We start from the raw sequence: 72,089 nt of genomic DNA, 5'->3' as shown, positions 1-72,089 counted from the left end.
GATGCTTATGCAGAGCTCTTCTATGCAAGTTTCCACGAGGCATACTTGTTGTCAGGCTATGGATGACAGGATATGGTAGACAGGTCTCTGTGTACCATTGCAACAAGAAGTCCAAGCTCTTGGTTAAATGGTTTTATTCAGAAATCCAATCATTTCCATATATATGTCCATAGAATTACTCAGAGGCAAGAAAGCATCTAAGCAGTACATGCTTCCTTGATAGGAATAGAGACTTGAAGAAAGTACAGCTCTAAATACCCACTCATTTCCCCCTCCCACCTAGACCACAGGTTTGCACGGGGAAAGGGTCTGGGAATGCATGAGAGTAAACTGTAACATTTCAGACAGTCCAAGGTTACTTCTGTGAGCTTCAAAGAAAAGAGATAAGACAGCTGGGTTCTCAGGCTGCGAGAAAAATGAAAGTGATGGTTAGAGCGTTTGCAAAATGAAATCAAAGTACAGCCTTAGCAATGGTTCAACACCTAGAACAATGGCATGGGATGTAGGGGTGCAGAGATGACACTCATACACATGCTCAAACTCACATGCAGCCCGATTAGCGGGTAACTTGCAATAGCGAAGAGCGTTATTTATATTAGGTTTCTATTTTTCTTCTGCTGCTACAAAAGTGCAAGCGAATGTGAATAAACTTCAATAAAAGTGAGTTTTATCCGTTGCAACATACTAGGTTGAAGAGTGGCTGCTTCCACACACATTGCATAATGCACTTTCCATGCTCTTTAGTGATCATTTGGAACTGGGTTTTTGTGTGTGGAACACAAAATCCACTTCTAAAGGATAACTAAAGTGCATTGAAGTGCATTATTCAACGTGTGTGGAAACGGCCAGTGTTTCACCGCGTGTGATTCCATGCTTTCCCAGCTAAGCAGCTCTGCATTAACTCTCACCCCCAATTTTTTTCAAACGGAGATACTGGGGACTGAACATGGGACCACCTGCATGCAAAGCAGATGCGCTGCCACTGAGCCACAGCCCCCCCCCCGCAAATGGAGGAGCAGATGCTTTGCGTGCAGAAGGCCCCCAGATCAATCTTCAGTCTCTCCAGTTGGACGGACTAGGAAAGACTTTTGGTTTGAGTTTCTGGACCCCGCCCCCTACTGCTCAGACTCAAAAGTACTGTATTAGTTTTTTTAAAAATTATTTATTTATTTATTTATTTAATAAAATACTTTATTGTTTTATTCCGAATATAACAACCCGTCACCGACATCACCTGTGTAGGGACCTCCAGGCGGCAGATACATAAATATTATTCCATACAATATTATTTCATGTATTGTTGAAGGCTTTCACGGCCGGAGAATGATGGTTGTTGTGGGTTTTCCGGGCTGTATTGCCGTGGTCTTGGCATTGTAGTTCCTGACGTTTCGCCAGCAGCTGTGGCTGGCATCTTCAGAGGTGTAGCACCAAAAGACAGAGATCTCTCAGTGTCACAGATACAAATGACCTACATCTTTTCCACACTGTGACACTGAGAGATCTCTGTCTTTTGGTGCTACACCTCTGAAGATGCCAGCCACAGCTGCTAGCGAAACGTCAGGAACTACAATGCCAAGACCACGGCAATACAGCCCGGAAAACCCACAACAACCATCAATATTATTTCATGTTCACAATTACTCCCTGTACAACTCATTCCACTTAGCCTTATAATTAAATTAACCTCTCAATTTCCTATCAACCGACTAATCATCTCAAATTGTTTAAACGTTTCTAAGTACCCCACCATCCTTCTAAACCAATTCTCCTCTTGTTCTCTAACCTTTAACCCATTCATTTAAAAATTATTTATTTTTATTTATTTCAAATGTCTATTCCACCCTCCCCGCGAGTGGGCTCAGGGCGGATAACAACATATTAAAGTACAATAAAAATTCATCTCCATTAAAACATCATTAAAACAGCACTGTATTTCTATTAATACACATTTAAAACAGGATGGTGGACAGCCTTCACAGGGAGGGTTAAGATTTTATGCACCCATTTTTTTTCAGGCCGGTGGAGGCTCAGCCTCAGCCATATGCCTGGCGGAACAACTCTGTCTTGCAGGCCCGGCGGAAGGATAGTAGGTCCTGCCGGGCCCTGGGCTGTTTCCAGACGGCTTACTGGCCCCCGGAACGTCGCGCCACGTTGCGGGGAAAATGCGGAATATTGTGTTTTCTCGCGCGAGTTTTGCGTGACGTTGCATGACGTCGCGCAAAACTCGTGCGAGAAAACGCGATATTTCATGTTTTCCCCGCAACATGGTGCGACGTTCCGGGGGCCAGTAAGCCGTCTGGAAACGGCCCTGATCTCAGCAGACAGAGCGTTCCACCAGGTGGGAGCCAGGACCGAAAAGGCCCTGGCTCTAGTCGAGGCTAGGCGGGCCTCCTTGGGGCCAGGGACCAACAACTACTGTTTGTCCCCTGATTGGAGTGTCCTCCGGGGAATATACAGGGAGAGACGGTCCTGTAAATATGCCGGTCCCGGTCCGCACAGGGCCTTATAGGTCATTACCAGAACCTTGAATCTGATCCAGCACTCCACTAGCAACCAATGCAGCTCGCATAAGAACGGTGTTATACACACATACCCTGTTCCACACACACACACCCTGTCATATGTAGAGGGAGGAGGGCAAGTCATCCTTGCAGTTTTTTTAGACAAGTAGATATGAAACCCACATCCCTGAGCCTTTATATCCCAGCCAGGAGGTGGGAGGTGTGAAGCAAATAAGGGAGCCCAGATGTAAAGGTACGTTTAAAGGCTCAGAGATCTCCTTTCCTCCCTGCATTTGAAGAAGGGAGCTTTGTCTCTCAAAAGTTTATACCCTGGAAATCTTGTTGGTCTCTCAGGTGCCAATGGACTCGAATCCTCAGGTGCACCTTCTATGTTTTATTAGCCCATTTGTATGCTGTCTTTCTGCTTTAAGAAAAATGCTCCAAGCAGCTCACGACAAAATGCAGATATGTATTGACGGGGGAAGTTCCACCTGTTGAATATCTGCCTGTCGTGTGGTACTTAATTGCACCTCTTCCCAAATGTCAACTGTTGCTGAGGGGGCTGGATTAATGTTTTCCCCAGAAGAGGGCAGCCGTGCCCTCTCCTGCCCTGTGCTGAATGAGAGATGCTGGAGAGCATAAGCTTGACCAGGAAAACCACGTCCGCCTCCATTTTGGAAAACTTTCCCTCTCATCCCAGATATTTAGAAACTGGTTGTGGGGACTGTTGATAGAAAAGCAAGATTTGGGTCCAGTAGCACCTTAGACCGACTCCATTTCGAGGGTATGAGCTTTCGAGAGTCCTATTCATGGTGCTCATTGGTATGTCCCATGTTGCTAGGCTGAGCCCTTTCGTTGACAGCAGGAGCCAGCCAGGGCGAGGCCTGCAACACATGAAGCCCAAAGCAGATGACAACGGCCCTTAACTGCAGGCAGGGATTTTTTTCAGCTGGGACGCGGGGGAACGGAGTTCCGGAACCTCTTGAAAATGGTCACATGGCTGGTGGCCCCGCCCCCTGATCTCCAGACAGAGGGGAGTTGAGATTGCCCTCCGCGCGAGAGCAATCTCAACTCCCCTCTGTCTGGAGATCAGGGGGCGGGGCCACCAGCCATGTGACCATTTTCTCTGAGGGCAACCCACTGAGTTCCACCACCTCTTTCCCCAGAAAAAAAGCTCTGACTGCAGGCCTTCAGAAACTTCAGCTGCTGATTGGTTGGGTGCATTAGGTTTATCCTACCCACAGAGCGGCCTGCGGGTGGCTCAGCCCACAGGCGGGGCCGGTGCAAACGGCGGTCACTTTGGCTTCTGTGTCTAACTGCCGCCGGAAGGGCTCCTTCTCCAAATGGCTGCTCTTAACTAGCTTTTTAATGCCTCTTTAATAAGTCTGCAATCACATGTTGATTACCCACCAATTTGCTTATTAAAACCATATTTAATGAGGGTTAACAAGTAAAGAATCGATACGTGCTGTGGTCACAGAGGAATGGCGGAAATCTCAATAAACACTCCTATAATCAACTTATACACTAAACAGACAATCCCGGCTGTTAATGGTTGGTGGTGCAATTTAGAATTAATGTGGTCCAATTGTATCTGGAAGAAATGCAAACAGATTAGCAAAAATGTTCATTGGGCCGTGTGGATCCCAGACTGAAAGAGGGCCTGCTTCGATGTGTAGACATTCATAACAGACCTTAAGAGCAAAGGTTCTTTTGGGGCCCAAAATAGCCTCAGGTACAAAACACAAGTGATTAATCTAAAATGATAACCCTCCCCCCCCCAGGCAGCATCAGTCAAAATAAAGGTCAAACAAATTATTATGTAAAAAGACAGACTTTAGTAAGAAGAAAGGCTAGATGCCGAATCGTAAGTAATGATCTCGTCCAGCCTCACACTGAAGGATGCCCAAGCATCACCCCCCCCCGCCCCCGCCACAAGATGAGACTTCCATGGAAGCCCAGTTCACAGCACCCTCTGTTTCAATGTATTCAGCACCCCATTCATTTCTGTGGAACAGGGCAGGCCTTTTATCCTTGTCCTTTCCTCTCATTCGTTTCTACTTCTCTTTTAACAACAACAGTAAACTTATATATGCTGCTCTTCTAGACAGAGTAGCGTCTACTCAGATCAGTGGACAAAGTCAGTGTTATTATTATCCCCATGACACAGCGGGAAGCTGGGGTGAGAGGAGTGGCTGACCCAGGGCCACCTGCAGAGTTCATGGCAGGAGTGGGGTTTGAACCAGCAGAGTGTTAACTTGCAGCTCTAATACTTAACCACGCTGCTACTGCAGCTTCCTTATAACTGTGCTTATATACGGCTCCTCTAGACAGATTAGTGCTCCACTCAGAGGGATGAACAAAGTCAGTGTATTATTATCCCCACAATACAGCTGGGGAGCCGGGCTGAGAGGATGTGCTCACCCAAGGCCACCTGCTGAGCTCATGGCAGTTGTGGGATTCCAACCAACAGAGTGCTGATTCACAGCCCAACCACTTAACCACTATGCTGCAGCTGCTCTCATAATAACTGCACTTATATCCTGCTCCTCTAGACAGTTTAGTGCCTCACTCAGAATGGTGAACAAGGTCAATGTTATTCCCACAATACAAGTGGGGAGCTGGGCTGTGAGGAGTAGCTTCTTCTCCCAAGGCCACCTGCAGAGCTCATGGTAGGAGTGGAGTTGAACCAGCAGATTGCTGATTTGCAGCCCAGCCACTTAACCACTATGCGACAGCAGCTCTTATATACTCTGATGGGGCACATTAACACCTCTAGCAGATTGTCCCACTTGGCCGCTGTTTGCATCCTTCCCTGGATGGACAGGAATGTAGTCTGTGCTTTTAGTCTGCTCTCCACAATGTGAATAAAAAACTTTCCCCAGAGCATGCCAGCAGGTACTGACTCAGATCACAGACCAAAACCACAAACAGGATTCTACTGCTTATACAATCCAGGAAGCCTTCATGGAGTCTGGTTGGACCGTGGAATAATTGGCCGAACGTGGAAATGCTGCACAGAGAAATGCCATCCCGCATAGTCCACTTTGTGCAAAAATGTAGCATTTCTTCTGGTGGGAAGATGGCCCTGTCAGTTAGATTATCTACTGAACGGATCACTCTCTTCCCTTGTTGTCCCTTCCACTCATTTCCATCTTATGCAGCTGCAAAAAGCGGACAGAATAATGGTCATTTCCAAAGATTTTCAGACTATAAAGCCTACAGCTATTTTCGTAGCCCACTAATCAGTTATATTAAAAATATTAAAGAATAGAAGGATTTGGTTCAGTCGTTAATTTCTGAAGGCACATTCTTAGTGTGTGAGGTTTCAGACCACAGTTGCATTTGCTTGCTTTCTTGAGTCCTCTTAAGTCATTGGCTCTGCAACCGTGTTTCTTTAGGGCAGTCTCATTTTCCATTTTGGAAATTGTCTCAATAAAAACAGGGGCACTTCTGAATTCTTTGATCAAGGTTAATCTGAGCCCAGTTGTGAGGTGAGCCCAGGCATTTGTCCATCACAATTCGGAATGTGTGTGTGTGTGTGTGTGTGATGCACCGTCAAGTCACCTCTGACCTATGGCGACCTAATGAATGAAATAGTAAAGAGTCCAGTAGCACCTTAAAGACTAACCGACTTTACTGTAGCATAAGCTTTCGAGAACCACAGCTCTCTTCGTCAGATGCCATGCATCTGTGCTTCTCATGGTTCTCGAATGCTTATGCTATAATAAAGCTGGTTAGTCTTAAAGGTGCTACTGGACTCTTTACTATTTTGCTACTACAGACTAACACAGCTAACTCCTCTGGACCTATGAAGGAAAGACCTCCAAAACATCCTATCTTTAACAGACTTGCTCAGATCCTGCAAACTGGAGGACATGGCTTCTTTTATCGAGTCCAGCCATCTCGTTTTAGGTCTTCCTCTTTTCCTAGCATTACTGACTTTTCCAGAGAATCTTGTCATCTCATGATGTGACCAAAGTACGATAGTCTTAGTTTTGTTATTTTGTCATCTTCTAGGGAGAATTCAGGCTTGATTTGATCTAGTACCTGCTTATTTGTCAATTTGGAACGATTATCCTGTTGTATTGTCGAAGGCTTTCACGGCCGGAGAACGATGGTTGTTGTGGGTTTTCCGGGCTGTATTGCCGTGGTCTTGGCATTGTAGTTCCTGATGTTTCGCCAGCAGCTGTGGCTGGCATCTTCAGAGGTGTAGCACCAAAAGACAGAGATCGCTCAGTGTCACAGAGTGGAAAAGATGTAGGTCATTTGTATCTACTCAGGAGGGGTGGGTTTGAGCTGAGTCATCCTGTAAGAGTTTCCCAGGGTGTGGAATGCTAATGGCGGGAGGCTTCACTGTATCCTGAGGAGGTTCTTTTGCATATGGATTGGTACTTGATGTGCTAATCTTCTCTGCAGGGCTATTGTCGGGGATAGAATGTTTTGTTAGCCTGGTGTTTTTCAGAACTGGAAACCATGCTCTGTTCATTCTTAAGGTTTCTTCTTTCCTGTTGAAGTTTTGCTTATGCTTGTGAATTTCAATGGCTTCCCTGTGCAGTCTGACAAAGTAGTTGGAAGTGTTGTCCAGTATTTTGGTGTCCTGGAATAAGATACTGTGCCCTGTTTGAGTTAGGCTATGTGCAGCCACTGCTGATTGTTCAGGTTGTCCAAGTCTGCAGTGTCTTTCATGTTCTTTTATTCTTGTCTGGATGCTACGCTTTGTGGTCCCGATGTACACTTGTCCACAGCTGCAGGGTATACGGTATATATCTACTTCCTGAGTAGATATAAATGACCTGCCAACATCTTTTCCACACTGTGACACTGAGAGATCTCTGTCTTTTGGTGCTACACCTCTGAAGATGCCAGCCAGAGCTGCTGGCGAAACGTCAGGAACTACAATGCCAAGACCACGGCCATACAGCCCGGAAAACCCACAACCGCCATCGATTATCCTGCTATCCCAGCTTCGCCGTTCTGCCTTCTCCTTGCTTGAGATATTCATGGCTCAGTCGTCCATCCAGATCGTTCTTGAAGACTTTCACTAATGGTGCAGCCGGGACGGAAGAAGGGTGATGCAGAAGGCCATGGTGCTGAGCCAGCTGGCACGATGACCTTAACTCCATGACTTGCTAACGTCGCCAGTTGTGTGCCTCTATGACTTACGTGGAAAGAAAAATCCATGAAGGCAAAGCCATCTCCAATCAATGTGCATTTCCCCTCGCCAAGACTATTTCCAGAAGTTATGTCCTCCTGTGGCCCCATCGTAGGGTTATAACTCATGCCTGCTCATGGCAGCCAACCCTGCACTTCCCCCATTCATTTTATGGTTGTGTGTGTTAACATTTCTTGCTGAACACGATGGTAATTTTCTGCAAAGAATAATCAGCTTTTTAGTGACTCTTGGCTATCAATTACCTACCTCTTATGAATTTACCAGAATGAATGATTGCCAAGGGACAGTAGCAGAGTTTCCACGGAAGCACAGCACCAAACTGCTGAATGACAAGGGGCTCCGGAAAACATTCCCTGATTCCTAAGAGACGGTTTCTTCCTGAAGGCCAGTGGTGGTAAGACTGCCTCTTGTAGCTAGGCTGGTAGGCAGCCGCCCCTGCAATGGACTGCAAAATAAAAACAGTCTTCCTGGAAAAGAAAACAAACCTGGGATTCTATTTCCAACTTGGCCAGCCGGATCCACCTGGAAAGCTCACTTGCGTAGCTTGAAGGTAACAGCCCTCCCCGACGCATATACCAAGCAGCTGGTATTCTCAGGCACACTGCCTCTAAACATGGAGGTTCCATTCAGCCATCCTGGCTAATAGCCACGAGTGGGCAGGAACCATCATTTCCCAGAAGCCACCTAAACCACTGGCCTCAGAGAATTCCTCCTTGTGGAGGAAGGGCCCTCTCCTCTCTGTTCGGAATTTATTGCCAATGAATTGCAACTGGTGGCCCTGAATCTCAGTATTGTGGGAGAAGGAAAGAATGCAATCTCTGCCTTTCCCCCCCACCCTATACCTAACTTTGTAATCTTTATAATGCTTTGTTGTCTTTTCTCTAAATTAGAGGGACTCGAGCACTTTAGCTTTGCCACGGAGGGAAGATGCTCCAGCCAGCTGGTCATTCTGGTTCCCCCTTTCTAGTGCTACATTATCCTTTTTTGAGACGGGGCGATAAGAACAGTACACAGTTTTCCAAATGTTGCTGCACTTTAGATTTTTATTATGGCATTAGATTACTGCGCTCTTTATTTTCAAGGCCTTTCCTGGAGATGCCGAACAAAGAGCTTGCCTTTTTCACTGCTAGTATGGGATTGATGCTTAGCACTGTCCACCGTGACCTCCAGATCTTTTTCCTGGCCAGTCTCCACCAGCTCAGACCCCATCGGTGTGCAAGGCATTTTCGCCCACTTTGCTCTTGTTTTTAGGGAGCACTGAAGTGTTCTCCGGTCAGGCATCTGCAGCCTGTTGCTCGAACAAGGTCTGGCAGCCAAGTGCAGCCGGAAAGAGATACAGCTCTGTCGATGGGGCAGGAGGAGAAGGGATCCCTGGAACATATCATGTTCAATGAAAAATCGGTTCCCTGTTTGCAATCAGTGAACAGACCATAAACTGAACCAGAAGGCATCTGAGAACCCCTGACGTATAGCAGGTCTGTCTTCAAGCTGCCATATCAATCACAGAGACTGGTGTTACATACTCCTGTTTCCCTTATGTGCCAGGACCCTGATAGACCTGCCTTATTTTGTCTTTTGGGGAGATGTCTTTTGGGAAATGTTTAGCAGAGTAAATAAAAGCACAGCAGAATTAAGCAGCCACAGACACGTGTGTGTTTAGCTTCTAATAAAACGTTTACTACTAGAATAAAGGGAAAGGGTTACATGGCAAGAAAACAACAGCCTAACTAAAATTCATCTTGTTTCTTTGTTCTCTCTTCTTTCGCTCTCTGTGCTTCCATCTCTGTAACTGACCCCTTGCGATCTGCAGGATAGCTTAATTGCTCCCCAATATATTGATCAGCCAATAGTTAATCCTAGGCTCACCTCATTGAGAATAAAACCTCCTCTACTCTGGACTCTGGAGGGAAGAGTCTACTCTATGCCTGATTGGACCTATGCTAAACTTGCTATCATTAGCTAACACAAACATCGGCTTAACTCTTACATGATGGAAAGGAAGAGACTTGCAAAATTCTGACAGGGTTTTGCTTTATCAAAACCATATAGTGTGCAAAATAGTAAAGAGTCCAGTAGCTCCTTTGACTAACCAACTTTATTGTAGCATAAGCTTTCGAGAGCCACAGCTCTCTTCATCAGATGCATGCATGTTTAGCAGAGTAAATAAAAGCACAGCAGAATTAAGCAGCCACAGACAAGTGTGTGTTTAGCTTCTTAGCATGCATCTGATGAAAAGAGCTGTGGCTCTTGAAAGCTTATGCTACAATAAAGTCGGTTAGTTTTAAAGGTGCTACTGGACTCTTTACTATTTTGCGACTACAGACTAACACGGCTAACTCTTCTGGGATAGTGTGCAGTGTGCACACACACATGCTCAAGAGACCTTCAGACATGTTGCCTCCCCACAACAGGTTGATAGGAATTACATGTAGTTAAATGAACTTCCAGCTAGCCGTATTTGTCTATAGAAAAATCCGCACACCAAAGGCACGAGCATTTCTCCCCACCTCTCTGGCTGTCCCGCGGATGGAAGCAGGACGCTGGAAGACTAGATGGATCTTTGGTTTGATTCAGCATTGGCAATTCTTATGGATTTCTGCAGAGTAAGTGAATCCACTGTAAAGCGGGCAAAGAGGAGAGAGATTAAAAATTTTAAATCAACTGCATTATAAAATGTATTATTGATGGTATATCTCTCCAGCTTAACTAGCAGAAATGTATGCTTGTTCCGATAGATGTTGGAAATGTGGTGTAGAAAGAGGCACCTTCTTCCATTCTTGGTGGACACGTAAAAAAGCTAAGGATTTCTGGAATACGGTCTCACTGCTCATAAAGAAAACGCTAGATTTGCATATTACCCTAGATCCCACGATATTTTTACTGTCTATGTTTGATAGTAACTTTCCAAAGGAACAAAAATACTTATTGCAACATATTATTACCGCTGCAAGATTGATATATGCACAGGTCTGGAAACAAAGAAGTGTACCTGATGAGAAAAAATTAATAGAGAAGCTGTTATATTGTATAGAAATGGACAGACTTACCTCAATTATGAATTTAGAAAATAACAAAACCTTTATAGACAGATGGAAAGATGTATATGACAGGCTGAACCTGACAACCAAGTATACCATATCATGAAAATTACATTAGTTATTAAATTGGATGTATAATCAAGTTATACAAGAATATTACTTTGCAGTATTATTGCACCGCTCCTTCGTGTAAATAATTGGAAATTTTCAATTAAAAAAATAATAATTAAAAAAAGCCGGCAAAGAGGAACCTTGCTGGAGTTGCCGTAAGTCAGTTGTGACTTACTGACACTTTACAGACACCCGGGTTGCTGGGAAGATCCTGTGTGAGTTCCCCATATGAGCCCCAGAGGACTCTTGGCTCTAGCGATAAACATCTTCTGAAGATCCCTGGCCCCAGGGAGGCCCGCATGGTGTCAACCAGGGCCAGGGCCTTTTCAGTCCTGGCCCCAGCCTGGTGGAATGCTCTGTCCAATGAGAACAGGGCCCGGAGAGACTTGTTAGCTTTTCGCCGGGCCTGTAAGACAGAGATGTTCCGCCAGGCATTTGGCTGATGTGAGGCGGTGCCCCCTTGCCGGGGGAGTACAACATATGCCCTCCCTGCTAGTGATACCTCCATCTCTCATATTTCCCTGTCAAAATGCTTCGGAGAGGGCTAAAAAGGTGGCCATTTAGATTATGTGCTGCTGTGTTACACACACACGCACACACACATTTTAATCTGTGTATTTAAGATGTGTTATGGTTTTTAATTGTATATACTGTGAAATATGATTTTAAACTTGGTTGTAATCCGCCCTGAGCCTGCTGAAGCAGGGAGGGTGGAATATAAATAGAATAAAATAAATAAATAATTCTTGCCATGACGATTTGTGCATGCATCTTTTCTCACAGCCTTATAGGGAGGGAGAGGGCATAGTTTCCCCTTCCCATCCTTCAGTGACCTGACCTGATCAGAGAGCCTGAGACCCAGTTTGGTGTTGTGGTTAAGAACACAGGACTCTAATCTGGAGAACCGGATTTGATTCCCCACTCCTCCACTTGAAGCCAGTTGGGTGAGTCAAAGCTTCTAGGAGCTCTCTCAGTCCCACCCACCTCGCAGGGTGTTTGTTGTTGTGGGGATAATAATATACTTTGTGAACCACTCTGAGTGGGTGTTAAGTAGTCCTGGAGGGCGGTATATAAATCAAATGTTGTTATCTATGGCTCTGGATAGAATCAATCTCACCTACTGTACCTATGCAAAAGCAAGGAAAAGTAACTCCAAAATCAAACTTCTGCCAAGCAGTTTGACAGCATTGGTTGTTGTGGGTTTTCCGGGCTGTATTGCTGTGGTCTTGGCATTGTAGTTCCTGACGTTTCGCCAGCAGCTGTGGCTGGCATCTTCAGAGGTGTAGCACCTCTGCTGATCGTAGCATCTGTTGTATTTTTCGGGTGGGTCTGAATACTGCTTGAAGGTTATGCTTTTTCATAAGCTTTCCCATCTGATCAGTAATTCCTTTGATATGTGGCAAAAACACTTTTCCTGTAGGAGACTGTTTTTCCTTGGTTGTTTGATTCATCCTGGGTTTGATTGCTCTTCGGATTTCATTTCTGGAGTAGCCATTTGCCTGAAGTACGTGGTTTAGATGATTAATTTCCTCATTGAGAAAGTGCGGCTCACATATCCGTCTTGCACGATCCACTAATGTTTTCATTATGCCTCTTTTCTGTCGGTGATTGGAGTTTTTGTATAAGTACCGATCAGTGTGAGTTGGTTTCCTGTAGACCTTGTGACCTAACTGAAAGTTTGCTTTGTGGATGACCAAGGTATCCAGGAATGGGAGTTTTCCCTCGATTTCTTTCTCCATTGTGAATTGTATGTTCAGGTGGATGTTGTTGAGATGATTCAAAAACCCCATCAGCAAAAGACAGTAGAGACCCCCTCACCTCTGCAGGAGTATACCGTATACCCTGCAGCTGTGGACAAGTGTACATCGGGACCACAAAGCGTAGCATCCAGACAAGAATAAAAAACATGAAAGACACTGCAGACTTGGACAACCTGAAAAATCAGCAATGGCTGAACATAGCCTAACACAAACAGGGCACAGTATCTTATTCCAGGACACCAAAATACTGGACAACACTTCCAACTACTTTGACAGACTGCACAGGGAAGCCATTGAAATTCACAAGCATAAGCAAAACTTCAACAGGAAAGAAGAAACCTTAAGAATGAACAGAGCATGGTTTCCAGTTCTGAAAAACACCAGGCTAACAAAACACTCTACACCCGACAATAGCCCTGCGGAGAAGATTAGCACATCAAGCACCAATCCATATGCAAAAGAACCTCCTCAGGATACAGTGAAGCCTCCTGCCATTAGCATTCCACACCCTGGGAAACTCTTACAGGATGACTCAGCTCAACCCCACCCCTCCTGAGTAGATACAAATGACCTGCCAACATCTTTTCCACACTGTGACATTGAGAGATCTCTGTCTTTTGGTGCTACACCTCTGAAGATGCCAGCCACAGCTGCTGGCGAAACGTCAGGAACTACAATGCCAAGACCACAGCAATACAGCCTGGAAAACCCACAACAACCATCGTTCTCCGGCCGTGAAAGCCTTCGACAATACAGTTTGACAGCGGTCGACAGACAGGCAAACAGATTGGAGGTTTGGCTCGCAAGCGATCACAGCTTTTGAGCAAGTGTTGCAGGGACAGATTTGCCCCCCTTCTCCCCAGGACGTGCTCCGGTGCCCTTATCAGCAGGCTGGAATTAAGTAGAAAAATGGATTCAATCTCCATCCTCGGAAAAGTTTCTCCAGCCAGGTGGCTATTAAAGGTAAAAGGCTCGAGTCAGAAGCCTGGCTTGTATTCTGACCGAGGCCTGATCCTGCCGCTGCTTCTTGCACAGAAATGGTGCTGGCACTGCCTGTCTGACCTGGAGGCTGAGTAGTTCTGGGAATTGGAACTGGTGTCCGTGAATATTCCTTTGAAGGAGGATCAATCATTTTGCCCCATCACATCGGCATCCTTCCCCTAAATGATAGGACAAGCATTTTTATAAGCCTCGTGTGGGCCGCTTGGCAATCTATCGGAATGATGGACTTGCCTTAGATTTTACTCACATTCTGGAGAAGTGCCAGGACCTCCGGCCAGCACATTCTAGGGTCTGATCCTGGAGCATTCTTGCCTCTTGAATCCGGTTGCTCTTGTTTCTGAAACGATTCTTCCAACATGCTGGTGGTCTCATTGCAGCCTCTAAGCAGCACAGCGTGCCTTGCAGTTGCAATTGAGATGGAACTGAAACGTCTTCCACAAACTCATCACTCTGTTGGTGGTGAGGTGGGCACTCCCTTTGGCAATTTGGGGGGGGGGAGGATGAAGGGTTCACCCTGCTGAGCGGTGGCAGAGATCTCTGTTAGGTTATGGTCCCCTCCTCTGTTTTTAATTACAAGAAACCAGTGAGAGTTGCTAAAAGCAGGTTTCAGCTCTCCGCTTGTCAGACTAAAGCCGTATGCACACTTTTACGTGTACAGAATATAGTATGCACACAACGGGATGCAGGGACATGCCTGCTCACCCTGCCTCCGCAACAGCTGCATGACCGGTAGAATATCTTGAGGAAAGATTAAAAAAAATACTTCTGTATTCACGTTAACTTTTGGAACTCACTGGCACAGGATGTAATGACAGTGACTAGCTTACATGGCTTTAAAATGGGCTGAGACAAGTGCTTGGAGGAGAGGTCCATCAGTAGCCATGATGGCTGAATGGGTTCTCTTATTGTCCTTGTACCCCACATGTGTATAAGAATGTGCACAGCCTCTTTCACACTAGTAGGGAAGCTGCAAAGAACGGCATTCCTGACCCCAGTGCCTGCAGGTGCAGTGGTCTCACTGTGGATAATGGGTGGGATCATGGGACCAATGGACATGACCCCATTCCTCTCTATGCACATGACTTGTGAGCATTGGCTGGCTCTAGTCTTTATGACAAGGGAAATTAATTCTAGATATGTCTTTGTCAGGAATGTGTGGCCATCTGCCAATTCAGCTTCTGGTCCGTGAACTGCAATCAGCACAGCCAAATGCTTTGACAATCTATTTGCCAGGGTTCATAGAGTTTGTATATTTTGATAGTGCAAAAATCATAACTGTGCATGCACAATCACAGTCTGCTTTCCCCCTCTTCTCCCCGCCTACCCCCTCATTTCCTGACATCTACCTATCTTCATTCTTTCAGTGAACCTAAGGTTGCACCTTATCGTGGTGAGTTGCATCCCTATATCTCTTGAAGTGTCCAGAATATGGCCAAGGCTGGCTGAACTCACCAGATCCAGACATGCACATTCTAGCACTGCCTCATAGGACTAGATCCAGAGGAGTTAGCCGCGTTAGTCTGTAGTTGCAAAATAGTAAAGAGTTCAGTAGCTTCTTTAAGACTAACCAACTTTATTGTAGCATAAGCTTTCAAGAACCACAGCTCTCTTTGTTAGATGCATCGTCAGCTTTCAAGAATCACAGCTCTCTTCATCAGATGCATCACCAGCTTTCAAGAATCACCGCTCTCTTCATCAGATGCAATTTTATTGTAGCATAAGCTTTCGAGAACCACAGTTCTCTTCATCAGATGCATCATCAGCTTTCAAGAAACACAGCTCTCTTCATCAGATGCAACTTTATTGTAGCATAAGCTTTTGAGAATCACAGTTCTCTTCATCAGATGCATCGTCAGCCTTCAAGAATCACAGCTCTCTTCATCAGATGCAACTTTATTGTAGCATAAGCTTTCAAGAACCACAGCTCTGAGAGAGCTGTGGTTCTCAAAAGTTTATGTTACAATAAGGTTGGTTGGTCTTAAAGGTGCTACTGGACTCTTTACTATTTTTCCGCATAAGACTGTAGATTTTTAAAGCCTCCCTCCAGACCGCAAAATTCCTATTATTAAAACTTGTGGGACTCACACAAGAGTTGTTTTGAGACTGCCTGGCTTGCTTTTGGATTGCATTCCTGGCCCAACATCTCTTCAAGACCTGTTTTTTTGAACAGGAAAGGCAGTCAAAGTGTTCAGACAGGGAATAATTTGTGCACCTGCATTTTTGCACAGCCTCATGGCAGTTATACTTTGGGGGGGGGCTATTATTCCCTAGGCAACCGTGTGGCTTTCATCCTGTCTCATGGCAAAGAGCTACTCTGACCGATTGCCTTCACTTGCGCACGCAACATGTGAAGGTGAGCAGGAAAACACATACAGGGGAAAAGCTGTTTGACGTCTGACTAGAAATTAGATCAAAAACATGGAGGTGATGGTGAGGGGCCTGACTCACATGTGGACAAAGAGTTTGATGACAGGACGCTTGACTGTCAGTTGCGGTTGCCTTTACATTCTCATCCTCTCTGGTCTGGACTGCTGAATTCCAAACAAGTGAAGTCAAAGCAAGTGACGGCACTTTGTGGTGCAAAGCCACTGTCCAAAATATAGTTTGCCTCTGAGATAAAATAAAACTTCTCTCCCGCAATTTACTCTTCCCCATGCGCTCTATCTTGGGCAGTACCGCTTCTCTTTCTGTTCTGAAAGGTAGAAATGTGCCTTTTCTTGCTGCCTAGCCAGGCACCGGTGGGTGATGCTTTGCTCAGATTCTGAAACTGGAAAAAACAACTGAAAGTAAAGCAAGTGTCTCAAAGGGCTTTTATGTTCTTCTAAAATCCCTGTCCAGCCATAGTTCACAGTATCCAATTGGCTGCCCCAACCCTGCATTTAGGAGCATGGATTTCTCTTTCCATTCCTCCCTCCATGTCTGTAAATTGTGTACAAAAAACAGATTTTCTTTTTTAAAATTCCATGCAGTTCTGGCACTCTGGGTCACGGGCTGCCCTCCAACTTCGCCATTGCTCAGAAAGGGAACAAAAATGATGGTCTCAACAAGAATCTTCATGAAAAGAAGGGGAGGGAGGGAGGGAGAGGGAAAGAGTGCCTTGGCAAATGATAAACCTTACGAAAGGTAAAAGTGATTGATTTTTAGAGTCCACTGTTTAAGAATTTGTTTTTCTAATGGACCCTAAAGTCTCATCATCTGTTTTTGTCAATCTCAGCAAGGCCGGGGTCTGCCGGTACCCTGCTTAGCTGAGGAAGACAAAGTGAAGTGGGGAGGGAAAGGGGAGGAACTCGGTTGGGGGGGGGCCCAGGGAGAGGAGAGTGTTTGGCAACGTGTCCATTTGAGATGCGGCATCCGAAAACGGGGGATTAGGCTGTACCATAAATACTAATGCATTAGAGTTGCTCTTTCACACTTTGCCGCCTCCAGCGCGCTCTCCATTTGCCAGCATGATAATCTATTTGAATATCAATGCGGGTTTGATGTTAAACTGCTTCTCTTGGCGTTTCAGATAAAGGGCAGCCGTGCAAGGCCTGGGGCTTGGGGGGGGGGGTGGGACTGGCTGCACACCATAGCAGAGGAGGCCGCTGAAAGCTTGCGATCAAAATTCTCCTCCTTTCCAAGCGCTTCCCGGAACACACGCATCATTGCCTTGTCGAAACTCTGGACCCAACCCCACACATTTTCTCTTAAAATCATTCCCAAACTCCTGTTTTTCTCTGTTATCGATGGGAAGCCAAGCCAGCCTTCGACATAGGCTGTGTTGGGAGTCCATTTCTCTGAAGGAGGCAAGAGTTGTAGAAAGGGCTGGGGAGTTATTTGAAAAAGCATCTGCCCCCCCAGCCCACCCCGAATTAACAGCCAAGTCCAATCAAGCTTCTTGGTTAAGAGACACTGCTGGACCCAAAAGGGCATTAATTGGAGCCTCTGTGGCTGAGGGTTGCTACTGAGGCTACCATAATTAAACACAGTCCAGTCCAGGATCACCTTCAAGACTAACCAATTTTATTGCAGCCTAAGCTTTCAAGAGCCACAGTTCTCTTCGTCCCATAACAAAAGTCTGCTGCATGATGCGACATCCCCCCATGGGTCAGTAATGACTCGGTGCTTGCACAGGGGACTTCCTTTACCATTACCTAGTCTTAAAGGTGCTACTGGGCTCTTTACTATTTTGCAACTACAGACTAACACAGCTAACTCCTCTGGATAATTAAACATGGATAAAAAGAATTCCACATGCCAAGTCATTACCTGGGAAGTGGCACTGCTGGCCCGAGGCATTTATTTTTAAAAGCAAAATATTAAAATGTTAACTCTGCACCCCCTGCCCCACCGTGGATTCTTTGTATCATTTGAGGTGGCAGTGGTGGAGGCAAGGAAAATCTGTGTGCTCGATACTCCAGAACCTGGGGACCGAAGCAGCCATTTTTGGGTGGGTGTGGCTGGAGAAAGATAAGATACAGGGCCTGGGTGTGAGCAATCCAGACATTTATTTATGTATTTGTTAAAATATTGAAACTCCACTTTGTGGTTCAAGGCAGCTTACCATTCTCAAATAAATCCACAAATAACACAATAATACTCCATAAATCTCACCTTGACTAGGAAACTTTGAGCAAGCTAGTATCTCTCTGTCTTGGGGCAGATTCACTTGAGTGTATCTCGTTAATAACACAGTGTTTTTCTTTGCGTGTTTTCTATTTTTATTTCTCAGCCACTTTCAGCATTATAAAAAGAAAGAAGGCATAGAAATTAAATAAATAACTATGGGGAGGGCCCCTAGCTGGGCTTGCCAACTCTGAGTTGGGAAATTCCTGGAGATTTGAAGGCGGAGCCTGGGAAGGGGGGAGTTTGGGGGGTGGAATGTGATGCCATAGTGTCTACCTTCTGAAGTTGCCATTTTCTTCAGGGGAATGAATTTTTGTGATCTAGAGATCAGTCGTAATTCTGGGAGAACTCAAGGCCCTACCTGGAGTGGGTAACCCTACTCGTAGCTGATGCGTTGAGCTGTGCTTTGTATACAGAAAGTCCTGGTTCAGACCCCGGTATCTCCAGCTAAAAAGGGTCTTTGCTAGCAGAGTGGGGTGGGAAAGAGTGTTTTTGACCCCAAGCCCTGGAGGGTCAGCCTGGGCTGGAGGGACTCAGTCTGCCAGTCAATGTCACTCCATGGTTTCATGAACAGGAGGGGGGGGGAATGGTGGCCTTTACAGTAGACAGTGGCTTGCTTGTGCTCTTAACCACTACACTGACCAGATTTGGTGTAGTGGTTAAGAGCGGTAGGACTCTAATCTGGAGAATCAAGTTTGATCCCCCACTCCTCCGCTTGAAGCCAGCTGGATGACCTTGGCTCAGACACAGCTCTCTCAGAGCTCTCTCAGCCCCACCCACCTTGCAGGGTGATTGTCCTGAGAATAATGAATGACACTTTGTAAGCTGCTCTGAGCGGATGTTAAGTTGTCCTGAAGGGTGGTATATAAATTGAATGTTGTTGTTGTTATTATTATTATTGGCCATCCCTTGAGTTGAGAAGACTGTGCATTTTTCTCACGCTCACAGTCTGGTGGCCATAACTGATATTTGGAATGATTTCTTTCTCCTCCAGGTCAGAGTGGATAGGAATCGGAGCGTGCGTGTGTGTGTGTGTGTGTGCGTGCGTGTGTGCGTGTGTGTGAAGGAATTGCAAAGCTTGGCTTGTTTGCTTGAGCGACTTGGAGCTATTCCACTCAGCAGATAAGTATCCCCTTTGCATCCTTCTCTCTGGTCCCGATGCTCAGTGCTGTGGATTGCAGAGCGCCAGGAGCGGGGGAGGGGGGGCTAGGAGCTCTCCCTTCCCTTCCCCCCTGGTAGAAGGTTCTGGGGCTCTTCCCTGCCAGACTTTCTAAGCTTTGGCCTGAGACTTCCGCTCCAAGCATCCAGCCACTCCCTGTGGGACTCTGGAAGGAAGAAGCTCTTCCCTCCGCAACCCTCATCCATCAAGCGAGGCGCTGTAATTGCCGTCTCCCCCCACCCCCCAGCAGCCTGGAGTGAAAACAGTGATAAATAAACTTGCATGAGAGAATCTGCCACGGTCCACCCTCTTTGACACTTGATTTATCTATTGTTTTTCCTTTACACCGAGAGCCGCTTCCCTGCCTTGGAAAAGAAGCCTCACAGGGTAACTCATCCCTCTCCCCAATTCCACGGGTGAAGCTAAGAGTGGCTGATGGTCCCTCCCCCGTTTCTCCTTCTGGCTACTTTTCCACATGTCATTTCTAAAGAAGTGGTTTCCAGAATGGCACTTGTGTCCCGGGAGCTCTTTCCATCTGTAGAGAGCCTGTGGCTGCTCAGTGAGGAGGGACACTCTGTGCATGCTCAGAGGCATGCGACCTCCATCAGCAGCTCCCATATTCCAGCACTAAACCAATGTTCCAGGCCTGAACCATGCTGAGATCTGATTCAAACGGACTCCCAGCTCCTTCCAACTCTTCTCCAAGCCCTTTTGCAAGACCAAAGAAAGAGGGAGCCTCATGTTTAGCCTGAAGGGGGGATGACTGAGAGGTGATACGAGAACCATTTTCAAGTACTTGAAGGGCTGCCATATAGAGGATGGTGCGGAGTTGTTTTCTTCTGCCCTAGAAGGTTGGACCAGAACCAATGGGTTGAAATTAAATCAAAAGAGCTTTCAGCTAAACATTAGGAAAAACTTCCTGACAGTTAGAGCAGTCCCTCAGTGGAACAGGCCTCCTCGGGAGGTGGTGGGCTCTCTTCTTTTGGAGATTTTTAAGCAGAGGCTGGATGGCCATCTGACAGCAATGCTGGTTCTGTGAACCTGGGCAGATCATGAGAGGGGAAGGCAGAAAGGGCCACATCAGTGCTTAGTCCTCGTGGCCCCTTCTTACATGCCCAGGGTAATGCCGATCACCACCTTGGGGTCAGGTAGCAACTTTCCCTAGGCCAGTTTGGCTAGGGATCCTGATCGTGTTTTGCCGTCTTCTGGGCATGGAGTAAGGGTCACTTGGGTGTGTGTGTTTGGTGAGGGGGAGGTAATTGTCAATTTTCCTGCATTGTGCAGGGGGTTGGACTAGATGACCCTAGAGGTACCTCCCAACTCTATGAGTCTAGTTTGACAAATATGGTGTTGGAATAATTTTAGATAGGCTTTATCCAGAAGATTAATGAATAGAGGACCTCTTACAGTGTCTCCGGAGTTAACAGACATAACTTACATACTAAGCAGAATTATACCCTTCTAAGGCCTACCGACTTCAATGGAGCCTAACCCTGTAAGTCTCAGTGAGTGATTCTGCACATGTTGGATAATGCACTTCCAGTCCTCTTTATAGAGCATTTGGAATGGATTTTGTTGTGTGCGGAACAAAAAATCCACCTCAAATGATTGATAAAGTGCATTGAAAGTGCATTATCCAATGTGTGCGGAATCAGCCTCTGTTAGAAGTAGGAACAGAGAGGATTTCCCCCGTCAGAGGAAAGATGGCTGGGCAAAATTCCTGTTGCTGGTAGGAAGCTGCGCTTGGTATCTCACGAGATAACCTGATTCCAGATATATTATTCCGGGATTCTCTTTCGGGTGCACTACGAAGAACGGTGAAACCGAAAACAACAGCTGAAATTCCCCCACACACAATTCTAGGATTCTATGATTTGTGGGCAAGGCAGCCTCCGGCTGTCCTGTTTCAAAGTTGCCTCTGCCTAAAGCCTCGGAGAGCAGCTGCTGTCTACCCAGATCGGTGTAGCAGTCGGTGCTTCTCCCGTTGTCTCAAGGACTGAGCCAGGTTTGGCTGACAGGAGGTGCTGTGAGAAGAGCTTCCCAGTTTCCTTACCCAGGTTCAAGGCAGGAGGCCCTTTATGGACCCCATCAAGAGTTGACCTGTGCTGGTTTCTGCTCCCGAGTCTGTTGAAACAGAATAAATGCAGCGACTGTTCTAGAATGTAAAGGAGTGTGGAAATCCGGACGGTGAGAATTCCCTATGGAAGGGACGCAGAGAATTTTACCAATAAGTAACGCAAGCCATGAAACCCAGTTGTCGAAACTCGGCCGAGGGAACTTCAGCTGATTCTTCATACTCCGTGTCCAAGCATGGAAACGCTTCGGTCCTTCAATAAGGGCTCCAGGTCTTTACAAATGCACGAACGGGCCGAGTCATCTCGTCACGCTTCTCAGCCTTGCTGATGTCTCTTAAAAGCAATATTCATCAGGCTGCCGGATGGCGCTTTGACCACCGTGGCTTTCCTCAGGCATGCTACAAACAAGTGCTCCAATTTTTTTACTAGGGCTTAAGGCCCAAGTCGACATTTCTGCCTTTCCTCTTAATCTTCTCCTAGTGTCCTGCACAGCTACATCCACACAGAGGCATGAAAATGCACCCCTGTCACCAGGGCTTTTTTTTCTGGGAGAAGAGGTGGTGGAACTCAGTGGCCTTGGAGAAAATGGTCACATGGCTGGTGGCCCTGCCCCCTGATCTCCAGACAGAGGGGAGTTGAGATTGCCCTCCGTGTCACACTATGGTGCGGAGGGCAATCTCAACTCCCCTCTGTCTGGAGATCAGGGGGCGGGGCCACCAGCCATGTGACCATTTTCAAGAGGTTCCGGAACTCCGTTCCCCCGCGTTCCAGCTGGAAAAAAGCCCTGCCTGTCACAGCCGCAGAGGCAGCAAGTGGAGTGGGTGGGCATGGCACCTTTGCCCCTTCATGCAATGACAACTGACCCAGGGCCTTGAGCTCCTTTCCCCCCTCTGCCAAGCCACACTGTAATGCTGTAATAAGGCATGGCAGGGAAAGGGGGAAATAATAACACCGGGCGTATATGCCGCCCTTCTGGACAGAGGAGTGCCCCACTCAGAGCGCTGAATGAAGTCACCGTTATCATTATTCCCACAATACAGCTGGGGAGGTGGGCTGAGAGGAGGGGCTCACCCAAGACCTCCTGCTGCGCTCAGGGCAGGAGCGGGATTCGAACCAGCAGAGTGCTGACTTGAAACCCAAACGTTTAGCCACTATACTATAGCAGCTCCCTTAGAATAATGACTGCACTTAGATACCGCTCTTCTGGACAGATTAGCACCCCACTCGTGGTGAACAAGGTCAGCGTTATTATTATCCCCACAATACAGCTCTGGACCTGGGCTGTGAGGAGTGGCTTTCTCTCGCAAGGCCACCTGCTGAGCTCATGGCAGGAGTGGGAGTCGAACCAGCAGAGTGTTGATTCACAGCCCAACCACTTCACCACTATGCTACAGCAGCTCTCTGAAGGGCTCAATTCTGCTTTGGAGGGTGGGAGGGGAGGCACGTAGCAGCCATTTTGCAAGTAGAACTTAGCCCCACCCCGTCCCCAAACAACAACAGAGGCAGACATCACGTGGAGCCACTCCAGGGATTCCCCTTTTGTCTGGATTCAAACAGGTTTATTTTATTCTGGCTTAAAGGAGAAAGCCCCGGGACTACCATCCGTCATGCTCAGAACAAGCATGTCACCATGCTTGGCGTAGCGGTTAAGAACGTGGGACTGTAATCTGGAGAACGGGGTTTGATTCCCCACTCCTCCGCTTGAAGGCAGCTGGGTGACCTTGGGTCAGTCACAGCTCTCTCGGAGCTCTCTCAGCCCCACCCACCTCACAAGGTGTTTTGTTGTGAGGATAATAATAACATACTTTGTAAACCACTGTGAGTGGGAGTTAAGTCATCCTGAAGGGCGGTATACAAATTGAATATTATTATTTATTACTATCATGTGAACATTCCCTGTAACTCAGGGCCTCTCTGCTTTCCAATTCCACTGTAAAAAGCCACTGCGATCTTTGGAGGAGTCTAAATGGTTATGAGAATACGTTTGGTTATACTCAAGGATGCATCTACACAAACTGAGGTTTGGTGGGGGGAATAAATCCGGTGGAATCCACCGCCCAGCCCGAGTGTGTGCCCCCATCTGGTATCCTGGTCCAGTTTATTCCACACTTCCTTAGTGAGGGACTTGTTCCCTCCACCTCATTGGTCAGGAGATCTGTCCAGGCACCACAACCCACAGAATGTATACAACACGTAGCTCTGTTAAGAAGCAAGAGGCTACCATGACATTTCTGACTGCAGCCCGTCCCTGTCAGTGAACTTACTCATGAGTAATTCCTGCACTGGTCTTTGGATAGGAATGTTCCAAGGCAAAGAGATTGAAATTCAAAACACTTCTTGCCCCTCTTCATTTTGGGGCAACTCCCAGTACAGAAGACTTGCTGAGGACCTGCAGTGCCTTTTATTCACACCCGTTGAGCAACGGCAGGTGGCCAGTTGGTCAGCTGCAGCCGCAGTGGTGATTTCTCACCGCAGTCCTCTTGCTTGGACCAGGGAGCAAGCCAGATTTAGAAGCCTTCCTCCCTGGGGGTCAGGCAGAAGCACGCACCCTTGCCAGTCTTTCCTTCTTTCAGAATGAAGGCTGGTGCCCTGGTTGAATCCTCACCAGCCATCTCTCTCGGAGCCAAGACTGGCAGGTGCAGATTTAGGCAAACAGTGATGCCAACATGTGGCATTTGCTTCTTGCAGGTGTAGTGTTGAATAATGTGTGTGTTATGTGCCGTCAAGTCGCCTCCGACCTACGGTGACCCTATGAAGGAAAGACCTCCAAAACGTCCTATCATTAACAGACTTGCTCAGATCGTGCAAACGGGAGGACGTGGCTTCTTTTATTGAGTTCTGCCATCTCGTTTTAGGTCTTCCTCTTTTCCTACTGCCTTCCACTTTCCCAGCCATTGCAGTTTTTAAAAGAGCAGGATTCGGTCCAGTAGCACCTTAGAGACCAACTAAATTTCCAGGGCATAAGCTTTTGAGAGTCAAAGCTTCCTTCGTCAGATAGGGAGCCAGCCTTCCGGCTATAAATCAGAAGACGATATTAATGTTCATCATCTTATGACATGGATACTCTCTTAGCGAGTCTCTTAGCAAGCCTTCAGGAACTAGAAGCCTCCAAACGGAGACTTACCGAAGTTAGCAAAAGATTTGCAGCGTGGGAGTCTGTCCCCGCCCTGCAAAAATGAAACAAAATTCCAGAGGGGCATCTTAAAGACTAAAAACATTTATTTCAATATGAACTTGCCCCAGTGACTCAAAAAAGCTCATATTGAAATGGTAGAAAAGAGCAAGAGTCCAGTAGCACCTATAAGACTAACAAAACCTTTGGTAGGGTCTGAGCTTCTGTGAGTCACAGCTCGCTTCTTCTACTGAAATGAACTTTGTCTATCTCTAAGGTGCCTCTAAACCTGGGCTTCCCAACTTTTTTGAGCCTGCAAGCCCCTTTGGAATTCAGATACAGGGTGGTGGGTGCTGCAGGAGGCAGAGCAAACCACAAAATATCAGGGAGAGACGTTATATATAACTCTAATAGTTACACTTCAACATTTCCGGCAAAAGCTCTGCTTAACCGGATGCCTTTTAAAACGAATGTCCTGTTTTAAAATATTTTCTTGCATTCACACAGCTTACTTTCAGTCAAGCAGTGAAGATCTTTGTGTGGTGGAGGAAGCAATTAAAAAAAAATCTGCACAGTCAATCAGATCTCCAATGGCCAATCAGAAGCCCTGCTGGCAAAAGCCCCTCCTCGCATTGCCCTCTTTGGCGAGGACCAGACAAGGTGTTGATGTGCCCCATGTTAGAGGTCCCTGGACCGGACTTTTGGTAGGTTTTCCTGAAGATGGGATGGCTTGAAACCAGAGGTCCCAGCGAGTGCACGTAGAGTCTGAACGGGATGGAAAACCTGAAGGACCACGGACAGTTCCCAGGTAGACAGCTGGTTCAGAAAAGCTGCAGCTCCCAGGTAGACAGCTGGTTCATAGACAGCTGGTTCAGAAAAGCTGCAGCTCCCAGGTAGACAGCTGGTTCAGAAAAGCTGCAGCGCCCAGCTGAGCCCTCAGAGAGGCGCAGGCCTCCACGTGGTGGGAAGGGGCTGTGGTTTAGTGGTGCAGCCCCTTCTTTGCCTTCAGAAGGTCTCTTTTGCAATCATCTCCATCTAAAAGGACCCCAGGAAGCAGGTCTTGGGGAAGGCCTTCCTTGACCTGAATTCATGGGCAGCAGCTGCCAGCCAGAGTGGGCAATACTGACCTAGAGGGACCAGGGGCTCGAGCTGGAAGAAGGCAGCTTCCTCATATTCAAGGGCCTGCAAGCTCCATCCCTTGCTCAGCAGTGGACTTCTGAACAAGGCTGTGCTCTGGCCTGGAGCCTAACAGTCCGGTTGTCTTGGGGTGCCTGTTAGCATTTCAAGTGAGGAGAGAAACAATTGGCAGGAGGGCACCTTGGAGGGCTTGGGCCACCCATCTCTTGGGTGGCTTGAGCTGCTGAGTAACTGGTTCCCATCCGACAGGACAGACCTCCTGCTGCACTGAAATCCACCTTCTGCTCATTCCCAGTTGGGTTTCAGCCTTCCAGGGATGTCCTTGCTCGAGTACCAGCGGCATGTACCCTGGGCTAATTAGGGCAGGATGTGACCACCCTCTGTCTCTAAGGGCCAAGCTACAAGTGATAAATGACACTTGGACGGCAAGTGTATTTCTCCCTGTTCACTTGCCCTCCACTCAATCCACTTGCCGTTCAAGTGTCATTCGTCACTTGTAGCTTGGCCCTCAGTCAGTGGCTGGGATGTTGGTGGGCACCAGAACCAATTAGGACCCAGAAAGCTTTTCTCTGGCACAGCTGGATTGGACTTGGCCATCAGCATCACTCACTTACACATACACACTCTTAATTCATTCTACTTACTTACTGATGCCTGCACATATTATTAATATACAATTATTGGTAATAAGCCACAGATGCTCAGAATAATGAAACAAATTATCTCCTGCCACTTCAGGGCCATTGCTGGAAATCTGTCAGGGATGACTCTTTCGACTTCTAAAGGATAACAGCTTCCACTTTACCGATTAATCATAAAGGAGCAGAAATGTTAGAGCGAGGAGGAATTTTTAGCAGCTTAGGGAAAATACAGGGTAGTTACTCTATATGGCTAAAGATGTAACTAGGAGTTTTAAAAACTTGAAATGAAGGAAGACATGATGGTTTAAAAGGCTGTTGCTTAGGGGAGGGAAGGGAGCTGTTCCTGTTGGTGACAGACGATAGGACTCGAAACAATGAATTTAAACTACAGGAGTGAAGGTACCGGCTGGACATTAGGAAAAACGTCTTCACGTTAAGAGCAATTCAACAGTGGAATTGGCTGCCTAGGGGTGTGGTAGGTTCCCCCTCATTGGCAGCCTTCAAGGAGTGGCTGGACGAATACTTGTTGGAGATGCTTTAGGCTGTTCCTGCACTGGGCAGGGGGTTGGACTAGATAGTCTGTAAGGCACCTTCCAACTCTATGGTTAAGTCTTTGACTTTACGCATTTAGGGAGCTTTTCTCAAGGTACCCGTTGCTCTCCATGTGTGCCCCAGCAGCCACCCCGAACTGGTGCTGATCTGGGTGCCAGAGCCCCTCTCCTTCTGACAACCCTCTGTGTAATCTGTCTCTTTGCTCTTTCTATGCTGGGTGGGGGCATTGACGGTGGCAGCGGTGGGAAGAGATCTAATTCAGATAAATAACTGCATTCCTGAGAGAGAGCAGCGTAGCTGACCTCAATAATCAGCTCACCATTAGTCGTGTGCCGAGCGGGGCGATCCGAGAGCAGTCCCGGCGCATGGGAAAGTTGCATCGCAAGCATGATGCTATACACAAGAGAAGCACTGGTGTAGCATTTAATGGTCACTGTGGGGGAAGCAAAGGTAAGGGCTTTCTGCTCCCCATCCTTTAAGGGAACATTATCTAAAAGGAGCAGCTCCCTGAAATGCTGAAGTGCGGGCGAGTAATGACACGAGAGCAGGAGCTGGGCATTAAAAATTCATGCCGAGGAATATTAAAACTTTTTCCTTGGTCCTGTCATGGCACCAAGCAAATGTAAACAAATGAAGTCTTCAGAGGGGAAAAGACCTGCATTGCAGTCTCCGCCATTGCTGGGACAATGCAGGTGCCTGTCGATGGAGTCCACTGTTGTGCCTGAAAGTTCGCAGAAGTGTATTAGGGTCCCCAAAGATGGGTGTCGTAGTCCTGCTAGCATTTCCAGCAGGCATTTCTTTTGCTCTCAGATGCGGTGTAAACTGGTGGAAACCTCATAAGCGTTATCAATCGGCAGTTGGCTGTAGCTGGAAACTCTTTGTTCGGAGCTGTCTAGTTGGGATTTGGGGAGGATGCCTCTGCCTACCTGGTTGTTGCTGAACCTCTGGAATCGGTGTTAAAAGAAAAACAACTTGTTCTTGCCTAAAGACACACAATTCTGTTTCCTAAAGGTAGGGCTAAGTAGAGATGGGCACGAACCAGGAAAAACCCGAACCATGTGGTTCGTGGTTTGTCAAATTTCACGAACCACAAACCATGAACTTTCATGAACCTGCCCCTGGTTCGCGAACCGGTTTGTTTGGTTTGTGAAAATGTCACATCCGGGTCAGGAAATCATCATTTCTGGGTCAGCAGAAGGTCATTTCCGGGCCAGAAGAAGGACACTTCTGGGTCAGCAGAAGGTCTGCAGGAAGTCCATCCCCTGTTACCTAGGAAACTGATTGATTGACACCAGGCTGTCTGCAGTCACGAACCAAAATACGAACCAAACGAAGCAGCCTAAAGTTTGTGGCGATTCATCAGAAATGGGATACGACGAACTGCAGTTCGCGAACCACAAACTGGCCTGGTTCATGCTTAATTTCGGTTCGTATTTCAGTTCGTGCCCATCTCTAGGGCTGAGTCCCGGTGAGCCACAGCATCTAAAAGGCCCAAAGAGAAACCTTTCCATTCATCCCAACAGGATCTGGTGTAGACTCTTAGAGCTAAATTCCTGTCCTTTGAGAGGCTTCAGAAAATGTCACACCTGAAAGCTTTTTTTTTTAAAATCCAACAGCCTCATTACCTGACGCATTCCGATGTTTGCAGTGAGCGGATGGGAGCACATTCACAAGAAATCCACATCTATTGTGTGCCTAATTGTGGTGGCACTGCCCTGACCGGGCAGCAGCTAAGAACATCTCAGCTTGCGTTTGGGAAGACTCTGTTTGGTATTGGATAGAGGATGGAGTGCTGTGTACGTACTTGCAACTGGAGACCGTTCTTGACCTTTCTTGTTCCCGGAGGGCTGAAGGGACAACCTGAGCCTACCCAGCACCATGTTTTCCTACGCAAACCTTCCTGGCATTCTACCCAGACTGCAGACAAGAGGAGATCAGGACACAAAACGTCTTTTTTCCTCTTCCCTCCTCTGTAGTTTTACATTCGGCCTGATGAAGACTTCTGGGGAACTCAAAACTTGCACACTGTTTCTTGTTATTTGTTTGGTCTTAATAAAAAATATCCTGCGGCTTCTGTATTAAGTTACCAGTGTCTCTGCTCCTAGGAAGTATCCTGTCTAGGACATGGCGGAAAGGAGCAAGAATAAAAGAAATGGGTGGATAACTTCCCTCGCCACAAGGTCTTCTTAATTGATTCCACTGGTGGCTGTCTAGAGGGCAGGAAGCTGCCCATCTGCGAAGGTGGCAAATTCCCTGGAAAAGAAAACATCCCTACCCTCCAGGCACCTCTCTGGATTCAAGGCGTGGTCTTTGGGGGAGGCTGTTCATTTTCTCCTTCAGGGTCTGCTAGGCCCAAGTCCAGCACACACGCTGGCCCAGCCTCTGGCCTCCCACCCCAGGGGCTCTTCCTCGCAGCACCAGCCACAGACCTGTCTAGTGAGTTTGCAAGTGTCTATGTGTGATCATCGGAAATACTGACCACTGCAAACTGCAAGGATGAGGCTGTTGCGGAGGAAGTGGGAAGAGAAGGCAGGGTTTTGGGTAGGCCAACTGGAGAACTGTTAGAGCGAGTGTAAAATAACGCTGCGGAATAAACGCTGAGCTGATTAGAGAGGCAAAAAGTTTTATTTGAGGAAGTTACATACTTGAGAGTAAATAGGAGAGAGAGAAATTCCTTGCTATCTGACTACATCTTGCAGAGAGAGAGAAGAAGTGTGGCAGGAGAGAGAAGAAGCAGGATATTGCCCTGTTTAGCCCAATAGGAGACAAGACAAGGAAATGACCCCCAGGAAACAAGAGAGGTGCTACTCTCACTGTCCTAACTAAGTGACCCTTGCTGCCCCCCTGCACGGTAGGCTCTTCTTCCTTCTTGCTGCTGCAGTACACCAGACATTGCTATTTCTAACACCCCTTCTCAATGTCTAGTGTACAAAGTCCACAAAGTTCAATCTTTCATGTAGACTTTGAAATTTCTCTTTGGCACGTGGCTTGGTGAGGATGTCTGCTATCATTTCTTCTGTAGGGCAGTACTGTAGTACACCAGACATTGCTATTTCTAACAGGAACTTGATGGACAGATCTCCGGGCCCCCAAATTGTTGATTCTAATTGGCAGAATGATGATACTTCTTTAAGACCCCAAATGGACATCCAGAGTTTTTAACGCATTCTTCAAATGGCTCCTAGAGAAAAATGCAAACTAGGGTCCCTCAAAAACTGGGGAAATATTTACCAGCTCACCTTTGTGACTTCTGTTCAAGGGATTTGACCTCCACAAATGGATTGCTAACAATTAAGTGGTGTTTCTTTTTTGATTCTCTTCCTTTCTTGTCCCACAGAAGTCCCCTGAGTTGCAGATGCAGAAGCAAGGCACCTCTGAAGCCCTGGCAACCTTCAAGCAGTGACCTTCAAGCGGCTGCCTGGGAAGAATCCCACAGCGGTCAGGCAAGCAGGGATGGAGAAGGGCAGACATGGTGGATCTGCCCAACCCATTGCGTTACATCCTTGTTGGGGTCCCTCCCCAAACCTCGCCCTCCCCAGGCTCCACCCCCAAACCTCCAAGAATTGCCCAACCCAGCGATGGCAACCGTTGGATTTTTAGCAAGTGTCAGCCCTTGTATCATGAAAGAGGTAAGCTGATGTTTCTGTTAAGCTAGTGACAGCTAGTTAGCACAGGGCCAATTAGGTGTTGAGTAGATTCTTCCCACCACAAAAGGGGTGGTATTATTATCAATGAGGTGACCTTAAGACGGACTATTGGCTGATCAGTTTTATTGGGGGGCAATTAGGCTTTCCTGCACAATCTCAGGGACCATTTACAGTTAGAGCAACAGAGAACAAAGGAATAAAAATGGAGTCTAGTCAGGCTCTTGTTATTTTCTATCCATGTACTCTTTCCTCTAACTTTTGTAGTAAACTCTTTTTGGTGTAGTGGTTAAGAGCAGCAGGACTCTAATCTGGAGAGCCAGGTTTGATTCCCCACTCCTCCGCTTGAAGCCAGCTGGGTGACCTTGGGTCAATCACAGCTCTCTCAGAGCTCTCTCAGCCCCACCCACCTCACAGGGTGTTTGTTGTGGGGATAATAATAACACACTTTGTAAATCATTCTGAGTGGGTGTTAAGTTGTCCTGAAGGGCGGTCTATAAATGGAATGTTATTATCAGGGGTCATTTTGTAGAAAAAGAGCTGGAGGAACTCATTAGCATAACTGATTTGCATATGCCATGCCCCCTGATATCACCTGTTCTGGCTGTTTTGCACCCAATCCTGGCCATTCAGTGCCAAAATTGGGCCCAGAATGGCAAAAAAGGGCTGAAAATGGCTGAAAAGGGCCCCCAAATGGTCAGGATCGGGCTGCTGTTGAGCGGGAGAGTGATCCACCACCCATCACAGGCCCAATACGGGCCATTTCGGCCTCAATCCAGGCCGAGACGGGCCCAAAATGGCTGAGAGTCAGGTGGGTGGGGCCACCTTTCATGTGACCTCTTTGGGGAACTACCAGAACTGCGTTCCTGTGCGTTCCCCCTTGAAATGAGCTCTGGTTATTATTATTATTTATTATTAGAAGCTAAACACACGTGTCTGAGTGCTGCCTATTTTTCTGCTGTGCTTTTATTCGCTCTACCAGTTTTCCCCAACAGCAGCTCTATCCTCGATAGAGCCAGTCCAGAGGACTTGGTCTCGTGCTCTGTTTGGGAGGAGAAGGGCTACCAGGGCAGCATAGACAGCATGGCCAAATGCCCGGGGTCTGCCCTCCCATGGCGCCAGAACCAAGCCGGGGATAGAGGAAACTGAGCGGCGACACTGCCTGAGTTTTCGGCAGGGAGAACGTGCAGGAGGCCTCACCCTGCCCTTCTCTCTCCTTCCTGCCCCACACGGAGGGGTCCCGTTTCTCTCTTCCTTCTGACCCTTCACTCCAGTCCACAATTCTCTCATCTCTTTGCTCCATTGCTATCTGGGTTAGAAATCTGAAGGGGAGGGTGGGGTTTAGGGAGGGAGGGGTACAGGGAGGGGGGACCTCACTCAGCAGGGTATAATGCCATACAGCCCACCCCCCCAAAGCAGCCATATTCTCCAGGGAAACTGATCTCTGTAGTCTGGAAACCAGTTGTAATTCTGGAAGATCTCCAGCCCCCACCTGGAGGTTGGCAACTTTAACACAGCCACGCCCTCCACTACACAGAGACCTTCTCGCTTGGTGGAACTCTCTGTCTGTGGAGACCCAGGCTCAGCGGGAACTGTTATCTTTCCACCGGGTCTGTAAGACAGAAATGTTTCATCAGACATATGGTGGTTGAGGTGGGTGGGCTGGGGAACCAGCCTAATGCCATGGTGGGGGTTTACCCCCCTCTTCTGTCAACATCTAATAGTTGGCCATCTGGCCCCACAGATTGCTGTTTGGGGTGTGCAATGTGTGTGCTGCTGTCTTTTTGAAATTGCTTTATATATTTATTGACGTTTTTATCTGGTTTTAAATTAATATGCTTAGGTATGTTACATATGTTGTATTCCGCTCTGAGCCTGTTTGCAGGGAAAGCGGATTAGAAATATGAAGATGATGATAACAACAACAACAACAACAACAACAACAACAACAACAACAACAACAATAATGAATGCAAGTGAGGTATGCCGATTTTGTAGGAACAAAGTTGCATGTTCACAATAATTTGCATAACTTGTCTTTATTCTCCTCGGTGCAGTTTTCCGTATGGGAATTCTCCTTTGCTTAGAGTTCCAGTTACCTGGTGCATAATTTTTATGCCAGTGTCCTCTCCAAATGGCTCCACTTCGATGGAGTTCTGATAGATGCCATCTCTGTGACAGCACACCAGAGCTGCCCCTGAAAACATGCAACAGATGTGGGAGAAGTTCCAGGCCAGACTTGAAAATTACGTGGATGTTTCTTCCCCCCCACCCCCACCCCTTGGCAAAGATGTGCAGCTTAGAGGCTCAGGGATGTCAATCATTCATCTGAGACTGCTGGATTGACAATTCCAAAAAGTGTATTTGAAAAAAAAGCCCTACACCACCGACAACATTAAGGGCTTTAATAATTCAAGGGGCTCTTAACTATGCCCAGCAATTTAAGTTATTGGATTGTTTAAATTACTGAGCTGTTTAAAATATATGTTGAAATAAGTTCAAAAATGAGTGATAGTTTAAAGCCTGGACATCTACTTCCACTTAGGCTGTCTCGTTGCCCGAGACAGGAACAGGCTGAGACTAGGAAATCTTCTTGCCTGGATGTAGGACCACGCAGCAGGTGCCCCTCAGCGAGAAAGCAAAAGCTGCCAGCTTGAGTCTCCCCGAGGCTTTTCCTTGGTGGAAGCAAGAGGCCCAGAAGGTGCCTCGAAGGCCCTGAACCCAGAACCGCTCTGTCCACCCCAGGAAGGTCCTTAGACCAGGGGACACCCAAGAACAGCAGGAAAAGTTCTGACCTTTTCAGAGGAAGGCCCAGGGAGATGTTCGGTACACGCAGGGCTTTTTTTCAGCAGGAACATGGTGGAATGGAGTTCCGGAACCTCTTGAAAATGGTCACATGGCCGGTGGCCCCGCCCCCTGATCTCCAGACAGAAGGGAGTTTAGATTGCCCTCCACACCGCTAGAGCAGTGCAGAGGGCAATCTCAACTCCCCTCTGTCTGGAGATCAGGGGGCGGGGCCACCAGCCATGTGACCATTTTCTCCAAGGGCCACCCACTGAGTTCCACCACCTCTTTCCCCAGAAAAAAAGCCCTGGGTACACGTAACCTTTCGTTTAGCACTTTGATTTAATCCCACTTTGGGCCAAAGCCTCCAAAGCAGTTTGAAGGCTATCAGTAGCCCTGATTGTTGTGGTGAAAGCAGAGAAGCCCGTTTGGGGATGGCCAGGAATGGGCTGTAGGGACCAAAGCACTCCACTCTTGGCCGAGCTACACTGACTCCCGTCCAGCTTCCAGGTTCAATTCAAAGCCCCTTTAAAACACTCTATACCGTCTGGGACAAGCATACCTTAAGGACTCTCTTCTTCCATGTGAACTCACACATAGTGAGGGAGAGTTGGGAGAGGAGGACAACTGCAAAGGGGGGTGAGTTGGGCCCAAAGCTTAGATTGGACTGTCTCTAGCTCTGTTGCCCACATGGGCCATCTAGCTCCAGGTTGGAAAATTGCTGGGGATTTTGGGAGTGGGGCCTGGGGAGGGTTGGGTTTGGAGGGGGGAGGGACCTAAAAGGTATAATGCTAGAGAGTCTACCCTCCAAAGCAGCCATTTTAGGCAGGGGAACTGATCTCTGGAAATCAGAGGCAATTCCAGGAGATCTTCAATTCCAGGAGATCTTCAGCCGCCACCTGGGGGCAGGCAACCTTCCTTCCTTCCTTCCTTCCTTCCTTCCTTTGTGAGTGGAACCTGGGGAGGGCATGGTTAGCGGAGGTACCTAAGAGGGTAAGATGCTATAGAGTTCACCCTCCTAAGCAACCATTTTCTCCAGGCAAAATAGAAAAGAGTCCAGTAGCACCTTTAAGACTAACCAACCTTTCGAGAACCACAGCTCTCTTCATCACAATGCATCTGACGAAGAGAACTGTGGTTCTCCAAAGCTTATGCTACAGTAAAGTTGGTTAGTCTTAAAGGTGCTACTGGACTCTTTTCTATTTTGTTACTACAGACTAACACAGCTAACTCCTCTGGATCCATTTTCTCCAGGGGAACAGATCTCTGGAAATCAGTTGCAATTCTGGGAGATCTCCAGCCACCACCTGGGGGTTGGCTTCCTTCCTTCCTTCCTTACATTTCTACACTGCCTTTCTACCCAAATAGGGACTCCAAAGTAGTAAATATCAAACCATTAAAACATTCCAACATTAAAACATTTCCAACATTTCAAACATTAAAACAGTGCTTAAAATAAATATATATCAAATCTTTAAAATGAATCAAACATATAAACAAATAAATAGATATAAACACAGAAACAAGGACGAAGGTTAATATGTTAGTGAGGGAATGCCAAACAAAACAAACACAAGAAGTCTTCACGCACTGGCAGAAGACATCCATAATGGGAGACAGGCGAATCGCCCTGGGACGGGAGTTCCAAAGATGTAGTGCCACAACCAAGAAGGCCCTTTTTTGGGTTGCCCCCACTCTAGCCTCAGATGGTGGGGGCACCTGAAGTGGGGCCACAAGATGACCAGAGTGGATTATATCTTGACTGGACTACTTCATTACTAACAAGGGAAGACTGAAGGAACCAGGTATGTTTAGCCTGCAGAAGAGGATACTATGGTGGTGCCATATCAGGTGGGCTGTCACGGGAACAGGGAACTTGTTCTCTGCTGCCCCCCCACCCCCAGGGGGGCAATACTAGGTCTAAAGGGCTTAAATTCCAGAAGAGGAAATTTTGGTTGGGTGTTAGCAGAAATTTCGGCTGTTTCCATACAGCCGGTCATTCCCACTCTTTCCCCATTTATTGTGTCTAAAGGGCTTAAATTCCAGAAGAGGAAATTTTGGTTGAATGTTAGCAGAAATTTTGGCTGTTTCCACACAGCCGGTCATTCCCACTCTTTCCCCATTTATTGTGTGTGTTTTGCTGAGTTGCTCCGAAAACTCAGGCTCCACACACACTCCTGAAAAGCACTTACCTTGCACTTTGAGGTCTCAAGACAGTCTCTACAGTTCATAGAAAAAGCAGTTTGGGAGGAGAGGTTGGGTACTTCTGTCTTCATTGCCCACCTCCCTTTCAAATGTGTTTTTTACTCTGCATGTGCACGATCGCTTGCTGAGAGCTTCGAGGGAGGAGCTGGACAGTGATGGGAGGATTCCTCGGAGCGCTTTAACCATCCACATGCCCAAAGAAGCGCTCCTTCAACCCGCGGCAAAAGAAAAGACCAGGCAAAGTACGGTCCCAGAAAAAACGCTGAAAAAAGGTAGGAAAACAGCCCGCAAACGTTTTGCAAACGGAGACATGTGGAACCCTGGGGAAAAGCCGGCAGAGTTCTGTGGGTGGGCTGTGCCTGTAAGGATGTGTGGAAATCGCTTTCCTCATGGTAAGAGCCCTTAGAAAATGGAGGTTGTGACCTTATGAGAGAGAGGCTGTTCCTTACTGGAGGTCTTGAGCAGAAGCTAGACGGGGCGCTCTAGCTTTGGATTTCCTGCCCTGAGTAGCAGGCTGGACTGGATAGCTTGTAAGAGCCCTTTAGGATTCTACTACTGTAATTTTATTGGTGTTGGATATGCATTGTTCACTGCTTGGGAGCCGAATGGCTGAGGGGTGAAATATGGCATCCGCACCGGTGGATTTTCCACCCAGCTTCTCACCTGTGGGCCACTGCTTCTCGCCCCAGCTGAGACAAATAGTGGCTCATCACTTCGCTGGTGTTTTGGCTATGATAGGCACTCTTTCCCTGCCTTTTGTGATGAGTATAATACCCATGATGCTGTGGGCACTAAATAACCATCGAAAAGGAACGGTAGGCCCAGCATGCATTTGAACGGCAAATATTTTCCGACCTCGTTGAGAGGTCCAGTTGTCATCACAGCAGAGAAGCCCTCCAGCACGGGAAACAGATTAAATTAAATTATAATCAGACTCCATCTCTTCCCCCGACCCCGACAATTTCATTACTCACCATAATCAGATACTCTCTCTCATTTCTCTGGCGTGACTGACAAGCAGCTCCATATTTCACCGTAAAAGTTGCACGCAAAACCCATGTCGCTGGGAATTAATTTTTGTAAGACAATGTTTATATTAACCATTCATTTATTGACTTCTGTTGCACAAGCCAATACCAAAATTTATGGGCCCTCAAGGGACCCGCATTGACCTCGGCTTCATCTCATGTCAATATTACTGTCTTGGCTCAATAAATTTAGACACTGACCTCTGCAGAAGCCGCCAATAGCATCTGCATATTCTTAGACAGAGCAAACATTAGATGCATGGCTGGGTTGCGTTATTTGGATGGGGGCAGGAGCTCACGAGGCCCAGAACCAGAGTGGACTGGAAACTTGAAGCCAATGATGCAGCTGGACAGTTCAGGCACATTCTGAAGTTCAGACCCCCTTTTGCAAGGCTTTGCACCCTTGGCTTCTTGCTCCACTGGCTGCCAACAGCAAGCAGCCTCTCCTGACCCGAGATGCCTCGTGTGATGGGCTCCCCTTGTCCAGGGCTGCTGAGAACCGTCACAGCCCCCTGACAAGTATTCCCCCTGGCCAGGGGCCCTCACATGCAGAACACACACTTGGTTTGGTGTTTTGGATCTCGAGTCACTCCTGCTCTGCCCCCCTGGCATTAGCCACCCTCCCTCCTTGGGGCTCCCAAGCCCCATTCTTGTGTTTCTATCTGCTTCCTTGATTTCTGACCTGCTGCTACCAACCATTTCTGCCCTCTATCAACCATTTTAGCATCTCAGCAATCTTGTTCAGTAGCTGAAAGAGAGAGAGAAAGAGAGGGAGAGACTGGCCCAACAGCTTACAGGGACTTTCACGGCTGGGGATCAAACCAGGGCCGTTGCCACACATCTTACCTGCCTGCAGAACATTGTGCAAAACTCCCGGATAACAGCGTCTTCCTGGCGCGATTTCGTGCAAGACGATGGTGTCTTCCGGGTCTTTCGTGCGACGTTCCGCAGGCAGGTAAGACGTGTGGAAACGGCCAATATGTGTGCAGGGAGTTAGAATCATAGAATCACAGTATCATAGGGCTGGAAGGGACCTCTAGGGTCATCTGTGCACAATGCAGGAAATTAACAACTACTTCCTCTTCCCCACACGCACCAAGCATCCTTTGCTCTATCCCCAGAAGATGGCAAAACACTGTCAGGATCCCCAGCCAAACTGGCCTGGGGAAAATTGGTACCTGACCCCAAGGTGGCAATCAGTCTTACCCTGGGTATGTAAGAAGGGGCCACGAGAACTAAGCGCGGATGTGTCCCATGTTTGGAAATCCTAGCATCTTTTCCATGTTCCAGGTTCAGACGGATAGAGAGTCATTCAGAGTCGGACTATAGGGACAGTGGTTTTTAAGTCTCCCCCTGTGCTCCAAAGATCCAGTGGTAGGCTTAGAACCCCTCTTCCCCTGGTCTGGATGTGAACCAGTTCCTTGTGTGCCTGGAAATTAAGTTTTAAAAGTTCTGAAGTAGGGATGCTCAAGCACCTGGCAGTTCAACTCACATCCCACTTGCCTGCTGCAGGCAGGGAGCCAGTTTTTCAGTGGACAGTTCAGTTTGCTTGCGAGCTTCTGCAGTTTACTTCCTGTGCCTGCGGGCAGTCACACGCAGTGCACATTAACCGCTGCCTTGCTGTCAATTGTCTAAACAAAAACTGAACAAAAACAGTCAGTCATGTAGAAATAAATGCATAAATAATCCCGCTCTCTGGATTTGTAGGTGCCTTTTTGCATAGCTCCATGGGAGATGTAGTTTGTTACCCCATGTCATTTAATTGCCTGACCCCTCCAGTCACGGCCTTGGGGGAAAACCAGTTCAACCACTCTGCATTAGGAAACAGTCCTCCACCAACGCTGCTACTGCATAGCTGCCAGGTTTTTCAGCTTGATGTTCGCGTCAGGTGCCAAACACGAAAGATGATGGGATCCAAGGCTTTTCTCACAAGTGATCACAGCTGACAAGAAGGTTATGTTTGCCTCCTCAGCATGGTTGTCATGAAGTTAGGGCCAGCCCAATTTCTAGGCCAACCTAGGCCATCACCCAGGGCACCAGACTTGAGAGGGATGCCAAAAAACCTGTATTAAGTGGAGGAAGTGTGGCCTTATACTGACTAGTAAAGAGTCCAGTAGCATCTTTAAGACTAACCAACTTTATTGTAGCATAAGCTTTCGAGAACCACAGCTCTCTTCGTCAGATGCATCGTCAGCTTTTGAGAACCACAGCTCTCTTCGTCAGATGCATCATCAGCTTTCAAGAACCATAGCTCTCATTGTCGTCTCTGACAATGCATCTGATGAAGAGAGCTGTGGTTCTTGAAAGCGTATGCCACAATAAAGTTGGTTAGTCTTAAAGGTGCTACTGGATTCTACTATTTTGCAACTACAGACCAACACGGCTAACTCCTCTGGATCTTATACTGACTATTGCCTATAGCATGGGGATGAAGAAAAATATAGAGTCAAAATGTCCTATTGCTTTAGAATAGTTCAATGGAATGACTTCTCACTTTTCTCTTTATTAAATTGGGCTGCATGTGTGCCATAGTCCTCGTTTGCCTAGGACATCAAAACCCTTTGGGCCAATCCTGCATGAAGTTCTCAGCATCTTTACTTTGCACATGAAATAAACAGCCCACGTCCGGTTTGACAGGCATCTTAACCTGGGTTCCACATATTCAAGCCTGACACACTCTGACCTAGTAATTTGTTATTTATAACCCGTGACTCTGAGCCCCATGGCTCCAGAGGTGGTTTATGATATGAAAAGCAGAACTTGGCCTCCGAGAAATGAAGTCAGCAGCGGAGCTGTGATACAGGCAGCCCCCAAAGATTCAGAATCCCTACCAAAGCTGCATCCTTTGTATTGTGTCTTATAATGAAAAATAAGATAACGCAAACTCATAAAATTCGTTTTCCTCATTGTAATTGAATGTAGTGATTAATGATAAGGAGAAACAATATGTTATAAGAGCTTCCGTTTCCAGAGACAGTCCAGACATTACACACACGCATTGCCAGAGGCCTCTGTTTGCTCTGTCTCTGCCCCAGTAGATGAAGAGATCAGTTTTTAGGCGCCTCTCTGAATACAGGGGAGCAGGGCTTTTTTTCTGGGAAAAGAGGTGGTGGAACTCAGCGGGTTGCCAGCACAGGGGGCAACTCTTGGCGGGAGGTGGTGCCCCCGGTACCACATGTGTGCGCGCAAAGTGCACGCATGCTCCCAGGGCCGATGACGTCACTTTGGGTCAGCTGGAACAAGGGGGGAGTTTTTAAAAGTTTCAATTGCCCTCGGCAAAAATGGTCACATGGCTGGTGGCCCCGCCCCCTGATCTCCAGACAGAGGGGAGTGTAGATTGCCCTCCGTGCTCCCTTCCTCTCCCCCACTCACCTTTTGGATCTTTTAGAGACACCCCTGATGGTGAGGTAGGAAGCAATTTTCTTTTCCAGATCTCAGCATTTTCTACTAAATTGTGCCTCGATCAGGGCTACCATGAAACGCTCTGAAATGCTAGGTATAGCAAACTAAAATTGCATAGAGAGGACAACCTAGGTTAACCTTGCAGCTTAAAAAAAGAAAAAAAATCAGGTTATGCGATGTAGGGTTGCCAACTCCAGCTTCGGCGATGCCTGGAGATTTGGAGGCAGTGCCTTTGGAGGGTAGAAAAGAGCAAGAGTCCAGTAGCACCTATAAGACTAACAGGCATTTGGACTAACAAAATTTGTGGTACGGTATGAGCTTTTGTGAGCCGCAGCTAACTTCTTGGGAGGGTAGAGTTTGGGGAAGGAGAGAGCTTAGTGGAGCTGTGATGCCACAAAGTCTTCCCCATTTCCTCAGGCGAACTCTTTCCTATAGTCTAATAGAAAAGAGTCTAGTGGCACCTTTAAGACTAACCAACTTTACTGTAGCATAAGCTTTCGAGAATCACAGTTCTCTTCGTCAGATGCATGGAGGGTGAGAAGAAACGGGTCAGATATATAGGTGGAGAAGGGAGGTGGGAGTAGATGCAATCAGTAGCTTCTGAAAATGGGATCAGTTGGCTTCTCATAATGAAATCAGTTACTTCTGATAATGAGATAACCATTCATAGTCCCTATTCAATCCAAGCCTGACTGAGTCAAATTTACATATGAATTCCAATTCAGCAGCTTCCCATTGGATTCTGGTTTTGAAAGGTTTCTGTTGAACCATAGTGACCTTTAAGTCCTTGATGGAATGTCCTGATAGATTGAAGTGTTCTCCCACTGGTTTCTGGATGTCGCCATTTTTAATGTCAGATTTGTGTCCGTTTATTCTTTTGCACAGAGGTTGGCTGGTTTGTCCAATGTACAGAGCAGAGGGACATTGTTGGGACATGAGAGCATATATCACGTGTGAGGATGAGCAGCTGTAAGAGCCAGAGATAGTGTGGTTGACACCATTGGGTCCTGTAATTGGGTCCTTTCCTATAGTCTGGAGATCAGTTGGAATTCTGGAAGATCTCGAGTCCAGACTCCAACTGGAGGTCAGCAACCCTAGTGTGACTTGTACTTCAAACCCAAGCAGCCCCTGGGGGAGAGGGGAAGGAGTCCCTCGGGCATGAGCCCTTTTGTGGCTGCCTCCTGCCCAGCCAGACTCTCTTTTTGGCAGAGTCTTACACCTCCCTCAGAGGCAGGCAGGCTGGCTGGCGTGATGTCCTATAAGTACACTCAGGTCTGGTTACATCCAAAGTGTGGCAACCAGGACAGATCTATAGTGGGAGGAGATGAGGTTCTTGGCAAGGGTGCAGAAGCATCCATCTCTCTTGTTTTGAGCCCTCTGTAGGAAGCCATTCATCAGGAAGTGATGGAGAGAGGCTGTCTCCAGGGCAGAGGTCTGCATTCATTTTCATGCTGCACCCGCTCTCTGCCTCCTCTCACCTGGTGAAAGGAAGCCTCCAAGATATGACTGTCTGATGTTTATTTTGGGGAAACCATGCTATTCCCCCCACCCCCAGAAAGCAGAACAGTCTTGCTGTGACTTAATGGCCAGCCTGCCCTCACGAAACAGTTCCACAAATCAGAACCAGAGAGTGATACAATCAGGGCTTTTTTTCTGGGGAAAGAGGTGGTGGAACTCCGTGGGTTGCCCTCGGAGAAAATGGTCACATGGCTGGTGGCCCCGCCCCCTGATCTCCAGACAGAGGGGAGTTGAGATTGCCCTCCGCGCCGCTGAGCGACGCGGAGGGCAATCTCAACTCCCCTCTGTCTGGAGATCAGGGGGCGGGGCCACCAGCCATGTGACCATTTTCAAGAGGTTCCAGAACTCCATTCCACCACGTTCCAGCTGAAAAAAAGCCCTGGATACAATCCTTCAGATCACAAATGGAGTGGCAACTCAGAAAGGAACTTCAGGTATAGCTCTAGGTGATGGAGGTGCCAGGCCACAGATTTCGACAGGGAAGGCAATTTATGCACACACATGTGAGCACAAACGCATAAACATGCATGCACACATGCACACACACACACATTATTCTAATTTGGTGATTATGATCTATCGGACTTAGTATCCTGTTTCCCTTGGTGGCCAATCCGATGCTGCCAGGAAGCCAACAAGCCAGCCCCTGTAACAATGGCTTTTCTGTGTTTCTGTCCCCACCAAGTCGTGCTCTGAGATACACCGCTTCTCTGTTGGGATTTAGCAAGTGTTTTCATTTCAGTCATGAAAGAGTTAAACTGTCTGTGTTACCTACTTAATTAGTAAACTTACTTTGAATCGAAAAGAATCAAGTAGCACCTTTAAGACTAACCAACTTTACTGTAGCACAAGCTTTCGAGAATTACAGTTCTCTTCTTCAGATGCAAAGAGAACTGTGATTCTCGAAAGCTTATGCTACAGTAAAGTTGGTTAGTCTTAAAGGTGCTACTGGACTCTTCTGTTTTGCTACTACAGACTAACCCAGCTAACTCCTCTGGATCTATGACCTTACTTTGAATGTAACCATTAGACTCAGTCTGACTTGGATTGAATAGAGACTCTGGATGGTTCTCTCATTACCTTCAGGCATTCCATTCAGGTTCAGCGATGGAGGGAAGGGGTCACACCCAGCCTGGATTGTGCACCCCGCCTCCTTCATGACTTTTGCAACTGCTTTGCATCTACATGGCCCTCACTCTCTGCACCCTCTCCCCCCCCCCCCCACACCTATATATCTCTGGCCAGTTTCTTCCTACCCTTCATGCATCTGACAAATAGAGCTGTGATTCTCGAAAGCTTATGCTACAAATAAGTTGGTTAGTCTTAAAGGAGCTACTGTTTTGCAACTGCAGACTAACACGGCTAACTTCTCTGAATCTATATTGTATAAAGCAGCCTGACAACACAGCTAGCCAGGAAAGAAACTATATTCACATAACAGTGATGCATGGTATTGGCTTGACTTTTGTTTATTAAGGTGTGGAGTTAAATATGCAGCTCTAAAGTGAATATGCCACTGACTCACCCCGCTCCTTTTTATCCTTTCCTCCATCCCTTGCCTTCCCTTTGTGGAAGTTTCAGCGGCAAACTTCTTGGGGCAGGAACTTGTTGCCTGGAAAATATATGCACGGTGATGGCACTGCATGAACGAATACAGAAAATTAAACACACAAACGTGCTTCCAGATGTATCTCAACATGCATCTCAGAATCTCAAACACTAATTTAAAAAGGTACAATGTTTTTCAGAATCGTGGAAGTGTAATATTTATGCTGAGCAGAGAGATCCAAAACTTTTTCACTAATAACGTGGCTGAATTTACGGACATTCTTTAAGGTCCTCTCAGCATTCCCGGAGAGGTGTTCCTTGACCCGGACTCGTAAATGTACCGTATATTTGGCCAGGCAAGACCAAGCTACAGGGTGTTAGAGCACTGCATTTCTTGGGGTCAGAAGACCTGCCATGATGTTGCCGTTCCCACATGACATAAAACAATTCTGAGATTGCATAGTGATGTTGCTCTGCTAAGGGTGTTCCCAGAGGGTGCCCCTCAGTCCTGTAGCTCACACTGCGTGGTCCTGTGTTTAGAGTTTCACGATATGCTGGACACTAAAGTTTCACACGCCCATGACACAAATGTGCACATTTTTATAACTTCGTTTCAGGTGAGTAGCCTTGTTGGTCTACAGTAGAAGAGCAAGATTAGGTTCCAGTAGCACCATAAAGACCAACTGGATTTCTAGGATAGGAGCTTTGGACAGTCAAAGCTCCCTCCATTACATGGGGAGCTCTGACTCCCAAAAGCTCCTACCCTGGAAATCTAGCTGGTCTCTAAGGTTCTAGTGGAGCCAAATCTTGATTTCTGTATCTGTGCATCATCTCATTTCCAAATTTTTTTAAAAAAATTGTAATGTTTCAGTTTGGTGCTGTTTTTCAGTTTGGGAAAGGTGTGAGATCTGCTGCCAATTAAAACAGACTATATATATATGTATGTATGTACATATCTATCATACTTTGGTCACATCATGAGAAGACAAGATTCTCTGGAAAAGTCAATAATGCTAGGAAAAGTGGAAGGAAGTAGGGAAAGACAAAGACCTAAAACAAGATGGCTGGACTCAATAGAGGAAGCCACGTCCTCCAGTTTGCAGGATCTGTGCAAGTCTGTAAATGATAGGGAGTTTTGGCGGTCTTTCATTCATAGGGTTGCCATAGGTCAGAGGCGACTTGACGGTACATAACACACACACACACAAACACACAAACACATATATGACCAATGAACAGGTAAGCTCCACCCTAAGTTACAAATTCAGTGCCGGGAAGTCAGTTTCAGAAGCAAAGAGAAAAGAGGCACGGCTGTCTGAAGAGCGTGCACCTGCAAATAGCGAGGCAGGCGTCCCAGCATTGCCCCCAAGGAAATAGTCGGACAAGGTTCTCTCTTGCCGGCCATGCTGAGCCAAGCCTGCCTGTCCTCTTCCCTGCAGCCACTAGGAGGCATCCTAGCACCAGAGCTGGCCGGAGAGCGCGCACACTCCCTTCCTTTGCCAAGAAGTCAATGGGATCATTTGTCCAAGCTTTTCCCAGTCGATGGTCCTGACACTCCGCAGTCATCGCTCTGATTAAGATGCCACACTTGAGTTAGAGCATCCATTAAGATTTGATGAGTAATTGATCAGAGCATCAACAGGGATGCGGATGGTGGGGCTGGGCACGGAGGGGCTGGAGGCGAGGGCGGGTGGGCCGCGGCTGCCACGTGGCCACTGCACAAAAATGAACCTTATTAGCAAAAGAGAATCTCCTGCAGTAGCCTTTCTTTGTTGATGCTCACTGCACAGGAAGCAAGTCTGTCAGAGCAGCATCGTAGCAGCTGCCGTTTCAAGCTGCCCTGCCAGGGGATTGGCCTGTTCCCTATCAGCACATTTCAGCCTTGTTGGGCGAGACGCGTGTTCAATCTTCATCCTGTGTTTTATCTTGTGACTTTGAAACAGAGGCAATGGGAGTGATGGCTGCTGGCTTTGATGGCTTGAACCGAGACTGGACACGTTCATGGCAGCCAGGCCTCTCACCGAGTATGTGGATAGCTAATGAAGCTTCCATTGCCAAAGGCAGTATACCTTTGAATACCAAGTGCTGGGGGAAGGGTGACAAACAACAGGAGATGGTGGCAACTTCATTTGGATGCTGGACTACATGAAGTTTTGGTCTGATCTGGCAGGGTTCCTCTGTAGTTTGGTGCGGTGGGTAAGAGCGGTGGGACTCTAATCTGGAGAACGCGGTTTGATTCCCTACTCCTCCATTTGAAGCTAGCTGGGTGACCTTGGGCTAGTCACGGCTCTCTGGAGCTCTCTCAGCCCCACCCACCTCACAGGGTGATTGTTGTGGGGATAATAACAACATATTTTGTAAACCGCTCTGAGTGGGCATTAAGTTGTCCTGAAGGGTGGTATATAAATCGAATTTTGTTGTTGTTGTTATTAATTCAGAGTAATACATGGTGGATGTTAAAGAAAAGGCCCAGAATATCCTAATGGCACCTGCAATGACTAACAGGAAGTACAGTCCACCAAGAATTTCTCATGTGGAAGCCTTTATGAAGGAGGGTTGGACTAGATGACCCTGGAGGTGCCTTCCAACTCTATGAGTCTATGAAATTAGTGGGAACAGTGCAAGGGTGTTCAAATTGCTTCACATCTGTTACCTTACTAGACCTTACAACAGCCCTATAGCAGAACTGCAGTACTGCCATATTGCAGGGCACAGATGGAGTCTGAGGATGAGAAATAGAACAAAAACTGAGTTTCTCATGGCTGGAATGAAATTTCAACTGGGGCTTTCTGCTTCATAACTGGACTAGGCTAATTCTTGCAATTTGCATGCTTCAAGCTTTGCAGACTCATAGGGAACCGCTTCGAGACCTTAACCGAAGAGAAGCAGTATAAAAATCTAATAAATAAATCAAATAAACAAACAAACAGGGCAGCGGATTTTTTACAGGGTGGTTGTGGTGGTAATTCGGCAGGCTGGTTTTCTTCTTACTCTGACAGAATTTCCTCTGGCAGAGAACTTCAGATTCAAAACTGTTGGGCTTTTTTCTTTTTAAAAACGAGGCTTCTATAAAATCGACATTGTGTCAATATGATATTTATTATTTATGATGGACATTAAGAGCAAAGGGCTGTATAGATTCGATCCATTGAACTCTGCCCCACTTTGGGCTTCTGTGAACCTCCCGTTCACTTAAGGTCGGCTCCATGCGCCGCACGATCCAGCCAGCAGCCCCGCAGCCATTCCACCCGGAACCCTGTAGGGCCTGCCGAAGGTCGATTAGGGCGTGGTAACCCATCAAAAATATTCTCCGCCTGTGAGAAATTGAGGTCTCCCAAATGTGAAGCTTCCATCTCTCCTCTCGATTGTGTCGGCTAAGCAGGAAATCTTCACTGCTGGATGGTGGCATAAGGGTTGTCAACTCTGAAAATTCCTGGAGATTTTGAGGTGGATCCTGGAGAGGGTGGGTTTTGTGGAAGGAAGGGACCTCAGTAGGGTATAATGCCATACAGTCTACCCTTCAAAGCAGCCGGTTTCTCCAGAGGAAGTGATCACTGTAGCTTGGAGATCAGTTGTAATTCTGGGAAATCTCTCGATACCCTCTGGAGGAAGGCAGCCCTAGTTGACCTCTATATTATGGTGCCTATCCCTCTTGTGGTGCAGAGCCCCGTGGCGCAGAGTGGTAAGCTGCAGCACTGCAGCCCAAGCTCTGCTCACGACCTGAGTTCGATCCTGGCGGAAGCCGGGTTCAAGTAACCAGCTCATGGTTGTCTCAGCCTTCCATCCTTCCGAGGTTGGTAAAATGAGTACCCAGTTTCCTGGGGGTAAAGTGTAGATGACTGGGGAAGGCAATGGCAAACCACCCCGTAAAAAGTCTGCCAAGAAAATGTCGTGATGCAACGTCGCTCCATGGGTCAATAATGACTCGGTGCTTGCACCTTTACTTTTACCTATCCCTCTTGTAGAAGTTGGCTTGGTGTTACAAAATACAATAGAATTGCCCTGGGCATGATTTAGAGAAGAGATGGGCCCCAAGAACGCAGCCCACACCTATCCCCAAGGGGCCCTTCAAAGTTGTGATGTGAAACGGAGAACACAATTAATCCGATGGAGTCCAACCATCTCTCCTTTCTTCCTCTGATAAAACATTGTGTGTATTTTTCCCTATGGTGTCTTTTTGGGGAGATTTTGGGGTTGCTTTAAAAAAAATGTTCTGGTGTATTCACATGTACCAAATTTCTTCCTGTTTGAAGTCCCTCTCCCGGCGCTGTAGAAATTAATATCTGAAGTTCAGATGACATATTGTAAGTAACGTTTATTTATTTATGTTTATAAGCCTCCTTTCTTATAAATTTAAGGCAGATTAAATTTAAAACAATGATATCAGAACAGTACAATGCATACAATGAATAATGTGATAAAATGGATTGCAAATTTAGAGAATAGTGCACTAAAACGTACTAAACACAATAGAAATAGTATAATACATGAAACAAGGAAGGAAACTGGATTGCAAGATTAGGGAAAGGTGGCTCTGAATTTCCTGCATTGTGCAGGGGGTTGGAATAGATAACCCTGGAGGTCCCGTCCAACCCTCTGATTCTATGGAACTGTTGCATATGTTATCAACAACAACAACATTTGATTTATACGCCATCCTTCAGGACAACTTAATGCCCACTCAGAGCGGTTTACAAAGTATATTATTATTATCCCCACAACAAACACCCTGTGAGGTGGGTGGGGCTGAGAAAGCTCCGAGAGAGCTGTGACCGACCCAAGGTCACCCAGCTGGCTTCAAGCAGAGGAGTGGGGAATCAAACCCGGTTCTCCAGGTTAGAGTCCTGCTGCTCTTAACCACTACACCAAACTGGCATAACAAAACAATCAAAACTACCTAAAATTCCACAGACACTAGGACCGTCTCTCACTACTCCCTTTACAAAAAGGCCCCCCTGAACAATTTTTAACACTTTTTGTGGAAGGAGAAAAGGGGAGCCTTCTGAACCTCCACAGGGAAGCTGTTCTGACAGGGAGGAGCCAGTTTGGTGGTGTGATTAAAAGCGGCAGGACTCTAATCTGGAGAACCAGGTTTGATTCCCCACTCTTCTGCTTGAGGCCAGCTGGGTGGCCTTGGGTCAGTCACTTAAGAGCGGCAGGACTCTAATCTGGAGAGCCGGGTTTGCTTCCCCACTTCTCCGTTTGAAGCCAGCTGGGTGACTTTGGGTCAGTCACAGCTCTCTCAGAGCTCTCTCAGCCCCACCCACCTCACAGGGTGATTGTTGTGTGAGGATAATAATAATGCACTTTGTAAACCACTCTGAGTGTGGCATTAAGTTATCCTGAAGGGCAATATATAAATCAAATGTTGTTGTTATTAACAGAGATTGCTTGAGTATAGGTAGCTGCAGGGCTTTTTTTCTGGGAAAAGAGGTGGTGGAACTCAGTGGGTTGCCCTCGGAGAAAATGGTCACATGGCCGGTGACCCTGCCCCCTGATCTCCAGACAGAGGGGAGTTGAGATTGTCCTCCGCGCCGCCGAGTGGCGCGGAGGGCAATCTAAACTCCCCTCTGTCTGGAGATCAGGGGGCGGGGCTACCAGCCATGTGACCATTCTCAAGAGGTTCCGGAACTCCGTCCCCCCACGTTATCCCTGAAAAAAAGCCCTGGGTAGCTGTTGATCTTACCCATTAATTGGGTCGTCCTTATACAGTCTGTACATTACACCTCCTATCTTTGTAAGCAAACAGGCTAAAGAGTGATGTTTAAAAAAACGGAAGCTGATAATCTCAAGAAGGGGCTTCTGATCTCCAGAGGGGGCATCTATGCCCCCTCCCCAAGGTTCTGGCCCTGCTGCCTGTTCCCCAGATGAGGCTCTTTGTATCTTTATTAAATTCTGTGTGATTACTTCGCCTAATCTGCTCCGTTACCAAAAAGCTGAACACGCGAGCCTGGGAGCCGATCTTCTAGAGACCACCAGAGAGAGTATAAATCCAATCGCTCCGCGTCAATCGTTTATCATTAGCGTTCCTGGGCCGGGCCCGTTTCCCCGCAATACCTTGGTGGCATGTTCCTTTATTAACCTCACTTAGCCTCCTGCTGACAGGTGGAGCGGAGGGACCCGCTCAGATTCATCGGCTTCTCATTCTCCATCCGGTCCAGCTGCTTTCTTCATAGATGCTGCCGGAGATGCCGGGGGCAGAGGCGGTTGCAAAGATGACAGGCGTTAGAATGATGTTGTAAAACGGGCCTCTCAAAACGGGCAGGAGGCGCCCAGCCCTAAGGCAGACCTGCAGGGCTGGTTCAAGGTATTTTCTTGACGAAGTAAGACACACCCTGACCTGGATAGCCCGGGTGAGCCTGATCTCGTCAGATCTCGTCAGATCTCGGAAGCTAAGCAGGGTAGGCCTTGGTTAGTAGTTGGATGGGAGACCTCTTATGAGGACCAGGGCTGCAGAGGCAGGCAATGGCAAACCACCTCTGTTAGTCTCTTGCCATGAAAACCCCACCAGGGATCACTATAAGTTAGCTATGACTTGAGGGCACTCTCAAGGTGTAGTGGTTAGAGTACGGGACTAAGACCTGAGAAGTCCATCTTCAAATGCCTGTTCTGCCATAAAGCTTGGGCCTTGGGCCATTCGCTCGCTAGATCAGCCTTGCCTACCTCACATGGTTGTTGTGATGATAAAATGGAGGAGCGATTCATGTGCAAGGGGGGGGGGGATAAAATGTATGAGAGAAAGAGAGAGAGAGATCCTGTATGGTTACAAAATGAAATGCTTCCCCTTTAAATCCTTTGCACTTTCCACTTTGGAGGTGGAGCTCTGGTAGGCAACAGTCCTGCTGGGCGTATAAAAGGGCCTGAGTTCCAGTCTTTGCCAAAGCAGCATTGCTCTAGGGTTTTCCAGTATGGTTGGGGCCTGGCTGAGCTCCATGATCTTGCTTCTTTCTTCTCATCCAAGGCCTTCTTTCTACCTCCACCCTGCACCCCTCCCTAAGCCTGCCAGTGTATGGTATTCATTGTGGGGACATCAGATTCTGCATAGCAATTATTGTGTATTTTAGACCTTGAGCAAGCAAAAGAAAAAAGATCCAGATGAGTTAGCTGTGTTAGTCTGCAGTTGCAAAATAGTAAAGAGTCCAGTAGCACCTTTAAGACTCACTAACTTATTTGTAGCATAAGCTTTCAAGAACCACAGCTCTCTTTGTCAGATGCAACTTTATTGTAGCATAAGCTTTCGAGAACCACAGCTCTCTTTGTCAGATGCAACTTTATTGTAGCATAAGCTTTCGAGAACCACAGCTCTCTTTGTCAGATGCATCTGAGCTGTGGTTCTCGAAAGCTTATGCTACAATAAAGTTGGTTAGTCTTAAAGGTGCTACTGGACTCTACTATTTTGCAAAAGAAAAAAAAAAAGTTGTGGCCCATTGTTGAGCATTCCAAATGACAAGTGGGAAGTGAATTTCTGGACAGGTTTCTACAAGACAGGATTCTCCATGTTGGCTTTTGTGGGGGTAAGCATCCAGCACTTTTGCCAAGTTCCTTTCACAGCTGTGCCTCAGATGAATCAGAAGGGTCTTAACTAGGAATTCCCCCACTTCCATGTTTTTTTAATCTGTTGCCAGGCTGGACTGAAGCATGTGCTTTTATGCACAGACATTCCTCGGTGTGGCCACATATTTAGCCTTAACTCCTACTCTACCCACACTTTATTTGGTCTTTATGTAAAATCCTGCTTGTGACCTCTTCCTCTAAAGGCCTGCCGTTTGAGAGAGAAAAACACCCCGACCAAATGAATTGGGAAGGGCAGTCTTCTATCTTCCTTTCTTGCGTGGAGAGATTTCAGCCGTCGTTTTTGGTCCTGTGCTTTTGGGGCAGAGCTGCAATGTTCTATATAGCACACCCGAAAGAGAATCCCAGAATAATATATCTGGAATCAGGTTATCTCGTGAGATACCAAGGGCAGCTTCCTACCAGCAATATAGAAAAGAGTCCAGTAGCACCTTTAAGACTAACCAACTTTACTGTAGCATAAGCTTTCGAGAACCACAGCTGTCTTCGTCAGATGCAACTTTATTGTAGCATAAGCTTTCGAGAACTGCAACTCTCTTCGTCAGATGCATCTGAGCTGTGATTCTCGAAAGCTTATGCTACAGTAAAGTTGGTTAGTCTTAAAGGTGCTACAGGACTCTTTTCTATTTTGCTACTACAGATTAACACGGCTAACTCCTCCTACCAGCAATAGTAATCTTGTTGAGCCATCTTTCCTCTGACGGGGGAAATCCTCTCTGTTCCTATTTCTAACAGAGATTTACAGAGTTACACTCTTCTAAGCCCATAGAAGTCAGTAGACCTTAGAAGGGTGTAATTCAGTTTAGGATGTAAATTATGTCTGTTACCTCAGGAGGCACTCTAAGAAGGTTCTCTACTCACTCCTCTTCTGGATAAAGCCTATCTAAAATTATTCCAACGCCATATTTGTCAAAATAGGCTCCTTAAACATCTAGTGCTGTGTTCTTCGATGATAGTTGGATAGCTGGATGTGTGTGCATTTTCAAACACTTTGAAGCATTATGATCAGGGCTTTTTTTCAGCTGGAACGCGGTGGAACGGAGTTCCGGCACCTCTTGAAAATGGTCACATGGCTGGTGGCCCCGCCCCCTGATCTCCCGACAGAGGGGAGTTGAGATCGCCCTCCGCACTGCTGAGCGCCGGAGGGCAATCTCAACTCCCCTCTGTCTGGAGATCAGGGGGCGGGGCCACCAGCCATGTGACCATTTTCTCCAAGGGCAACCCTCTGAGTTCCACCACCTCTTTCCCCAGAAAAAAAGCCCTGATTATGATCAATTATTATGTTGCTTTCCCATGATGCTATTCTCCCTCATTTTGTCAAGGATTTCTAACATATTTTATAACCGCTCATAAAATTCAGAATCCCCCCACCCCCAAATGATGCTTATATTAAGCACAAAACTTGTTTTATCTGGTTCGCGTTCTGTTTTTCGATTGTTGCTGTCCCTAAATCTGAGGGATAAGGCAGGATAAAAACTTAATCAAGAATTAAGAGCGGTGACTCTGCGAGACTGTCCCTCATGCCTTGTTGAGAGAACAGGGGTGGGTATTGGAGAGCTCCCCTTTGCAATCTCATCATTTGGAGACCTCTGAGCCAATGCTAAGTAAAGGTATAAATATTCCTGGTGCCCCTATTTGCCACGGAGACACTCAAAACTGATTGATCTTTTACAGTAAGGAGGCGCTGGCAGAGTCTGGCCTTTGCAACAGGGAATGAAATCTGAAAGGGAAAAAAAAATCCCGCAAGCATATTTGACAACAAGCGGGAGTCTTCAATAGAACTTGACAGTTGGCAAGGATATAGATGACAAGGTCTTTACTGCATTATACTGATTGGATAGCTCTCCGTGCTGCATAGGTACCCCTCAGTGCTGAATACGTGTGCGTGTGTTTGCTGTTTGCATCCCTGAGTTCGCTGGCTCAGTCCCCAACTTCTCCACTGCAGAGAGATAGGGAAAATTTCTGGGTTGTGGCTAGGAATGGCCCACTGTGGCAGGATCAGGCTCTTGGATAGTCTCCCTGATAAAAGGTCTCAGGAAGGCGGTAAGATCTGAACTGGTTAAAGGTCAGAGTAGGGCGCATGGCAACATATGCAAGTCCACACTACTGTTGTATGCAACACTTTTTGCGATGGGGAGGAGCGCACAGGCCACTAGAAAGGGTGCAGAAGAATTTATCTTGGCTGCATCAAGGAGAATGTTTGTTCTGACACAAAGTGTGGGACCCATTGAGACTCAGTTCAAGGTATTGGTTAGCATTTCAAAAGCTCTTCACAGCCTTGGTCCAGCAGACTTATGAGGCCGCCTCCCCCCACGCTCCTCCACGGCAGCTTTGCTCATCTGAACAGGGTCTCCTGCAGGTGCCACCCTGCATGTGGGCGAAATCAACTGCAGCCCATACAAGGGCTTTCTCTGTGTTGGCCCCAACCCTGTGGAACGGCCTGCCTGAGGAGGTCAGGAGAGCCCCCACTCTCCTGGATTTCCGCAAAGGATGCAAAACCAAATTAGTCAAAAAGGCTTTTTACTCAGATAGGAGGGTAGTATTGTAGAGAGGGGACTCAGATGCCTTGCTAATGAGTTAGAAACGATAGACTTCACCTCTATGTTGTATTGGATTCCTGCTAATGTGAACTTGTATCTATTTACCCTATGGCACTGTCTATGGAAATGTTCTTGATATTGACTAGTAATCTCACACTGTGTAATCCGCCTTGAATCTCAGCAAGAAAGGTGGGCTATAAGTGACATAAATAAATAAATATGCACGAGTCGGTTAATTAATTACAAAACATAAGCATATACATCAAGGGTCACATTGAAGCTTATGTCGAGGGGAGCACCTGGCAGTCCAAAGGGGGATGAGCTGAAGCAGTGGGCTTGGATTTGGGGTCCAGGAACAGTGGACACTGAAAATACCTAAGTCCCATACACTCAGTGAGCTTGGTTGTTCCCCTGGCAGAGACATGTAGAAATTCATACAATTTACAGTTAGCATCTAACCAGCAGAGTGTGGGGTTCCTCATCCACTCCTCTTAGTTTTAGGGCCTCACCTGGTTAGCGTGGTTTCTTTCCACTGCTTGCATGCCTCTACAACCAACTCCTCTTCAAGCATGTAATCAAATCAACTGCCGCCAGTCAGTGATCCTGAAGTTGGAACACTTCCAAAGAGAATGTTTCCTTTTGTTTGTTCAGAATCACACACAGCCTACCCCGATCCTTGTGGCTGACAAAGTGCTCCACTTTGGGCCGTTCCTGCAGTCTTTGAAGCAGACAGGGGTCCCTGAATCTTGTGTGAACCTCAGCCCTGGAAGTTCTGTGGGTAGCCAGAGCACTCCCCTTCCCGCATCTCTCCCCTCTTGCCTTCCCCAGCTGTTAGCTCCAGTCCTCTGCTTTTAGCTTTTAGCTCCAGTCCTCTGCTTTGCCCTGCTTCTGCCTCCTTGGACATCAGCCTTTGCTTCCACGTGTGGAACGCGCCCAACCCCTAACCAGACTTGGGTGTGAATCTCATCGGTCCACCTGTGGTGCCCACTTTCTGGTCCACTTTTAGCAGATTTCGGCTTGTGGGGCTCAAGTCTTTGGGGATTAATGAATATGGAATCCAAGGCCTGGTTCTGAGATTCTTCTTGTCTGGATCCACCTTCTCCTAAATTACCTGGTCTTATTTCCAAAGGGGAAACTACCCTGCTGCTCCTGGAAGGAGCTCACGCTGGCATTTCCCCTTTTCCATTTTATCTCCCTAATAGTAGGTAGGTAGATACATTTATTGTATATGGCCATCACCCTTTACAAAGCAAAACATATATACAAATTACAACCGTAAGATTTACAAGAATTCTAAAATACCAGACAACATTAGAGTTATTCAGGACACAAGGAAGCAAAACATAAGCAAAACACAAGACCTGTTCAGACGGATGCTGTCTTAGAAACTGCACTTGCTCTTATCTTTCTAGCGGCCAAGGTAAAAAGAGCCACTTTCTAGGATACGGCAGCATCTATGGGCCAAGCTACAAGTAACGAATTGCACTTCCATGGCAAGTGAACAGACTCGCGTGTATTCCTCCCTGTTCACTTGCACTCCACTTGTACTCCACTCAATCACGTAGAGTCAGAGAGGAAATGTGTGTCATTTAGGGTCTTGGACGTCCTAATCGTAATCTTGTGAAACTGGTTAAGGTGTACAGGGGTCAATCGCTCTCATGCACCCTGACCTACCTCACAGGGTGATCTTCGGACAGTCACTCTCAAAAGCATCCAGCAAGCTTCACAGCAAGGCGGATTCTGATCCTGCCTCTCCCAGATCTTAGTCTCACACTGTAACCGAACCACTGCGCTGTTCTGGATCTCCTGCTGCAGAAAGTTCCTCTGTGCGTGCACGAACTGCTGCAGCACTTGCTTCTTTTGCTTCCCCTTGCTCCTTTTCTGGCTCTACATTACCAATATGCATTGGCACATTGCACAAAATCAATTGTGAACGTACGTCGAATTCAACCAAGATCCTTTTTGTGTGGTGCAGGTACTCCTGTGCGCACCATTGCATCCAGATTGCTCTTTTGCAGGGGTTCGTTGACTCATGCGCCGACTCTGGAATCACAGAGGAAGGGAAGCAGAAACGGACAAAGGGATCCGAGAGCTGCCGCACCCTGGGCAAACTTCAGTTCTGGAATTATTTAGAGAAATTCTCCTAGCCCAACACACCACAGGTCACATTCCAGAACAAAAAAGGAGCAGAACGGGAAAACTCCTCTCTTCCCCAGTTAACGGCAAGGTGCTTTGTGGTTGCTTCAAGGAGAACTTGCAGTCTTGTAGCGGGTCCAGCATCACAGCCATTGGCAAGAGGATGTCAGAAAGTCTCTCCTATGAGGTCGAGTGAACATGATCGAAACTCAGTCTCTGCTGGCAATGAGGTGGGGAATAGGGCTCTTGTGAGTGAGGGGCAGCAGTCAGGGATGGACAAAGAAGTCTCCTCCCTGCATGCATGGAACAGGCTTCCTCAGGAGGTGGGGGGCTCTCCTTTGGAGGTTTTTAAGCAGTGGCTAGATGGCCAACTGACAGCAATGCTTAGTCTGTGAATCTAAGTAGATTGTGAGTGGGAAGGCAGGAAGGGTCATATCAGTGCTTAGTTCTCGTGGCCCTTTCTTACATGCCCAGGTAATGCCAATTGCCACCTTGGGGTCAGGGAGCAATTTTCCCCAGGCTATTTTGGCTGGGGATCCTGATGGTGTTTTGTCATCTTTTGGGCATGGAGCAAGGGCCACTGTGTGTGTGAAGGGAGGAGGTAGTTGTGAATTTCCTGCATTGTGCAGGGGGTTGGACTAGATGACCCTGGAGGTCCCTTCCAACCTTATGATTCTAGGATTCTATGTGTGTTTGAAGTACAGAATGGCCATGCATTTAGGAGCAGGCTTGTGTCCGGAGGCACAAGAAACATCATTCAAGCATGAAACTCAAGCTGCAATTAAGGAAGGAGGATTTGCTTTCCCTCAGTTTATATCATCAGGCATATTTATTAATTTGTACTAATTGTTTGGACTGGTCCTGCCAGGTGAATTATCCATCTTGGGACCCTTTGACAGCTTCTTGTCTGTTCGCCCTTTTTAAATGGTCTCTTCATGCTCAAATGGATGGCAGCAAGGCGTGAATGGGAGCACAAGCACGGGTCCTGTGCTGAGGCAGTGAGGCCGGAGAGATGAAGCCAACCTCATGGGGACAATGTGCGTTTTGAGGAAGGGTTGAAAGAAGAGGAGGTGTTGTGGGAAGGAGTTCTCAGCCTCGGGGCAATGAGGGAGGCAGAGTGACCCCTTTTGAGGGAGCAGGAAAATTTGGGGCTGGGAAGGATGATGGAGCTGGAGGGACAAAGATCAACAGCACACATAGACTGGGGAATAAAGATGAGTGGTGGAGAACGTGGAGGAACGAATAGCAAGCTTTGAAAGTAAGGGCAATGAGCAGGGCTTTTTTTCAGCTGGAACGCAGTGGAATGGAGTTCCGGCACCTCTTGAAAATGGTCACATGGCCAGTGGCCCCGCCCCCTGATCTCCAGACAGAGAGGAGTTTAGATTGTCCTCCGTGCCAGTGGTGCGGAGGGCAATCTAAACTCCCCTCTGTCTGGAGATCAGGGGGTGGGGCCACTGGCCATGTGACCATTTTCGCCGAGGGCAATTTAAACTTTTAAAAAACTCCTCCCTTGTTCCAGCTGACCCAAAATAGTAACATCATTGTTACAAAATGTTACAAAAAAGTAACATCATTGTGCGGTCCTGAGTTCCACCACCTCTTTTCCCAGAAAAAAAGCCCTGGCAACGAGTTCTGGCTGTGTTTTGAATGACTTGAACAGTCTGGGATATTTCATTTAAAATTCTTCTAGTCTGCCTTCCGTTCAAAACAAATGGGAAGCAAAGCAGCTAGGGGAAAGAGGACAGAGCAGATAGAGGACAGAGAGAAGACTCAGGCCTGGCAAGGGGAAGCCTGAAGAAGGAAGATTGCAAGGTGGGAAGTGACCAGAATTACAGAAGAGCTGTGGAGGACGACTGTGATCGCTTGTGAGCGGAGCCTCAGAAGTCCCTAGGGGTCTTGCCTGGTTGTCATCTGACCAGTTAAGCAGTTTTGTGGTTGCATAATAGCCAAGGTGGCCAAATTTCATTTCCTTGTGCCTTCAGCGTGCTTTTGCATCTGAGCGGCAAGTGAAATCAGTTCTCCACCCCGAGTCCCAAATGACGAGGAGGGGAAGGACAGGACTGCAGAAGGGCTGTGCAAAAATGTGCATGCACAGAAGAACCTCAACAACACAGACATAAATGAACACCCCACTGTAAGACTTGTAAAAAAGTATTTATTAATATTCACCGAATGCTGGATTGGCTCACACCTGATTTATTTACATGACTGGAAACTGAGGTTTAACTCTTTTAGTAATGAAGCCCATTGGACCCGGCGCTTTCCCCCAGCCTAAGCTACTTCACAGGATTGTCGTGAAGAGAAAATGGGGAAGAGAGAGAAGTGTGTACAGCTTCAAGAACAAAAATATAATTGCAAAGAGTCCAATAGCACCTTTAAGATGAACCAACTTTATTGATGGTTGTTGTGGGTTTTCCGGGCTGTATTGCCGTGGTCTTGGCATTGTAGTTCCTGACGTTTCGCCAGCAGCTGTGGCTGGCATCTTCAGAGGTGTAGCACCAAAAGACAGAGATCTCTCAGTGTCACAGTGTGGAAAAGATGTTGGCAGGTCATTTATATCTACTCAAGAGGGGTGGGGTTGAGCTGAATCATCCTGTAAGAGTTTCCCAGGGTGTGGAATGCTAATGGCGGGAGGCTTCACTGTATCCTGAGGAGGTTCTTTTGCATATGGATTAGTGCTTGATGTGCTAATCTTCTCTGCAGGGCTATTGTCAGGTATAGAGTGTTTTGTTAGCCTGGTGTTTTTCAGATCTGGAAACCATGCTCTGTTCATTCTTAAGGTTTCTTCCTTCCTGTTGAAGTTTTGCTTATGCTTGTGAATTTCAATGGCTTCCCTGTGCAGTCTGACAAAGTAGTTGGAAGTGTTGTCCAGTATTTTGGTGTCCTGTTTGAGTTACTGTGCCCTGTTTGAGTTAGGCTATGTTCAGCCACTGCTGATTTTTCAGGTTGTCCAAGTCTGCAGTGTCTTTCATGTTCTTTTATTCTTGTCTGGATGCTACGCTTTGTGGTCCCGATGTAAACTTGTCCACAGCTGCAGGGTATACGGTATACTCCTGCAGAGGTGAGGGGGTCTCTACTGTCTTTTGCTGATCGTAGCATCTGTTGTATTTTTCGGGTGGGTCTGAATACAACCCTGGGAAACTCTTACAGGATGACTCAGCTCAACCCCACCCCTCCTGAGTAGATACAAATGACCTGCCAACATCTTTTCCACACTGTGACTCTGAGAGATCTCTGTCTTTTGATGCTACACCTCTGAAGATGCCAGCCACAGCTGCTGGCGAAACGTCAGGAACTACAATGCCAAGACCACGGCAATATAGCCCGGAAAACCCACAACAACCATCGTTCTCCGGCCGTGAAAGCCTTCGACAATACAACCAACTTTATTGTAGCATAAGGTACAGATGCAACTTTATTGTAGCATTCGTCAATTCGTCAGATGTAACTTTATTGTAGCATAAGCTTTTGAGAACCACAGCTCTCTTTGTCAGATGCATCTGATGAAAAGAGCTGTGGTTCTTGAAAGTTTATGCTACAATAAAGTCGGTTCATCTTAAAGGTGCTACTGGACTCTTTACTATTTTGCAACTACAGACTAAGACGGCTAACTCCTCTGGATCTAAAAAAATATAATAGAAATGGTAGGCATTTACGCTCCCCTCTGAAGAATCCCTGACAGAACAGATGGATTTGGGTTATTTTCTGGGTTAGGCATCTCTGCCTTTCTGCCACAGCTTCCCTGTGATGAAGACAGAAAGATAAAATTCTGACTCCAAAAATCAATGGCTGGAAAGATAGGCTACATCATCAAAATTATATTAGTCTTTAATAGTCAATCAATTAATTTTAAAACATTTCAGTTATTTAAGAGGAAGGGAGGGGGCTTTCCTTAACAAAGATAATATTTTTCCTCCCTAGTCAGTTTCTGAAATGGCCTCAACCGTATCCACTTTTGCCCTGGGAACTGATGCGGCTGTCACAGCTTCCCGGGACCGTTTATGGAGTGACGTTTACCTTCCTGTACCGAAAAATGTGTGTGGGGGGGAATAATGGGGAGGCGGGTTGAGGAGAATGCTGCTGAGGTGCTGGGAATGAATTGCTGCATAGATATGAATTTTGACAGCTAGTCAATGGCCTCCGTCCATTTCAATTAAAACAGGAGCAGATTTCTCTGGGGCCAAACAGGCAACGTTTCAGAGCCCATAAAAAGCGAACGAGGAGGGGGGGTCACTGAGGTCCTGATGGACTTTGATGGACTCTTAGTGCCCCCCCTCATTTTTCTTTGATCCTTCCTGATACTGACTTTATTTCTTAGCCAGGAAGTCCAAGACCTATGAACCCCTTCCCTGCTGCTAGGCCTTTTTTTTTCTTCTTGTTGCCTTTACCAGCACCAATATAAAGGGTTCTATGGGCTGGACTATTTCCTAAAGCTCTGCACCTCTGAAATTACATGTTTCTGTGCCCCACTTTCCATGGACAATGGCACATTCTTGTCCCAGTGTTTAGCTGCCAAAGCCTGACATGTTTCCCCAAACTGGGAATGTTCTGCCTCTTGCAGAGGGGGCCAGGTGAACAGCTTTAGAAATTTCTCCCGAGTTGGGAGCTAGGAGGATGCTAGTCTTTTGTCTTCTGATGCAGAAAGAGCCGTTATTTCCCAAATTTATGGGAATTTCAACCTGAAAACTTAGGTCAGTTCCAAGATGAATTATAGCAGGTTGCTCAGTTGAGGAAGGAGCCTCGTGGTTAATTAATCTCCCACTGATTCTTTCACAGGACATGGCTGTGTGTGAGTTTCCCTCTTTCCTGGTTTATTGCACTAGTACTATGGGTCTCACCACATGAGGCAAAATACACTTGAATTACATGGGTAATTCGAGCGTATTTTGTAATTTGAGTGTATTTGAGTGTAATTAGAGTGTAATTCAAGTGTATTTTGTCACGTGTGGTGAGACCCGTAGTACTAGTGCAATAAACCAGGAAAGAGGGAAACTTAGGTCAGTTCTGGAAGGGAGGTGGTAGAAATGCAAAGGAAGGGAAGGAGAAGAAAGCCCAAGGCAGGCCTGGAAAATATGTGAGGCAGCAACTTTGCTGAAAGTAAGCAAGTCTGGAAGGGTCCTGTACAGTTTGGAAGTCCTGGAAGTCTCACACTTGCCATTTTAAGTTCCCTGGAGGAAAACGTGGATATCAGTGTAATAAACACATTTTGTTTAGATGACTGGGGAAGGCCATGGCAAACCACCCCGTAACAAAAAGTCTGCCAAGAAAATGTCATGATGCAATGTCCCCCTATGGGTCAGTAATGACTCGGCGCTTGCACAGGGGACTATCTTTACCTTAAACACATAGTTTAAATGAGGTGCTCCATTGCCCTGGCTGTCTGCATAGGAAGGGCTTTGTGGTTGGGGCATAGGAACTGCTCACAAAGGGCCAGGATTGTCCTCTAGCCTCTCCATCTAAAATGGACTGTATGTAGCAGAGTCAAGAAAAAACTGTTCTCTGATGGAGCTCCTGTAGAACTTCTCCCATGCAGAGCAGACAATACTGGTGGCTTAGATGGCCTGACTGGATTGAAAGCACCTCCATGCATGTTCATACAGGCTATTGGGCTGATGGGGAGCGGGAGAAATCAGTGTTTACTCAACAATAGTTGATATGTTGGTGTGTTGCTTATTAGAAACAGCCCAAGCCATTTGGGTGATGGAAAATCCATAGGGCTTGCAGAACTTTTTGGTACATGCATAAGCCAGCTTGGCTAAGGAAGGTAAATGTGTGCAGGCCCCAACCAAGTGGATGGTTTGAGAATACAACCACAGGAGTTATCTGTGTTAGTCTGTAGTAGTAAAATAGTAAAGAGTCCAGTAGTACCTTTAAGACTCACCAACTTATTTGTAGCATAAGCTTTCAAGAACCACAGCTCTCTTCGTCAGCATGCATCTGACGAAGAGAGCTGTGCTTCTTGAAAGCTCATGCTACAAATAAGTTGGCGAGTCTTAAAGGTGCTACTGGACTCTTTACTATTTTGAGAATACAGCAATGCCCACTGCAGATCCTCTGGGTATTAAACTTCCCTCCATCCATGCAGGGGTTAAATCACAAGACACTCCAATATATAAATCAGGCAATTAAGCTGACATTATAACATTTAATTTTAAAACCCTCATCCTGTGAAATAATGGCCCCAGCGGTCATGCATGTCTGCACACACAAACACAGAGACACAGAAAGCACTAGAGACATATAAATTTTATTATTAAAATTAACATTTAAACCCCGGACCATGAAGTAATGCATAAGGAGAGGACGGATAAATCAGGTGGTTAAACTGGGTAAGGTAACATTTAGCAGTTAGATTCCTGACCATGAAATAAACTCAAGGTTAGAAGAGGGATAAATCAGAGAGAAGGAGAGAGCGAGCCCAAGAGCGAGACGCAGGAGGGAAGCAAATAAATTGTTCCGAACTTTCCAATGTTAACATGGTTAATTTTCCAAGACCAGGAAATGGCTCACAAGCTTTAAGGTGGGAAATGAAGCTGAGGTGATGGAGCATCACGGAGGAAGCGCAGGATGGTGAAATGGGGCAGGAGGGGGCCCCAGTGGCTCAGCGCTGTCCAGTATGGCCACTTACCAGCAAAATGAGGAGACAAAACAAGTGTTATGCACAAACTTGTGCCTTAGGTGTCCCTCTCACCAATCACAATAAGAGACACACACACCACGGAGTCCTGTAGAATGAAGCAACATATGATTGTTTAATTTAAACAATGGAGGAGCCCATTTTCACAGGAGTAGGTGGTCTCCTTGTGTCCAGAGCTCATCAAAATTACAATAGAAGCACAGGCAATTAATACTTTCAGATAATCATAACAATATTACAATATTCTAATATTTGATATCTTACTGGCTCGTAACATATCTAGGGTCAGTTCTGATTTGAGGATGCAATTCTGGGCTGGCCCCTCTATTTGGGGGAATTCCAGTCTTCACAGTTTTTTTCCTCTGCCCACATTTTGGAAGGACACTGTCTAACCTTTTACCTACTTCCTTCTGGGCATAATACTTTCAAGGGCGCCAATGAGTCTCAATCTGTGCCTTGATATCTTCTGATAACTGAAATCTGTGGATAGGAAGGGATGTTTTCCTATTCGTACCCTTTTCCCCAGTTTCTTCTCAGCTTTAAGGAAGATAATACCACAGGTGGACAAAACCAGCTTGCTGCATCAAATCAGTTTTCTACAAAAGGCTCTCTGGTACTGATTTCTATTGGAATCTATAGAATAATATAACATATAATATAAGTGCAGCCCTACAAGCAGTATATCAGTTCTTACAGAGTTTCAAGTCTTCTTGTTTCAAGTGTCAGATTCTTACAGGTTACATTACAAGTAGTACTTTGGCTCTGGAGCACAGAAAAAGTGCAAAGCATGTAATACTGAAAAAGCATAGGTTTAGTATATAAAAATAAGTATATAAAAAACCTCCAAATCTATATCCATCACAAGGGAAACTTCCCTGGAGGAGAACCCGGTTTTCTTGTTCTCCCGCTGCACTCTCGTTTGTAGCCGTCTGTGGACTCACAAGCCCCCATTTCTTCAGGTTCTTGGGAGTTCAGAAAACCATTTGGCCATTCCAAGCTTCCGCTCAGTAAGGCCACCTCTCTCCCTCATTCTGGGAGGGGGTACCGAAAACAGCGCAGTGACTGCTGCCACCAGCGACTCTGAAAGTATCTCCTGCTAAACAGGGTTGTACATCTGGCGTTTTGCGCTTGCGTTGGCATTTAGACGTTCTGCTTAGCGGTGCCTCCTGCTCCTCTCGTATCCAGCCAGCATGGAGATGATCTAGTGCAAGTTTGCAATTTTGAGCTTTCGCAATCAAAATATAAGAGCATTTAATAAATGGTCTGTTCAAGCATTCAGGCTGAGGAAGGGTACAAAGAAAAGGGGAAACCTCACAGGTTCCTTTCCCTACACTTGGTCCTTATCCTAAAGAGTGATCCTAAAGAGTCTCCCTGTACGTTCCCCGGAGATCGCTCCGATCAGCAAATAAATATTTACTTGTGGTCCCCGGCCCTAAGGAAGCCCGCCTCGCTTCAACCAGGGCCAGGGCCTTTTCAGTCCTGGCCCCAGCCTGGTGGAACGCTCTGACAATGGAAACCCGGGCCCAGCGGGACATATTATCATTCCGCCGGGCCTGTAAGACAGAGCTGTTCCGCCAGGCGTTTGGTGATTGAAGGGGGCGGTGCCATGTCGGCCTCCCACCTTTGGGGTGGGGAAGGTTCTCCCCACCACTGCACCTTGTTAATTTGTTTTATTATTTGTATATTGATTTTAGTCTTTGTTTTTATCGATTTTAACTGTTCACTGCCCAGAGCCCCTGGGGATGGGCGGTATATAAATTGAATAAATAAAATAAATAAATAAATAAATAAATAAATAATTAGGACAAGCTAGCATTATTTGTAGTTGCAGTAGTTAAGGGTCTGCATTACCTTTGTTCTCATGGCTGGGATTTCTCTCCACTTTCCCTTGTCATATGGGCAAGAAAGAGTCCCGAGGTAAAGACTTAGTCCTTCATGATTTGTGCTTTCCTGGGCTGTTTCCACACGTCTTACCGGCTGCGCAAAATCACGCAAAACTCCTGGAACAACGGCGTCTTCCTGGAGCAATTTCCCATCATGGCTCTGGTTTGTGGGGATTTGCAGTACTCCTCCTGAAACTTAACAGCTCACCCGGCCCCCCTCCTGCCTGCCAGCTACTAGTTTGCATCTGGGTTCCGATTCTCAGAGTGCCGTCCCAACAGCTGAAACACTGGGATGTACTCTAGGATAGTGGGCATCTCCCCGCACCATCTAAAGAAAAAACATTAGAAAGAGCAGTTGCATGTGGATGCTTTCAAAGGACCTGTCAGGCACTTCAGTAGAACTTCACACATATTGATTTGTGAGTCAAATATAAGGTGTGACTTAAGCCAGAAATTTTGTGGTGAGGGAAAGGCAGCTAAATGTATGGGCCTACATACACCCCAATCACAATGGAACCCTATATAGTCTGCAAAATAGTAAAGAGTCCAGTAGCGCCTTTAAGACCAACCAACTTTATTGTAGCATAAGCTTTCGAGAACCACAGCTCTCTTCGTCAGATGCATTGTCAGATGCATCTGACGAAGAGAGCTGTGGTTCTCGAAATCTTATGCCACAATAAAGTTGGTTGGTCTTAAAGGTGCTACTAGTACTCTTTACTATTTTGCAACTACAGACTAAGATGGCTAACTCTTCTAAATAGTCTGATATGCTTAAGGTCACTTATGAATTGTGCTATCACAACTTTTATTTTAATAACAATTTTAAAATAAACGCTTCTCATTTTTGCACTCGTTGGTCAAAGCACGGAGATTGGGAGCAGGTGACCTGAATGATCAGTGGAGCAGACTTCAGCCCACATAGTTCTCTGTAAATCAAAGGCTGGGACTCTCAGCAAAGGCAAAACAGTTAGGAAAGAGCCCCGAGAGGCTTCTGGCCAGTCTCCATTGCTTCTCTAGTCGCTAAGGTCATGTTTTCACAGGCTCAGACTTGCCTATTCAACTCTCTCTGGGAATAGCCTCTTGGCTTCACAATCTCTGGGAGTTCCACTTCTCTGACTGCTGGAGTAACAGAACTCAAACTTTAATAAAAAGGAAACTAGTGCTGAACGGGTTGATCTGCATAGAAAGATTCTGGTGAAACTGTAAGCCGGGTGTTTTGGCATTGCCTGGTTTGCATCTCCTTTTCTGAGAGGGTTTCAGAAAGGCTGCTGGAAAATGAAAGTGACTTTCTCCCAGATGTTTCCAGATGTGGATTACAGCTGTTCTGGGGTGACATGTATGTGAAGAGCAGTCCCTGCTGAGGCATTTTTAATGGGGTTGGCTGGCTGTTTACCATCCGCTGAAAACATTTTGCAAGACCCACCTGGGCTGTCGCAAGACTCGCAACCCAGGCTCATGCTGTATATTATAAGCTCTGCATGCTTCAGCTGACAAGCATCTCGAACCCAGGGGACAGGAAGCAGCAGAGAGGGGCGCAGATTCTCCCAGAGGACAAGGGTGGATGCAGACCTTGTGCGGCTGTCTGCGCCACCCCCTCCCCCAGGCTTGCTTCTGTCCTTGGCATGGTTCCCTGCACCTGCAAAGGAGAAAGAAGTCAAGGCAAGGATTTCAGGCACCTTGGTGCTAGAAGAAAAAGACACGATATCTTTTATACCAAGGCAAGCAGTAAGCCTCCATCGTTCACCCCTGGGCTACCTTTCTCATAAACATCCTCCCAGCTTTGAAAGTCCTAAAGGGATCAGTTCTTCTTATTCGCTCCCTGTCCAATTGATCAAGGCTGGCCCAAGATATTTCAGTTCCAGAGGCAAGGAAACCCAATGCCACCCCAGCAGAGAAACGAAAAGAAAGTGGGAGCCCAACCAGAAATGAAAGGGGTCTTCTGAGAGGTGATATGAGAACCATCTTCAAGGACTGTCAGATAGAGGATGACACGGAGTTGTTTTCTGCTGCCCCAGAAGGTTGGACCAGAACCAACAGGTTGAAATTAAATCAAAAGAGTTTCCAGCTAAACATTAGAAAGAACTTTCTGACAATTAGAGCGGTCCCTCAGTGGAACAGGCTTCCTTGGGAGGTGGTGGGCTCTCTGTCTTTGGAGGTTTATCATAGAATCATAGAGTTGGAAGGGGCCATACAGACCATCTAGTCCAACCCCCTGCCCAGTGCAGGATCAGCCTAAAGCATCTCTGACCAATATTCATCCAGACTCTTCTTGAAAACTACCAGTGAGGGGGAGCTCACCAGCAGAGGCTAGATGGCCACCTGACAGCAATGCTGATTCTGTGAACCTGGGCAGATCATGAGGGGGAGGGCAGGAAGGGTTACATCAGTGCTTAGTTCTTGTGACTCCTTCTTACATGCCCAGGGTAAGGCCAATTGCCACCTTGGGGTCAGGTAGCAATTTTCCCCAGGCCAGTTTGGCTAAAGATCCTGACAGTGTTTTGCCATCTTCTGGGCATGGAGTAAGGTCCATTGGATGTGTGTGTGTGTGTGGTGGTGGTGTGTGTGTGGGGGGGTATTTGTGAATTTCCTGCATTGTGCAGGGGGTTGGGCTAGATGACCCTGAAGGTCCCTTTCAACCCTATGATTCTGTGACTGATGGCCTTGCTGTCCCAAATCTGCCATCAGTGGTCATCTCACATTAGTCCTTTTAAGCCCAAACGTCCCTGGCTCCTATTTTCCACTGCACACGATTCTCCGGATATGTGCTCTTGTCATTTTGCATGAAAAGGGCAACACATGTATTTTGCAGTTTCAGCACACAAATACATACATGTGAAAATCCGGGTTTTCTTAAGAATGGCTTGATAAAAAGCAAGCCTGCTATAATTCTTCATGCTGAAGCCTCTTCATGCAGGAGCTGTTGCATGTAGTTCATGTTTGTGTTAAGGGATTTTTCTGACCTTTTACCTATATGAGCTCTTATTGAACCTGCCCTCTTACACAGGAGGCAATTTCTGCCTTGATGAGTATATTCCCTTCTCTCAGAGAAAGCTGCGGGTGGTGATGAACCTACAGTAAGGAGACAATGTCAACATTTGTTTTCATTTTCTTTTCTTTGCCTTGAAGAAGCAGTCTCTTAGGTTTCATCAGGGCTTTTTTTCTGGGAAAAGAGGTGGTGGCACTCAGTGGTGGAACTCAAGACCACACAATGACATCACTTTGGGTCAGCTGGAACAAGGGGGGAGTTTTTAAACGTTTAAATTGCCCTTGGCAAAAATGGTCACATGGGCGGTGGCCCTGCCCCCCTGATCTCCAGACAGTGGGGAGTTTAGATTGCCCTCCTAGCCGGAGGGCAATCTAAACTCCCCTCTGTCTGGAGATCAGGGGGCGGGGCCACCAGCCATGTGACCATTTTTAAGAGGTGCTGGAACTCTGTTCCACCACGTTCCAGCTGAAAAAAAGCCCTGCGTTTTATACCCATAACAAAAGTATGGTCCCAGATATCTAAATATGTTTATACTAGGCCTGTTGGTGCCATGTTTCCTGGAGAAAGGTACTTCTGAAGAATTATTTGTATTGACCGTCGATCTTATATTCTGTAAACAAACAGAGCTGACGGGTATAAAAAGCCCCCCAATGGAACTGATCTTGACACATTTCTACCAATGTGTCATGGGCTTATCAGTATAAAACCCATATCCCTTTGAAGATCACTGCCTTTAAAGTCATTGGCTGTAAGGGGATACAAATTGAAACGCAGAGTACTAAAAATAAAATTGCCTTGCAGTTTGCATTTATGAAGTGAGATATTCTGCAGCCAAAAATGTACACAGTTCCGTTGTCTCTGTGTGAGAACAGCGTATTTTGAGGCTGATACCTCAGACACTTTTGATGGGGCCTGCTGTGTGTGGCATAGTCATTTGCCTTGCTAAGCTTAGAGAATCCCATTGTCACTTCAGCATTAACATTTACGGAGCAGACAGGCCTGAGCATTTATTTGCATGCCGCGCCTGCGGATTCCTAGAAATCGGGGTGTGTGTTTGTGGGGGGCATTCTTAACCACCATATGGGGGGGCTGAATCCTTTCCCCCACGGCATTTCTCTCCATCTGCTTCCTTCCAGTAATGGTTACTCCTGGAGCTTTTGAGCCTGTGGGGAGAAAAAAAAAACTGGAGGAGGTGGTTGTGGGGTGAAGCCATTGATGGAGAAAGGATTCAGCACCTGCTCCTGCCCACCCAATAGTTTATTTTGCTGTATAGGAGGTTATACATCCAGAGGAGTTAGCTGTGGTCGTCTATAGTCGCAAAATAGTAAAGAGTCCAGTAGCACCTTGAAGACCAACCAACTTTATTGTAGCATAAGCTTTCGAGAGCCACAGCTCTCTTCATCAGATGCATGGAGGGTACGAAGAAACTGGCCAGAGATATATAGGTGGTGAGGGGAGGGGGGAGTAGATGCAAATCAGTTGCAAAAGTCATGAAAAAAGTGGCGTGCACAATCCAGGCTGGGTGTGACCCCTTCCCCTCCATAGCTGAATCTGCATGGTGTGAGGAGGTGTGAGGTGTCCTCCACCCTGATATTGCATTTATTGTGACTCCACTCTGTCTATGTTCAGGAGCCCAGCTGCAAACTCATAGCTGGCAGAAAGGGAAGAGAGGATGAAAGGAGCCATCAAGCTCCCAGCAGAGAGTGCACCGGCTGTTAATTATGCTAATGCTACTGGCCAAAGCAGAACAATGGCTACTGATTCACACTGCTCTCTAACTACCCCCAAAGGGGACAAAGGATGCTAACATGCGAATGACACGAAAACTTACTTACATGTGTTCCAGATACAGAGTATTAGACATACGACTCTGTCTAGCAGATGATGCTCCTAAGAGTCATTGGTGGCAGTCGGTGGTTTCTAGTTGTTATTGGCACACTTGGTGAGCAAGGGAAGGGGTGGTGTCGCCAAGTGGCAACTTAGAGGTGGGGCACGGGGTTCTTCTGACCTCCCAGGGGTCCAATCAGAAGGAACAGGGAAGGTCTTGTAAGTCCATTCCTTCATTGGAGCCCAACACAACCCAGGTGTGTGTACAAAACAGAAATGTTCAGGGGGAATTTTGATAAAAGGATTAGAACTGTAATATAATGGAACAGCTCATGGAGGATGTTTTTATAAAGGAACAGACTTGTAGCCTATTGAAAAGTTTATAGCATGCATCACCGTTTATTTACTGCATTGGCTTCTAGCTTTGTAACCCACTCGCTGCATTATGGTACATCATGCCTTAGAGAATTTTTTGTTTCCAGTTCCGTAATCCTAGCATTGTTGTTTCCTGACCTGGATAGCCCAGGCTAGCCTGATCTTATCAGATCTCAGAAGCTAAGCAGGGCCAGCCTTGGTTAGTAATTGGATGGGAGACCCCCGAGGAAGACGAGGGTTGCTATACAGAGGCAGGGAATGGCAAACCACCTCTGTTTGTCTTTTGCCTTGAAAACCCCAGCAAGGGTTGCTAGAACTTGATTCCACTTTCCACCAGTGCTATTGCATTGTTTATTGGTGGTTTGTCTGTCTAGTTGATTTTTTAAAAATATATATTTTATAATCCTCCTGGAGTCTCAGCAAGGAAGTTGGGCTATCAATGAACAAACAAAGTGCAACCATATTGTCCAGTTTATCTTAATAAGTCCTAAGCTTGCTTGGCTTCACACATATTAAGGAGCACATTCTCCCTCACTCTTTGCTCTCCATGGACTGTCGAGTGAAGGCCTGCTTGCTCCTCTGTCATTTATCCTGGTGGCATTCCAGGGGGTATGTGATAAAGAGACTCTTCAGTAATGGCCCCTATCCTCTGGAACTTTACATCCTGGGGGGTTAGGACGGCCCCCTCCCTAAGCATCTTCTAGTACCAGTTTAAATGAATTATTTTCTCCAAGGCTTGGGCTGATATTGGAGAGGTTTGCAGATGACCTGTTATTCATCTTGTTTTAACTGAGTGGTTTGAGTTACTGCTCTTCTCATATTTCTATGTGCTTTAAAATTTTTATTGGCTTTTAAGCTGTTTGGGACATTATTCTGAGTACTTGCTGGGTTGGGAAAGCAACTAAAGAGTGGGGAAGAGTGGAATGAATAAATATATATGCATCAAAATACATTGATTAGAGATGCCTCCTCAACCCAGTACAGGTTCTGAAAGTAGATTTGGGGGGAAGATATACAAGATTTGGGGGCTCTTAGTCCCTGCTTTATGTTGTGCTATTGTAGACTTAAAGAATCATAGGGTTGGAAGGTACCTCTAGGGATCATCTAGTCCAACCCCCAGCACAATGCAAGAAATTATGTACTGCCTTGTCCAGTATAGTCCAGCAAAATGAGTTCAACGTGTGGAAAGTTCCTCTCTTCATCGCTAGAATAATACCTGCTTTGCAATCTTGCTGTGTATCTCCAGCCAGACCCCAGCCTGAGACTGAGTCCATTTTAAACCTTCTCTGGCTGCAAATTGAGAGCAGCCAATGTTACACGGAAAGTTCTTGGTGTTCCAGCCTAAACGGTTCCGTTTCCCCCAGTAACATTTGCTCAGTGAAACTTCTCCTACTGGTGTGGGGATTTACTGTCATAATTAATAGGTTATGATTAGGTCAATAACTTTCATCAACCCAGCCAGGAGAGAACCTATTAATGAGACTGTAAAACCAACATAAACTGTGCGATGGAGATAGGAGAGTGAATTTACAACTTCCCAGAAACCCTCATAACTAATGCAACAATTTACAGGAAGTAAAATGAACCAGGTCCCCATAAAACACAACCAAAATTATGCCCCATATCCAAACAAGACAAATTAAAAAATGTTTCAGTGAGTTCTTCAACCTGAAGTACAGAGAAATGGCCCTCAGAGAGGAGGTTGTTTGGGTTGTGGTTTAATGGACTGTGGAGGGGAAAGACGCAGTGTGCTGTGTGTGAGAGGGAGAAATGTGTTCGTTTATTTGCTTCATTTATACCCTGCCTTGCTTCCCAATGGGGAACCAAAGCAGCTGGTATTGCTTTACTCTCACCATTTTATCCTCACTACAGCCCTGTGAGGGAGACTGGGCTGAGAGTGTGTGACTAGCCTAAGGTCACCCAGCACGCTTCCATGGCAGAGTGGGATTTGAACCTGGGTCTCCCAGATCCTAGCCCAACACTCTAGCCGTGCCGGCGTATATATTGCTATGCAGAGCTTTTTAAGGATGAACCAAGTCAAGGGTCCCTCTGGCTTACTACGACCTCCAAGAACATCCCCGGGTTTCAGGTAGAGGTCATTATCAGCTCTGTCTCAAACTAGCTAAGCTAGAGACTACATCCTTGCAATACACGCAGGAGATCCCTGAGCTACAGTCTCAGAAGGCCATCGGAAGAGTCTTTGGACCTCTTCCTTCTAAAATGCCCTCCTTCACTGTTCCATAATACCACAGTTCCAAACCCCTCTGCGGGTCATCAGGGAAGTTAATCGCACCTTGGACTGTGCTAGAGCATCTCCCGCCCCAGGAGTTCTCCCAGGCCATGCACCACCCACCTTCTGTCCATTCCACTCCACACCAACTCTCAGCAGAGCTGGAACAGGAGCCCTGATTTTGTGGGGTGGATTAGCGGGTAGAAACAGCTGCCTGGCCCTTACAGAAGGCACAATCCTGAATTACCGTTCTGTTTTGCCTAATGAAGAATGCTGTGCAGTTCAAACGCCGGCATCCATCAATAGCCAGTTTGGTGTAGTGGTTAAGAGCGCAGGACTCTAATCTGGAGAACTGGGTTTGATTCCCCGCTCCTCCGCTTGAAGCCAGCTGGGTGACTTTGGGTTAGTCGCAGCTTCTAGCTCTCTCAGCCCCACCCACCTCACAGGGTGTTTTGTTGTGGGGATAATAATGACATACTTTGTAAACCGCTGTGAGTGGGTGTGAAGCCATCCTGAAGGGCGGTATATAGGGCGGTATATAAATCAAATGTTGTTGTTATTATTATTATTAATAATAATAATAGGGTCACCACCTTATCTCTCTTTGGTCCTGCCTTAGTGCCTTCAATAGGAAATGTTAACTGGTGGAGCCTTGAGTATCATTCCTTGCTTATATTTCTGGACAGCTGCTTGGTTCTGCAAATTGAATGGCAATTCCATCCATCCATCCATCCATCCATCCATCCATCCATCCATCCATCCATCCATCCTTCCTTCTTTCTTTCTTTCTTTCTTTCTTTCTTTCTTTCTTTCTTTCTTTCTTTCTTTCTTTCTTTCTTTCTTTCTTTCTTTCTTTCTTTCTTTCTTTCTTTCTTCCTTCCTTCCTTCCTTCCTTCCTTCCTTCC

The sequence above is a fragment of the Eublepharis macularius genome, chromosome 7, assembly GCF_028583425.1.
Source record: "Eublepharis macularius isolate TG4126 chromosome 7, MPM_Emac_v1.0, whole genome shotgun sequence".
Taxonomy (NCBI): domain Eukaryota; kingdom Metazoa; phylum Chordata; class Lepidosauria; order Squamata; family Eublepharidae; genus Eublepharis; species Eublepharis macularius.
This window is presented reverse-complemented; position numbering follows the sequence as displayed.